The sequence below is a fragment of the Aricia agestis genome, chromosome 9, assembly GCF_905147365.1.
Source record: "Aricia agestis chromosome 9, ilAriAges1.1, whole genome shotgun sequence".
NCBI lineage: Eukaryota > Metazoa > Arthropoda > Insecta > Lepidoptera > Lycaenidae > Aricia > Aricia agestis.
The window spans coordinates 15,515,942-15,588,030 of NC_056414.1; the positions used below are offsets into that span (position 1 = coordinate 15,515,942).

Below are 72,089 nucleotides of genomic sequence, written 5' to 3' on the forward strand. Positions count from 1 at the left end.
CGGAAAACCATGTCCATAGCCAAGTCATTTGCGCAGGAGATATTATAGTGCACGATACAATAAAAATGTCAGTGTTCGCGCTACCACAGGTGCACTCTTGCCCCTGCCACTCTGAGTCCAATGGAACGGGGAACCGCTACAATTGGAGAGAAGTAGGGACGTGAACGTTAGCGAGACCCCTAACGTTAATATAAGCTGCTACATTAGCAGATCTTGTGACTGGCCAGGATCGCCAGTCGGTGTTGGTGGGGGGCTTCCACCTTATTGGGTAGTTGGGAGGTGAATGGGGCATAGGATACTACTGTCACAGGAGAAGGGTCATGACAGCAGTAGCTAGAGCAGTTCGGGGTCGCATACCCGTAGTGACTCCTACAGTACCGGACAGATGGCTGAAGGAAGCACCCTCTGAACTAACGTGAGGAACGACACCATCGCGAGAGATCTGCGCGTGGAGAGCGTTGAGGCGTTCGTAGCGCAACTCTCCAAGAGTCTTTTCGCGCGAGCGGACGCCTCGCGCCTACCTGAGTTGGCCAACCTGGCGCCGAGGCATGCACGGCCGCCGGAAAGCCACCGACTCCCCCGAGACGCCGTCCCAGAGGACACCGCGGAACATCCGCCCCCCAATCACTGAAGAGGAGGAGATTGCGCCGCGGCACTTAGCCGCGGCGCCCACTATCACCATGGGATTGTCTCCCCCCTCCTATCCCTGCGCCGGCAATTTACATGCCGGCGTATATTTTTCTTTTCCGCCTGGGGCCTGACGGACGCGGCAGCCCTATTGTCGTAACCGTCGACCCCACGGCGTAACTTCCCCCCGTCCGCTAAAAAAAAAAAAGGCCGGGTTCGACATCTCCCTTCCTAGCCACTTCCCCCCGTCCGCCAATAATAAAAAAGGCCGGGGATGGAAGTACTCCCCCTTATTTATTTCCCAGGTCGCTTTGGTCCGCAGGCGTGGTAGTAGTGGTGTGTGCGGGAGTGGACCCATACACGTTCCCTTGGTCCCGGCCGGAGCCCGCACGCACCACCTGGTTAACCTGCTGCGTCTGATGATAGATTGTGGCCTGGTCAGGCGTGTAATCGGTCTTTTCCTGGTTTTCCCCGCGTTCTGTCGCGGGGGTTTTCCCTTAAAATGGTATTTACAAAATGGTATTTTCCAATGCAGAGGGGTATAGCCCCTGGACATGGTTTCCCACCCGGGGCCCCTTCGCGGGCCCTGGCGTGTGGGTAGTTGCGAGTGAGGGTAGTGGGGGTAGTGGGGATAGTAGCGGGGCTCGATAGTGTATAAAAGGCGGTGTTTTGGCCGGTGGCGGCACTTAACGGACGTTGTTCGTAGAGTCCACATCCTGAGGATGCTCCGGTGTTGGGGCGAAACGCGCGTCGAGGTTTTCAACCTGCATGGTGGTGAGGGGCCTTGCACGGATTTGCCAACATTATTGCTTGTGTGGTGGTGGTGTTTGCAAGTTCTTGCATGCGAGTGTACGCATAGGCAGTGTGGGAGGAGGGAGGTGCTGTACGCATGCCTATGCGTACACTCACTAATTTACTTAAAGGTGGAAGTTGTTTTCGCGGAATATTGCTAAAAATAATAACAAACTAAATTTAAACTATGGATTTCCGCAAAGTAACGCCTGATTCCATTAACTATTTAAAATCATAATGTCAATGTTTTATCTGAACTAAAAATCATTTTCTTAAAGCTAGGTACTTATAAGCGAGATGTAATCGTAACCGTTGCATACACTGTGACAAAAAAAAATACGTAGGTACCTGAATAAAAATTGACCAAAATAATGTTCATGTACAGTAGAACTCCAATTATCCGAATTAATGGGGACCGGGGCCCATTCGGATAATCAAATATTCGGATAATCGGATTTTTAAAAAAAAATTGCCATTGGAGAGAATAAAAGCTACGTTTTGATATTGCACTATTTTTTTATTGAATTAAATGAAAGAAACATGAAATTTTCACATTAAATAAAATGTACTTATGTAGAAGTTTAGAAATAAAAATCATTGTTTTTTAAACATCTCTGTTAATGTAAGCTGTTTTGCGGTCTTCAACCGAATTCGGGCAGCCAGGTCACGCATTCGCTTGACGGCGAGCAGTTGCAAGTGGTCACACTCGGGCTGACGCGTGATTCGGATAATCGGCGATCCGGATAGTCGGAGTTCGGATAATTGGAGTTCTACTGTACCTAAGTTAACCAGTGATAGGCAAGTCCGGGCGCCGGACTAGCCAGGGGCCGGATTAGCGAGGGTCTACTGTATTGGATTATTTGAGCATGTTCAATGGCCATAGCGTCATTGGAACTTTATAATACGTAATACCAGGTATTAGTTACTACTCGAGTTCTACTATTTTAATGTTTAATCTAGCCTGTTTCTTATATAACAGTATTCTCATTATATAAAAAACCAGTGATTCTGTAGTTTGTCGAATTAATGTACTAGAAAACTGAGTAAAAAACCCTAAATGTTAAGAGAGATATTTGCATTTGAATCAGAAGTATTACAGAATTATTGTGATAGTTTAAAATAGAGTTTTCAATTGACTAGCTCGCCGACGTCGGTGTATTTTCTTTCAATTGGCTCTAGATTGATATCAACGTAATTTGTAGCGAGCGACTCGCTCTTGATACACTCTGTAAGGTATCTACTATCTAGTCTAAATCGAAGTTCAATAGTTAATTTTAAAAGCGACTCCGATAGAATATACTTTGAAAATTAATAATAGTTCTCTGAAACATAGCTATACAGGGTGTAACAAAAATAAGTGATAATACTTTAGGGTGTGTACGTGTTCCTTATAGAGAGTTCACTGTGAAAGTAGCAGCGCTGAAAGACCAAACTTTTTTTTCACTTTTGTATGGGAAAACTCGTGACGCTCGGGCCCTTGCCCATACAAAAGTGAAAAAATTTTTTCGTCTTTCAGCGCTGCTACTTTTACAGTGAACTCTCTACAAGGAACACGTACACACCCTAAAGTATTATCACTTATTTTTGTTACACACTGTATATAAATGCTAAACATTTCATCATTTTTGATTAAAATGATATTGTTTTATTTTAAGTGATTGTAAAGATACTAAAAAGCTTATATTATAATTCAAGATCCACAGAAAGCGGTAAATCAATTACAAAAGTTCATAATATTAAATGTTAATGTAAATATAAATTGAATATTGTAAATAGGCTTGTTTGGACCATAGAAGTAGTACTAGTTTTTCAAGATAATCTATGAAATATAGAATACTATGCGTCGTAGTTTGTAGCATCGTTGCGTCGTAAAATGCAGCACGACGCGTCGTAGCTCTGGCGTAGAATACTGCGCGTCGTAGCAATTACGTAGAATGCTACGCGTCGTAGCTCTGGCGTAGAATACTGCGCGACGTAGCAATTACGTAGAATGCTACGCGTCGTAGCACTTACGTAGAATACTACGCGTCGTAGCACTTACGTAGAATACTACGCGTCGTAGCACTTACGTAGAATACTACGCGTCGTAGCACTTACGTAGAATACTACGCGTCGTAGCACTTACGTAGAATGCTACGCGTCGTAGCTCTCACGTAGAATGCTACGCATCGTAGCTCTGGCGTAATAAAGTTACAAACTTGTAGTATTGCAACATGTATACCAAGCAATAGTTTCTCCGTCATGGCAATAAATGTGCCACAGTAATTAACAGCTGATGTATACTGTACAGCGTTATTGTGCTGTGGAATTTGCTAACATTCTCTGGCAGAGTCTATTCATATTAAGACGGCAGGGAGTCGCGTTTAGATATGCTTAATGACTTATGATATTATGATCATAGCTTCAGTTTAATTTGTTTTTATTTAATAGTAAATCATCAGTGTTAATTATTAATTTAAAATTTTTCAACTTGAAATACACATTAAGGGTCAGTTCATATTATCGAAACTAGACGAACGGTACAAAAAAAGTATTTTAAAATTCCCGTTGCTTTTGTGCATCGTTGTGTCCTACCGTTTCGTCTAGTTTCGGTGTGACCGAGCCCTAAGTGGCGCACTATATTTAAGGCGACGCATGGAACAGTATTTCGAATTTCCTCGGCAGTTAATATTATTCAAACTTCGAATTCTCACAGAACTCGCAGCACTAATAGTGCGGTAGTAAAACGGACATTAAGCGAACACCGTAAATATTTCACAATATTAAGTTTACAATTCCCCGGGGTCCGGAGGAGCGCAATCACCTTACGTAATAAAAGTGGGAAGTTTTTTACGATTCCAGTATCGGCTGGCAGAGCGCCAGTGCGACGCGATTTAGGACTATAACAGAATCGATATTAGCCTTTCCAAATTCAAATTCCTTTAATAAAAACATCTAGATCTAACGTCGAATGGAATGGCTTATAAATTTGCGATCTTCGCGCGCACGACTGCATTCGCAGTCGGAATGTATTCGATTCGAATACTGCTAGTATTATGCAACCGCAATCCTTAGTCATTTTGTTAATATGTACCTCTGCTACACCTCAAACCAAATTTATGACCGCACTTAACGATTGATTATTTAACTTCATACATTTTTATCAAACTCCTCATTAGGTCGCAGGTAAGTTATCACAAAATATATCATTTTCTTAATTCAATTCTATACTCTGTGTGCGGCCATACGTACTCTAGTTTGGGTTGAAGTGAACAGAACACGTGAGTGGCTACCGAAAGGATATAAGATAATTTTGGCCGAAAATCCGTCCGTGGGTTAATGCATTAAGCAGGCATTAAAAATAGTATTAATTTTCCACATGGAATATGCTAAAACTACATTTTTACATAATATAACATATTTTATAAAACATAAAATATATTATTGGCTGCTTAAATCATTCAAAATACAATCTAAAATATAATCACAATAGTCATTTTCATCGGAACACATAGTATTTGGGTCACTATAACAACCCCCTCATCTGTGTTACGGGCGCTGAAGCGAATAGATGAAAGGGTGACCAAACCTGCCCTTTATATCCGTACTAATAAAATGTGAAGGTTTGAATATGTGTGTATTCACGCCAAAATATTGCTTGGCTTAGATAAAATTCGGTAAAAACATAATGTAGACCTAGAAAGGAAAGAAATAGTTTTGACAGAATAAAGCTAAGCTTTTTGTGTGATATAGATACTAGACGAAGCCCGCAACTCCGCAACAACGCAGAAACCGTACATTTTTCCACTCTATACCACATTTAAGAAAAATCGGTTGAGCGATTTGGTCGTGAAGAGGTAACAAACAGATAGACAGACAAACAGACATACAATTTCAAATTTATAATATTAGTATAGAGGTATGGATTGTATTGCCTGTGATGGAGTTGCATGTTGATCATTAGCTTTGTCCACACTGTGCCTTTTTCTGTTCGTCAAGGGCATGCGTCAAAGCGCAGTCAACATCGCACTCAAGGCATGCCCGCGACGCTATGATACTTTTCTTTCCAACGCGAGTGGATTATGACGCATTCAATTATTGAATATGCCAAACGAAAGTTGAATAAAAAGATGATGACGAAAATTGAAGATGAAATTGCATAGTGTGGACATAGCTAGAACATTAAATTATTTTGGTAATTTAATTTTAATATTCTATTAAAACTAAACTCATGGCCACCGTTAACAAAATCGGGAATTCACATTACAGGTGTCAAGCTTTTCGTGTCTATGTGAGACCCTCGCAAATCCTCCGAAACAGTACTCCTATCAAGTAGCGCGAAATTTGGAGGCACGTGCATTCTAAAAACGCCCTTATTATTATAATAATATCGTATAGTTTGGGAGGAACGGATAGTTTATTATCTTTTGGGAATTTTGCCTTTGTAAAACAGATGGTGGGGTGTATACTGTATAGTATTATTATTAAAACGTGTAATGGGTGTTATTCGAGTAGAAGCGATGAGTGAAACGTGAGAAATTTTCACGAGACTTAGGCTGGTATAAATAGTCAGTACTTAAGATGCGACCCAGTCTCAAGACGCGGTTCGGCTCTGTGATTGGTCCAAATTTTGACAGCCATCCAATGTCCAAAACCATCGAACCGTGTCTTGAGACCGAGATGCATATTGAGTACTGACTATTTATACCAGCCTAAGTCCTAACCACTACTTTCGCTCTTTCAAATAATTGAAGGCGTAAGTGAATGAAGCGGGAAATTAACAATTTGATAATTTCCGTTTCTTTGCACAAATGGCGGCTTTAAATGGGAAAGTGATTTGAAATCAAAAAAATCGGCCAAGTGCGAGTCGGACTCGCGCACGAAGGGCTCCGTATCGTTATAGAGCGAAAGTTGGGAAAAATATATATTTTTTGGTAAGTATGGGATTATTTAACTATTTATTTTATTTTTATTTTGTAATATAATATTAAAGTACGTATAAAATTGAGGTGTTTGTGAAAATTTCAAGTGTGTACATGTTGCCATTATGGATTACGATCCAAAAAGGCCAAAAAAATTACGTTTGTTGTATGGGAGCCCCCCTTAAATATTAATTTTTATTTTGTTTTCAGTATTAGTTACTATAGCGGCACCAGAAATACATAATCTGTAAAAATTTCAGAAGGATAGCTTTAGCGGTTCTTAAGATACAGCCTGGACACAGACAGACAGACGAACAGACATCGAAGGCTCAGAGTAATAGGGTCCCGTTTTTACCTTTTGGGTACGAAACCTTAAAAATGCGGTTTTTATGCACAGTCGTCTGACGATGAAGTAGGTAAGTTCTTGTAACTTTGTTCAAATAATAAGGGAAAAATGAGTTAAGTAGCCCTTATGTTTTAAAATGTTAGTGATCCACTTCATCTCCTTACGTTTTCAATTTACACTAGAGATCGCCCAATGGTCGAAATTCGACCTTACATGCAACGACATTAGGACTACTGTCTATATTTTGTAAAAAATATTGACTTTATCATATTTTTTTCAATTCTTGTCTCTGGGACTCAGCTGATCTCAGACAGGCCGTTTAAGCAATGTCTAATAGTTAAAATTAAATTAAAAAAACAATAATCCATTTTCAATTTGTCAACTTGTTATCAACAGACTTCAACCATAAATAAAAGAGTATAATTCGTATGTATAGGCTTGTCACTCAAAAATCAGTCATTTTTCCTAGTAGTAGTATCGTAGTGTGTGTAACGTTTTATTTGTTAAAAATATATATGATAAAAGCATCATTTTAAAATAATATTGGCTCGATGCACTCCTTCTCCATATAAACTATAACTGTGCGAAATTTCATGCACCTACGTTTCCCCATTTTTCGTCAAAAGGGTTATAAAGTTTTTCTCTCACGTATAAATATATAGATTATATTACAATACACAATAGTACAGTTTACAATGTACTATCAGAGAAGTTGATTCCTATGCAAATCGGGGACCTAAGTAGTTTGGTCGCGTTACGTCAAACCCAGCTGACGGATCACAATTAACATTGAATTGACATATTCGACCAAATAACGTTGGTCTGTCAATTGCATAGGAATCAACTTCCTCGATGATACAATAGATTTACCATAAGTATAAGAAATGTGCTAAAAGCAAAGCTATTTTATTTCAATATTTTGAACAACGCATATAACTCGAGCAACCTTCTTTGCTTCCTTACGTTTATTTACATCATTAACAACATAATATTATAATGTTTGATCAAATCATCGGTGAGCGTATTTAATGTAATGTTTGATGAAATCATCGATAAACGTAGTATTTCGTAGGTACCAGGCAAGCAGCGACAGTGTTGACACAGCAACTGGGGCGGAACGGGACGCTGGCAAATTGAAAGGAAACACTACGCGCTTGTAATAGCATTAATGTTCTATTACGTTATGTTTGCCTGGTATGCAAGACTTTAACCAGCACTAAGGAAAAATAAAAGTAATTAATTACGTGGCTGTACATCGTGTGAATAAAGTTAAAAAAATGGTTAATTTAAAAATTTGTCTCACGACATCTACGCGTCACGTTGCAGTGGGAAGTGACCCGAGCTATACTCATAAAGTTTCCTTTTGAATCGCTGGATCTGCTATCTCTTTAAAAATACAATAGCATATTATACTGACAGACAGCAAGAAATTACTTTTTTAAACTTTTTAGTGACGACTTAAAAAACGACCTTAATTAACTATTCTTGAAAGCGCCTTTGGTATCACAACAACAAATCGTGTTACGATTAAAGCAAATATTATGATACCTTCACACTATACATATTGTTTAAGGTTATGGCGCGAAGACACACAGAACTGAACTCAACAGTGGAGCGCGGGAAATGAGAAAAGTTGGAAACAAGGTGCGCAATTATTTATTGCATGACCTTTGACGCTATTTAGATTTAACCCTGCTTAGACGTAGAGCAGACACTTCAGTAAGACTATGTACAGTAAATAGGCCAATTTGTTGTCTAGTCCGAATAAGGTAATAGACATAAAATGTGCATATGTACCTATTTTATATGTAACCTTTTTCAGTTTTTTTATAAAATATATCTATCACTAAATCCCGCACCTTTTGATAGCGTTTTACAAATTATAGGTACATAGCAATATTGTTTTATTATTATGTGGAAAAAATAAAAATATAACAATTGAATTAAAGTGCGAATTCTGCGAAATGGTGTTTTCGTAAGCCCTAGTTTTTCGTCGAAACTATTACTTTTTCGAATCAGTAACAACATTGTTCAAATAATATTTAAGCGTATATATTTTTTTTTTGTATTTCAACCAAATAATGTTATAAACTTTGAAACATGTACTAATTGTGTACTCAGGAGAACTGTAACTATAGGTACAACATATTAAATAATAATAATCTTTTATTGACTACTTGGAAAGCGATATTCAAGATACAATTAGTATCAATGTTCCTGGGGTTTCATCAAATTCAAAAAAGTCCGAATTTCGCCCCTAGTAGAAAAAAACTTGAGAGATGGCAAGGGACACCCGAATGGAACGAAGTTGTTTCTTATATTCAAAAAACCTGTGTACATAATATTATATACTCAAAAATATTTAAAAAACGCTATCTATTGACGCCCAGGAATTTTAACAACGCGTCGCTGTTTATTAAAAAAACGCCATTTAGTTATCGCACATGAATACTTCCTAACAATGTCCTCTGCCCCTAACATGCAGGTACTAATAAAAAAGTGTCGTTGTCAAATCAAGGTCAAATAATATCGTTCAGTCTTTAGATTTACGCCGAACGCGCGATATGGAACTTCGTTCCAATAACAATTTTGTGAAGCAAAAGCCTAAAGTAATAAATTAATAAGGCTGTAAATTGTAATATTATACTAAGCTGGTAAAGAAACTTATATATTAAATAGTAATGCAAAATTGTAAGAATAACATAAATTATTTAGGCTGCTCATACTGACTCGTCTCTTCTACGCCCTCGGCCCGCGCCCTGAGGATGCGCCGCAAACTTTTTCAATATTCGTATACACAGGCGGAATTGCTTGTTTCCACTAGTTTTGTGTCGAATTTACTGAACTTGTATTGAAAAATATGAACGAGCCGGCCCCGGGGGAAAGTTTTAGTTTACATTTGTTTGTGTGGTTCGTTTGACTTGAGAACACTTTTACCTTTTATGACAGCGACTGTTGGATATTTTGACAGTATAAGTAGATGTATTTTTATAGGCGTAGTTTACTTGCATATGTGTGAGTGACGCTCTAGTTACAGGCGATGAATAAGCATCTTACCTGCAATTGACACTTTTACTTTTTATTACAGTGACTGTTGGATATTTCGTAAATGACAGGAAATGTATTTATTTTCAGAAATCATTTTGAAAGCGTAGTTTACTTTTATGTGTGCGCAATGTGACTGACTAAGCATCGCCTGTAAATTGTAAACACGGTGTGATTTCACCACTTTACAGTCGATGCTTAGTCAGATCGACCGTTTTGTGATTCGTAAATGTCTTCTTCTTAATTTTGTAAAGGCGGATAATATTTATGGTCTGAAATCTAAAGAATAGATATAGCTACATCTAAACCTTTAAGTACTTTGTTACAAGTTATTTCTCATTCACCGTTTACTTGTTGGCATAATAATTTATGTGTACTCGTGATTGACCTTTACGATCTTTGTAGCACAAAATACATAGTATACATTATTTATATTTCAACCCTTTTAAGCCGCTCGTAAGCGATTGTTCCAGAACAAGATGGCGGGATTACCGTGTTCCATTACACGCGTAATTGCTGATCCTAAAAGCCGAAATACAATTTATTATTTCATGTCGCTGCTATTTTTTGCGGCTCAATTCATTTCGATGATTCAGTACGCTCGCTGATTTAATTAAATGTGATACGAATTTAAAGCTCTGGTGTCTTTAATGAGATTTGAACACGTTTGAAGCATCCATACTAATATTATACATACGAAGGTATGTCTGTCTGTCCGTCTGTAACCTCTTCACCCAAACCGGTGAACCGATTTTGCTGAAATTTGGTATGGAGATACCATGAATCCCGGGAAAGAATTTAGGATACTTTTTGTTCCGGAAAAATGTACGGTTCTCACATCATAAATGAATTTTGTCGCAAAGGAGCTGCGGGCGATACTCGGTCAGTTATAAATAAAACACTTATCAGCCAAGTGGGAGTCGCAGGTTCACTTGAATGTTCAAGTGATAATAAAGGAAGCAGAACATAGTCACAATAGACATAGTGAGACACGATTTAAAGTACTTTGAATTATGGTGGTGTGTATTGTTTCATTTAATTTTAACATTTCGGCTACACTTCAGCAGCAACTTAACAAAAATATTAACACATCAAATAAATGTATAATCAAAGAAAATCGATACGTAGCTAGATGGCGGATCAACGTCATTTAGCCCTCTCCACACTATGCACTTTCATCTTCAATTTTCGTCATCTTCTTTCATTCAACTTTAATTTTGGTGCATTCAATAATTGAATGCGTCAACGACCGCAACGCCAACATTGTCATTTTTGTTAATGTTCAGTAATTGTAATGTCGGTAAGATTATTGTAACATGTGCGACGAGAACATTTAACTGGTATGAAATATGTGCGGCTTATTTGGTCATAAGAAATTCCAAAAAAAAGAACCAAGCGAAAGTTTTGGATACGGTTAGAGCGTATGCGTCACTGACATGCTTCACATCCGCTGTTGACTGCGCTATAACGCATGCCCTTGATGAATAAAAAAGGCACAGTGTGGACATAGCTATTAGGTCGGATCACAGCGCGACCAAATTACTTAGTTATGCCATAATTATGCCTATGATCGAAACGAAAGTTAAATGAAAGAAGATGATGAAAATTGAAGAAGAAAACGCATAGTGTGGACATAGCTAATGCTCTCTCTCTGTCATGCGGCTTTCTCAATTTGTCAGATAAAGTCAGCAGATATTTGGTTTGTGTTAAATGTTATTATGAAAAGTCGTCCGTTTAGCATCGTCAGTCGTCACAATAATATAAAGTCTAGAACATTAATCCTCATAAACTCCGGCTGTAGGAACAAAAGTTGAAAAGGCACTCAGTCCGCTCACAGCATAATCCATTTACGCATCTATTTCTGTACTATTTTGTTGAGCCTAATGAATAGAATCATCCATTATATTTTTTAACGAAAAGGTTTTTAATTTTTCATAAAATTCGTACATAAGGCTGTTAAAATAAGAAGGTAATGAGAATTTTAATCACGGTATAAACATTTATTAGTTCTGGCTTCAGTACTAATAACTATTTTGTCATAAAGGTCATACGTGAGAAATTGAGAATACTCCGCTACAAATGAAAAAAAAACTCAAATATAAGAGGGTAAGGCTTCTTACAGACAAACGGCGGTGTCGGCGACACGTGTCGGCGGCAGTCGACAGCACGTGTCAGCGGCAGTCGACGGCAGCCGACGGCAGCCATTGACAGTTTATGATGCTTGCAGGGGGCCTACCACGACCTTTCATAAAACTATAATTTTTCCCGAACACTTTGTTGTAAGATTACAATATTTCGGTTGTAGACTCTTACCTTTACGCAGTTCGTCACAACTAATAAACTGTGATAAACTGATAAACTGTCGACGGCTGCCGTCGACTGCCGCTGCCGCTTTTGTACAACACAGATACATGTCTACAGAAAATCTTATTATCAATAGTAATTAATCACAACATTATATTATACAATTATTACTTTTACTTTTCAACACCCACTTGCTACTAGACAGTTTTATTCCCGATTTATTTAACCCAGAATTGTAGTCCTTAGTACTGTTTTCTATTACAATTGTATTCATAATCATAGATATAAATTATATAATCTAAACGGTCGCTTATTTATGTGTCCGCGGTATAATTGGGGTCCTGGTGATCTGTAACACAGGCTACTGCCTAATTCAGACACCAGCTCCTCACTTTCTAATGTAATGCAGCATAATTTGTTAATTAGCCGTTAAATTAGATTGTTGAGAGAAAATAAAGATTTATTATTATATATGCAAATTTTTTTAAAATATCTTAGGTCACACTCTTGTGTAAACACCTGATTTGAATCGTCTTTAATTATGAAAGTAGTTTCATTCAACATATTATATAAGTATAAAATCATAGTTCTCCCTCCATTAAAATCATAGTGTCACACATTCACATCACTATATCAAAATAAACAATAAAACTATAGAGTTAGACCATAGTACTATTCAAATTTTGGGGTAGATCTATTAGGAAGCAATGCACATTTCCACTTTCCGTGATTGTATCATAAATAAATCAGAATATTTCTAGGAATACATCATAAATGTGTAATATCATACTGCACGGGGCCGGAAGGCCGCCTCTTCACAATTTCCGGTTCCGCGAGTGCCTCTTGGCCTCCTTACACGATACGACATTAGCAGCGAAATGCGCTAGTTTTATACACCAGATATGATTTATTTGTTGTTGCAATTGTTTTAAGATGTCTTGTTTCTAGTAACTTACATGAAGAATTTATACGTGGGTGAGCCATGCTTCGGCACGAATGGGCCGGCTCGACCGGAGAAATACCACGTTCTCGCAGAAAACCCGCGTGAAACAGCGCTTGCGCTGTGTTTCGCCGAGTGAGTGAGTTTACCGGAGGCCCAATTCCCTTCCCTACCCTCCGCTATTTCCTTCCCTTCCCTACCCTCCCCTATTACCCTATTCCCTCTTAAAAGGCCGGCAACGCACCTGCAGCTCTTTTGATGCTGCGTGTGTCCATGGGCGACGGAAGTTGCTTTCCATCACGTGACCCGTTTGCACGTTTGCCCCCTTATTTCATAAAAAAAAGAACAAATAATTTATGGCCAGTTTCTGAAAAAGGTTTTTGTGATGGAAGTTTTTTTTCCACAGTTTGTAGATAACTATTCTAAAAGAGTCTAGCGCTAGTCAGTAGCTCATAAACTGGACTTTAATATCAGAACTCTAGTCTTATCTATGTAAATAGCAATAAACTTTTTACGAGATCAGAGAACTCAGAGCTACCACACAATATTCGTGCTAAAATATACCACAGTGAATTACTACAAAGTTGCACTTACTAAAATACTCCCTAATTTTTTACTACAAAATTGCACTTACTAAAATACTCCTTACCATAAAATACAGTGAAGTAACTCGCGCAACAAGTATAGCTCTTACCTTACTGTCACAAAGGAAGCCATCTTGAAGCAGCCTGTAAAAGGCGGCGCGGAGAAAGGCATAATGTGATTACACAAAGCGATCGGCGACACTATGGCACTTCATACAGGTCAAGAACCCCGCCCCTTGAGTCGCTGACTATAGATACTGCAGACACGTCCACATACCTATGAGTACTTTAGAATTTTTTGATGTGAAAACTTTTTAGTGGCGTTGTATGCTTTTCCTGGAATGGGCAAATGTTAATATTTAGTTAAGACACGTGACAAGATGGAGGGAGAGTAAATCGCCGGCGCAGCGTAGGAGAGGACGTAATGTCGTTTTCTACCGCAAGGCGAAAATGTGTGTGTATATTCGCTTTAGAATTTGACTGTACAAAAGTATATTCAAGGCCGTGAGTTGTTACGCTAAACTTTGAACATTTAATTCTGGTCGCGCTAAATCTATACCGATATTAATGATGCGAAAGTTTGTCTGTGTTTAACATCCTCACTTCTAAACCACTGAAATATTTTTTATGAAATTTAGTATAAAAGTGGTTAAAGACCAAAATATTGAGTGAATTTCTGTTGGCTACTAACTATTAATAATAACTCCCACACCGGTTTCGGTGGCGGTGCCCAGTTTCATTGAAACCAGGCCAATTACGCAGGAGTAATTTTATAGTGCCCAAGTGTGTGCGCAGTACACAAGAGCATTCTCTATTCCTTTTTCTCTCATAACCCAGTGGATTGGAAGACCGATACGACTGGCGAGAGATCAGGCGCAGGACCGACTTTTTTATATGCCCATCCGACGTATGGATCATCTTACTTGTCAGATAATCAAGTGATCAGCCTGCATTGTCACCTGACAATGCAGGCAATTTTATTTCCAAGTTTGGTTACCTAACCAAACTTGGAAATAAAATGTTTCCAACACGGGAATCGAATCGACCTCTGAGTCAAGAGCCACGCTCTTGACTCAGAGGTCGATTCTCACCAATCGAAGGAAGCCATTTTAACATTTGCAATGATGGCTGACTGACTTGAATATAGATTATTTAGCTCTATATTGCTCAGACCAGTGCTAATAAAAATTACAGTCTTGGGGACGCTGGGATCCATTTGAGCTAAGTGCTTTGTCACTTAACTGTACCTCGAGGGAGTACTGTCAGGATCATTAAGTAATTATGTCGTTTATTCCACTAGAGGACTGTCGGTTGTTCCTTATTCCAAAAGTTAAATGTTAGTTGGTTGTGAAATATTATTATGAGCTAATACCCTATTGGGAAGAAATGTGGGCGTAAAGGGCCATACACGGTAAGATTTACGTGTACGATCCGTCGCATCAAACCGATCGAAACGACGAATCTATGGTGTATGTCAAGATCGTTGACGATTTACTTATGGCGGTTCCCAATATTTGATCTATCTCTGGTTTGGCCCAACTAGAGATAGGAATAGCTCACATTAGACATTAGAGACATATATTTTATGTCAATTGTGAGCTATTACTATCTCTAGTAGGGCAAAACCAGAGATAGATCATATATTGGGAACGGCCGTTAATCAAATTGGAGCGACATTTTTGATGCGGTCAATCGTCAAGATCGATCGTATAGACGAATCGTACCATGAGGCACTTGAAACGCTGTACAGAAAGGATATTCGTTAAATAATACCCCATTTTAAAATACGTGTGGCACTCGGAGACCGCCGCGGTAAAGCTATTGCATGCATTTTTATCAACTTATGCATATAAGTTGATTATATTATATAATTCGCATACGTCTAGTCACACGCACACAATTATCGGCGCGGCAACGTCGCACCATCGGAGTGGGGGTGTTAAGTTTATTTTCGTCACGGAATGTCTGGATTCGGTCGCCTCAAAGCCTGCGATAGCTATACAAGAGCGTAAAAAAGATGGGAGTACGATACCCGATACAGTATTTATATAAATATTTTAGTACATTCAGTTTGTAGTAGTTAAGTAGCTCTAACATAATATTTATGTCACCATTGTTGTAAATACTGAATAAATATATTATTATTATTATTCAGAAAGCGTTTACTCGCGAGTTGTGTGAATTTCCATACGTATAAGAATAACAATATTGCGTTCGGGAATTTAAAGTAGACTGTCACATTGTGAATACCTTGAACTTCATTTTTTACGCTACAAATATTAATCTGCAATAAAAATTTTGTTCAATGTCTAGCTTATTTTGTTTCGAAAATAATTAATTACAATAAAGTTTGCGTAACAGAAACGATTGAGCAAAATACTAATGAATTAGTAGAAGAGTAAAAATGCCGGCAAAGCACCTGCAGCTCTTCAAATGTTGCGATGGTCCATGGGCGACGGTAGTTGCTTTCCATCAGGTGACCCGTTTGCTCGTTTGGTCAAGGTCAAGGTCAAGGTCGAAAAGTGTCAAGGGACACCCGAATGGAACGAAGTTATTTCTTATGTTCAAAAAACTTATGTATACATAATATACATTCAAAAATTTATTATAAAAAAACGCCAACGCCAAAAGAATACTAGCAACTCGTCGCTGTTTATTAAAAAAAAAAAAACTCGTTTCAAAAACGCCATCTAGTTGACGCACAGGAATACTTACTATCATCGCCCTCTGCCCCTAACATGCTAGTGCTAACTAACTAATAAAAAGTGTCGAGGTCAAGTTGAGTTGACCTCGACACTTTTTATTAGTAGTATTAGTAGCTAGACAGAACGATGTTTGACCTTGAGGTCAAACATCGTTCTGTCTAGCCTTCAGATTTACGCCGAACGCTTGATAAGGGACTTCGTTCCAACTGTCAGAAATCAATAATGCATTACTGTTTCCACAAAAAAAAACTGTCGGAACCGTGGTCTTAACTAGTCTTAGAGCTGTACATTTTCCGAGTAATTTCACACATAAACTGAAAGCGTCTAGGGAGATGGAACCACGGTCAAAGGCCCCAGACGAACACAAAGACCGGCTTAGCGAATTACGTAATGGGGAAAATAGATTTGTACGGTTCATACGTGTTATAATCTCGTAAAACATTTCTAGCCGACGGCAAATTGAATAGGAGTCATCATTTGCCAGCCAGACTTTGTGAGAGGTATTTCATCTATATCTATATTTAATATTATAAAGCTGAAGAGTTTGTTTGCTTCAACGGAACTACTGATCCAATTTGAAAAATTCTTTCAGTGTTAGATAGCTCATTTATCGAGGAAGGCTATAGGCTATATGTTATTAAGCTACGATCAATTAGAGCGAAGAAACAGAGGAAAATGTGGAAAAACGGGGAAAATTATATGGAACTAGATGTCCCGCGCGGCTTCGCCCTCGTAAATTAGGAATTTAACAGAAACCGTACATTTTCCCATAAAAAATAGCTTATGTCCCTACTTCCTTCACTTGGTCAACTCTACATCTGTGCTTAATATTGCCATAAAAATTGCTACAGTAGTTCGTAATTTCTAATATTCCCACTGTTTTTCCCACATTTTCCAGCGTTTCATCGGTCGTATTAGTCTTAGCGTGATAATATATAGCCTAGAGTCTTACTCGATAAATGAGCTATCTAACACTGAAATAAGTTTTTAAATCGGACCTGTAGTTCCTGAGATTAACGCATTCAAGCAAACATACTCTTCAAGTTTATAATATTAGGTAGGTAATTTTTTTTTTAATTATCGCCTGACAAACTCGAGTCTCGATCTAAAAGACTATGAAAAGTACCAATAACAGGGTCATTATAGGCTCATAAGTCATAACCATGGGACATCTAGTTAGGATTATAAATGCGAAAGTGTCTATGACTCTCTGTTACCTCTTCAGGACTAGGACGCTGCACACCTTTTTTAATTTTCGTATAGAGATAATTTGTGTTCCAGTAAAGGATATATTATTATATGATACTTTTGTCCCGAAAAAATGATAGACTAACCAATATTTTTTGGCAAAACATATTATTTCTCTTTCATTTTGTTGGGTTGCACAAGATGTAACAATATGTCATTTTTTTATCCACAACTCACATACACCAACATCTTTAAAGAGGCGGTTATATTATCTGCAAATATTTTCTATTTACAAAACACTTTTAAGCAGTCTAAACTTTTCCGCTACAAATGGCTAGAAATTTCTAAAATTGCGTATTAACTCTTACGTATCTTGATACATTGTACAAAAACCTATCTCCTCGACTTCATTCTGAAACGTTCTTTATCATCATGGAAATAAAGGTTATAATCCTTTGGTCCTTGGGACTATTTCACGAGCGAGTGACGCGTCCAGTGTGCGGCCAAGCGTGAAAGCGGATAGAGCCGGGGCGTGCAATACCACGAATGTGCTTTAGCTGGTGGTTTAGTTCTAAGTGTCTATAAAAATACCCTCACAAATTTTGCCAGCGAATTTCTCGGACATGATCATCATGGTTACAGGAACCGACTTTAAAGTGAAATTATGATCTTATGTTAATTTATTATGCTAGGTGAGAAATGTTACTCACCACCCCAGGTAACATGAATTCTGTACAATATGACCATGACATAGCTACAACCCATTTTCCGTACAACCGTGGCAGTACTATCTTGGGTAACATAATATTATTTTATTATGATTATTCTAATTATATTTTAAGATAGACCACGATCGAGTTCAAGATGGCTGGCTGAGATGCTGATGTTGGTGATGATGATATGAAGATGTGGACGGCAATAAGATGATAATGATTTTACACTTAACCCTTTAAAACGTAGCGCACTAAGCGCTACGCAAAATTGACTAATACAATGGTATCAGAAATCTGATGTTGAATCTTAAATAGTTGTTTTCTGAATAACATGCAGGTTTTTTTCAACATTCGAAAACAGGTGTATTCTGAATTTTCTGAAAATGTTTTAATTACTACTTTATTGTCAATTGGCATTTAAGAGTCTTTCAAGAGTTAAGAGTTCTTTTAATTAGTGGGTTTCAATCAGCGGAAGCTATTAAAGGCGATGGAGTGTAATTCTCATACCCCGAATCACGTTTCAGTTCTCACGTGATTGATATTATGCGCTGCAAGCAAAACAGTTCGAAGATCGAACTTCTCATGCCTCGAATGTTTATCCGATCGATGTGATGTCGATCGATATTCGACGCTTGAGAATCGGGCCTCAGGGCAGTAAAAAGACCATTACCACGAAGTCGCAGTGTTTGATGACGACATAAAACCGGAATAGCCAGTGTTATTCCTAAACTGCAGTAGCTAAGCAAAACAAATTAAAACTTATAGTCCTGCACTGAGCTAGATGATAATAAATAATTTCTTAAGGCCGCTATATACGTGGAGGCAGACCTGATGATCAAAATATCATTTTGACAGCTATAATGCCTTACACAAACAGACATGTCAATCTTATAAGGTAAACGTAACAGAACGTAGGACAGAATTGAACTTATATTAAGTTTTATCAAGGGTTGGTTTTGTTTTGCTTCGTTGGGCAATATGCTTTTTACAGCTCAAATAAACTGAAGTTGTTTTTTCACTAGTTTTTAGAGCGTCACCTCCATAAAAACAGTAAATGTGTAACAAATTGCCAATCTAAAATTACCAAGACCTTACAGCATTGTCCATAATCGATATGAAATGCGTTCTACAGAGTTTTACAATTATGGTGCCAATCATCATTGCCAACATGGAGAGAGCAACGGCGCTCAGATATTACTCGATATAGAACTGGCCTTTGTCCTTTGATGATATCGCTAAGCCTCTTAATTAGAACTCATGGTACGAGGGTTTCATGAAATCCAAGATTATTCGCCTGAGCGAGCGCCGGCCGCTCCGGGAACGATCGATTTGACTTCTGATGGCGGTAATTAACATTCTGAATATAAACGACATGTTAATTTTTATCTTGTCCGACTAATGAAAATCTACATCATCTTAAAATCAACCCTCTGATAGATCTTAAGTTCGATCTTGAGATGTGGATTCAAGATTAATCTTGTGAAGATTAATCTTGAGTCTTAAAAAAAGTTTTTATAAAACTTTAAAAATAAAGAAGAGAATATAAGTAAGTTAAATTAATAAAGCAATAATTTAAAGTAATGAAAAGAGCGATATACCATACCTGATACCATAATATCACTGATGCCATGCCATACTCTGTTTTTATTGTACATGGCTATTGGCTATAGTTTAATATTGTTTGTCAAGAGAGATCTATTTAATTTACTTACAATTTTATCCGCATCATAGGCGTCAACGTTAATAAATATTTTATTGGGATTTATTATGTACATCTGTATATTTATTTAATTATTACTTTCCTAATAAAGCTTTACTTTGATACAATTATAGTATTTGGAAGTAATTTATTGTAGGCTTTCAATGTCAACCTAATAAAACTGATTCTTGACTCCCGCGCTATTAACTTTTATAGACATTTCAAACAGCCGTGAAGAAATCGATTTTATTAGTTTGTTAACGGCATTTTGTCGTAAATTAAGGAGCAACAGAAAATACATTTTAATTTTGCTTAAAATACAGAAATACAAAAGCTTTATATTACTATTTATTCAAAGGATAGATGACTGTTATATCATATTTTCTCAAAATTAGATTACTATCCGACTCTATCTAACTTCGGAGTTTATGGCGAATAAGACATACATACATATCAGAGGCATCGAATTTATTATAGCACCACTCCACTCGTTTACCTTTTAACTCGTGTAAAAGAGAGGTGGTATAGTTTTAATATGCCTGTCTATCTGTCCCTTTTGGATGCACCGATAAAATTAAAGCTGCTTGACTATTAAAACTACACGACTATTAAATACTCTAGGCCCTGGGATACAATCACAGCTAAAACAACGTATCATTTTGGGTGTTTTTACTTTGGGTTACTTATTTGTCTGTGTGTCTTTTTAGCTTCGCCGATTAAGTAGAGGACGTGTCTATGAAAAGTACACAACTATTTAATATTTCAGACCCTAGGCTATATTGTATAATCATAGAGAAACAATGAGTTTAATAATAATTCTACATCGAACAAAGTGTGATTTGTCATGTGTACCAAGGGAGCAGGAGTGGTGCAGTAATAAGTAGGGAAACAAATCAACGGCCGAGAGCGCCCAACAATGTACTCGTGCTATTAGATCCGTAAGCAATATCTATTGTCTAGTATACGGAGTTTCCTCTATAGTCTATACAAGCTGTAGACTAAGCAAGGGAGAAATAAACCGTGATTCTAATCATTGTGTTCTGCGCTCCTGGTATAGGGATAACGATTGTATAATATTGATTATTGAGTACGGCTAAATTACTACTGTTTTTATGTTTTGACGGTATAAAGCGTCCAATTAAATAATAATTAATAATCCTTCGATCGGGGATTCTTGGAAATGTCGCGGTCACCGGTGTCCTTATGGGGATTGAAGGAGTAATATGAGGTGAATACCTATAGCGTGGTCGTTCTATTCCAACCAAAATTCCAACAAATTAACCATACGTCAACGCAGTGACAACGAATAAAAAAAATATAATCCCATGTTCACCACTTTTGTGAAAATGGGACCAAATTGGAGTGAAAACTACAACAAAATAAAAATTTCAAAAATCGGTTCACAAACGGCGGAGTAATCGTAGAACATATACAAATAAAATAAAATAAAATATCCACAGCCGAACATATAACCTCCTCCTTTTTGGAAGTCGGTTAAAAATCATGTTCATTCAGAAATATTATCGCACCAATGACTGGGTTTCATCAAATTACCTTCCCTTCCGCTTTCCGTTCCGTTGAAACATCGCAATAGACGATCAGGATAAAATATATGACAACGATGCAGCGTTTACGCAACGTAACCATAAAACTATAAACACACAGCCCTAAAAGTTGAACGGACGACAACAATAGAACTCGGATCCGCTTAGAACAGTAATTAATACCTGGATATTGATCTAGGTTACCCAAGTACTCGTCCCACGGGCACGCTATTTGCAGAGACAGACAATCTCCGCATGATGGAGTATCGACAGGCGATTTACCGTGAAGACGGGAGCGACTCCAAATATTTACTCCCATTGGCCATTGTTTTGAATAACGTCAAGTAGTGCGACGACATGGTATTGATACTTGAAATGTAAAAGTTGTATAATTGATATTTGAATTGATATTTGACTTGTGGATGTGGTTGTGAGTCAGTCAGATTTTCTTACGCGTTGTATTTTAGTATGACTTTAATGGTTTCGGTTTTTAACGTAAAACATTAATGTTTTACGAGCTTGGTATTTAGCTTACACCACGTTATTTATAAATATTGTAATAAAAGTTCAAAGATAACAACTTCCTTTGATCTTTTGTTTAAAAGTTGTGCAACTAATACAGCATATTAAAATCTGAATTAGAGAATTGTAAATCCTTAAAAAACGCCAGTAAAATTATGACTGTAGCGCAATAAAACCAATAATTGTTAAAAAAAAAAACTGTATATTGAGATAATGTACACTTTAATCCATATCTTGGGTGGTAGTTCATTGCAGATAGAGTTATCCTAGTGAAGTCTGGCGCGCACGATAAGTAATTTTGCAAGTTGTGTAGTTAATCACGGGCTGCAGCGCGCCCGCACGCCTTGATACTCGCATCTAAATTGGATCATTATTAGTTTCAATTTTAGAAACATGTAGCTCGTGTCAGCTTTATGAAACGCATTTTGAAGCTTGGTTTACGGAGTATTTTGTTAAAAATATATTGAATATATGAAATTATAGTGCATTATTTATTTTATTATTGCAATAAAACGTTTGAAATATTGAATAGTGTTGGCTATTTTCAAAAGGTATAATATTATTTAATAGTTTATGGGCGTAGCATTTTGGAGCTGCACATTTTGTTCGTCGCACCTAGCATTACGTAACATTTTGTAGAATAACGTAGCACCACGTAGCACAACGTAGCACCTAGTAGCAGCTCGTAGCAGCTTGTAGCACAACGTAGCACCTAGTAGCAGCTCGTAGCAGCTTGTAGCACAACGTAGCGCCTCGTAGCACAACGTCGTACATCGTAGCAGCTCGTAGCATAACATAGCGCAACGTAGCACAACGTAGCACCTCGTAGCAGCTCGTAGCACCTCGTAGCACAACGTAACACCTCGTAGCACAACATAGTACATCGTAGCATATCCTAGCACTACGGCCTAGGTAGCAACTCGTTACACATTGCAGCATCTCGTAGACCATCGTAGCATCTTGTAGCACTTCGCAGTGTGCTGTGAAAGAATAATTGTGCAATTTGCACTCAACTATTCAAAAATAAGGAGGAAAAAATGCCTAGTATACGTCATGTCCAAAATAAGTTTAATTTAAACTTTAAACTCCATAAAAATATAAGGCGACCATAAACAAACTCGTGAGTTCTATTGGAATACTTCTAAAACTTTCTCCAGTACGGGGAACATAAGTCTATTAACACACATTTCCGCTCACATATTAAGCGCAAGCAGAAGTACTTCAATAAGCCCGTACACATGTGTACTCAGCTCAAACACGACCCTTGCATTCTAAACAACTACATTCTCCAAGCTCTTTCAGCAGATAAAAGTTAAACGAAACTCAACCATGTTACAGCGAAATAAGGTGCAGCTTCTGTTAGGGACCATTTCCAGCTGGTCTGTTTAATATAACTTCTATTCCATTGTAATAAGAGCGCCGGATGAGTTGTAATCCAGTGTATCGAATAGATACGAGTGTTGAAATGGGATTGGGTATTACTTTGTTACTTTGAAAAGTTATAGTGCGAGTTTGTTTCACCGGGACTGGTTTATTAGGTTACGAAAATATATTACCAGCACCTCCAAGACGCCGTATATCAAAAGATTTATAGAAAAACTTAGGAGACAAGATAGTATTATGGTCATGTTGAGAGAAAAATTAACTTTCGCGAATAGCCGAAAATATATTATAAAAGTTAAGTTGTTTAGAGAACAATAAGTGTTGAATTAGGGAAAGCCAAGAAAATTCGAGAATTTTAATCAAACGATATATTTTTAGTTACTTTTAGTTACATCACTGTTCAAATTAATAAAAACTTTGCAAAATACGATAATTTTTTTATATTGGCTTATTATGAGGCTTCCTGTGTCACCTTTTCTAATACATACTGGAATCAAAGTTAAATTCCAAATACAAAATCTCAAAAAGAGAACATGTCTTTCAAAAGACGTAAAACAATTTACTAGGAGCACAGGACGCGCGTGTCGGGGCATGTGTATTACTTGGCTCATGCAAATGTTGCAGATAGCGCAATTGGCCTGCACTAACTGTCGTGACCCCCTAAATGTTCCCCTTGGCGTTTGGACCCCCGGGATCAAAACTGGATGTACGCTCAAGATCTTGATTACCCCTTGACCTGTAGACCCCTGGGATCAAAACTGGACGTACGCTCAAGATCTTATGGTTCAATTAACTCCTTTTCTGGAGCCTAAGAATACCCCCCGTCTGATGACTCCGTGGCCTGAAGGGAAATATCTTCTTAGACCCCCTTCAGATGAACCACCTCAGGACCCCCAGGCTTTAAGACTGGACACACAAAAAATCCGTCTCATTGACTGTCTGCTTCAAGACCCCTCTTGATCACAGCACGTAGACCCCCTAGAGACCCCTTATCCCCCAGAGACCCCACGCCTCCGGGAATATCCTGGCGCAGCGCCAGGGACCGAGGTGAGCAGAATGAGGTAATTCATTAAATGCAATGGAACTGATATTTTATATTTGTTGCTGTTTGGTGTACCGCCACTTAATATTTTGTCTTGTTTTTGCTGTGTGTAAAGTTTTGGGTTCCGGTATTTTCTACGTCGGCTTAGCTTTAAAACTTTCTGAATTCAGTTATTAAGTTGGCGTTGAGCTCTTTAGTATGATAGCGTTCCTGTATTGTGCAGCGGTTATCTACAGGGTGTAACAAAAATAAGTGATAATACTTTAGGGTGTGTACGTGTTCCTTGTAGAGAGTTCACTGTGAAAGTAGCAGCGCTTAAAGATCAAAATTTTTTTTCAGTTTTGTATGGGGAAACTCGTGACGCTCGGGCCCTTGCTCATACAAAAGTGAAAAAAAATTTCGTCTTTTAGCGCTGCTACTTTCACAGTGAACTCTCTACAAGGAACACGTATACACCCTAAAGTATTATCACTTATTTTTGTTACACACTGTATATTCTGTACTAATCGTGATATTGTAAAGAGGAAATTTTTGTGAGCTTATGGCGTGGTAGGGATAATCTTTGAATGTATAGAACCCATTTAGAAACTCAGTCACCAAAAGCCAAGTTATCTGTGTGTGTTATGTGACACACACATAACTTAAAAAATGATTTCAAAATGGTGGCCTATGGGATAGATACGATTTTTATAACAGTATTTTTCAAAATTCACAAGATCGATAGGGGATCAAAGTTTGTATGCTTGCCATACAAACTTGCTACTTAATGCTACTTAAAAACTAGTAATAAATAACATTATCTTCAGTTCTTAAGCAGTGAATATTTTCTGGGTTTCAAGGTGACCGTTCCAGACAAACATTGACACTTTTACAATATTATTTCACCGTAAATATGTTCTGGCGTCAAGACGTCATATCATATTGTAACCTCAAGCATGAAACATGTAAATAATTTATATTTTTCTCCCCGACGCTCCGACATCCATACTAATGATTATTGTATTGGTATACCAAATTATTGAAAACCTGCCATCTGAAGCATATTGTGTTGTCAGACAGGTAGAACTAAAGCATTGAATAGGGTAAAATTAAACAGAGTAAGATGATATTTCCCTCTCTTTTCTCCGTAGTTTGGGTTTCAGTAACAGAACATGTCTTTCTTTCTTGGACAGTACTTTCAATGTGTGAGTGCCACAAAATGAGTTGATACTGATACACTGCAGTGAATAGAACATAACTATTAACTATGTAATTGAGAAATACAACTTACAAGACACCATAGTTTTAGTAGAGTTTAAATTTTTATGATCGAGTAGGCATATGCACTGACTATAGTTATTTTCTCAAACACCATTTAACCCAATTCAATATGTAGTTTCGTACACAGCATAAATTGGATAACTAAAATTTTAAGCAAATTTTATAGACTTGGAAAGCGTCCAGTAGTTGTAACCTAATCATTTAGTAAGGAATCCTCGTACCAATAAAATTCCTTAATTACAATTCGAGCACAAATGGCCTTATTTATGTCTGAGAGTAAATAACTCTAGAATTAATTAATTAATAGCAATTTAATAATATTAAATGATTTTACTGTTACATAATTAGATTTAATTAAATTATTTGAGAGTGATGTAGTTTTGTTTTCAGGCTGGTTTTCAAGATGGAAAAGATCATGCCTAAAAAGCTGCAACTGAGCTAAAAAGGCACGTATATTACAAGGCAGCAACGACAAGCAGCACATCTTTTGTTGTTTCCTAAGCATAATAAATGCGGAAGCATGTTGCAACTAATTCAATACTTATGTTTCAAACTTTTTATTATTTTACATTACGTACAAAACGCTGTTATATTTTATAATCATGCATTTATGACTTTTGTGTTTCTTGAATTTTAGCCTGCCATCTTTTCAGTACGATAACGGCATCTGCCTTCTTTTTCCCCGACCGGATGTATTGTATTACTAGAATCACTCTCCCGGAAATCAAAACATTTACCACTACATTTTCCATTTTGTAGTCATGAAATATTTAAATATTTATTGATACCGAGATAATAATATACTATAAATAAATTTTAACGTAAATTTTTATATAAACATAACATAAAGCTTACACATGTGACTATTCAACCAATAAGACCGATAACAATATTAAATGTGCTATTATATTCTTGATAGTATAAACCATTTTCTAAAGGCATCAGCTACGTGATTTGACCAGTCAGCTGAATATAATATTAGGCCTCAATTTGTGTAACGTAAACAATTTCACCAAAAGCATAACCAACAAAATAAACTTATGGAAATCATAACCAAATATAACGACATCTCTAAGCTAATAAGGCTCTCTGTCAACATATCGCCCACAAAGATGGAATGTAGTTCGCGATAGTACCGGGGAGTACACGTGAGCATTTTTCCAAGCAATTAGCTAAAAGCTACAGCGCGTGGTCCCACTGCGGGCGGAGATGACTGGGCGATTATAATTATTGGGTAGATACGATACCAATATTTGGCAGATGAATATTTATCACACTGGCGATTAGCGAGCGATTTGCGACTGCGCAGCGCACACTAGGGTGGAGCGAAAAATTTTTTTTCACTAAGTGGTGATGTAACAGTCAAAATTTGGTGCCTTTTAGGCTTAAATTAACTGATGCAAAATATCATTTAATTAGGATTAGAGTAACTGCCTCCGCAACGTCATTGAATTTATGAAACTAATAGATTTTAGAATCAACTTGGACGCTATTTCAATGTACGATATTTTATTAAACAGGCCAATTATTTATCACGAAACGTTTACTAGTATGTTATACTTTCGACAGAGAATAATAAAAGATGCATGTTCTTGTGTTTATAACTTAAAAAGGGGCACCCTCCCTGGGTCATTTCGCTACAACTTGTCGCGTCGTCACTCGTCAGTGATATTGTATTATCTGTGCTTGTGGCAGATATGGTGTGTCAGATAGAGCAGCAGCAGCAAAAACGTCATCTGTTTTGTTTGACATTGGGTCTGATATGCTGTTGAAGTCATTGATTCACATGAATGAACTGCCTTTGAGACACTTGTTTCTTGACCTCGACGGGTGTACTTCAGGACCTAAATCCTACGTTGGTAGACTTGGAAAAGCTCTAGAAACCTGTGAAAATCTGACTGTTAAAAAATTCCAACACATTGATGGACAGATGGTTCCAGAAATGGCCAAAGATTTGAGTACAAATCAACTCTACCTGCACAAAATTGTCTCGGTGGTAATATCAGGTGAATTTCCAGAAGATCTAGAAAATAAATCCCCAGGCAAACTATCACATGCTCGTTGGGTCACACGTGCCAACCGGATACAATGTTTGAATGTAGGAACTGAAGGACCATCGGAAAATTTGAATACTTTAGCTATTTTCATAGTAAAAGTTTACGCATCTTCTTGGTTCTTAATGAAAAATAAACCAACAGGTAAAGATGGCATGGGACATTTGTTTAATATTATCATGGCCTCCAGGTACCTGCCAGTAAGTCTAAAAATAGCTATTGATCCTGTTATCCAAAGAAACAGCTATTTTGCGCATTCCGAGAACATTCTTCTTCCTATGATAACAGATGATAGGAGCTGGCAGTGCGCCGTATACTAAAGGCACGCAGTAATACACAAACTTCAACACCTAGACTGTTTTAAGTTCACCATCAATAAATTTTGACGCTTCTTCTTATATATTGATTTAATAAATTAGCAGAAAATCTTAACCGAGCCACCAATTTTGAAAAACTTATCTGATCAAGAAATTAAGCACATCGTCGAATCTGGTGGTGAGGAAGAACTATTATGTCTAAGGCTTCCCAGCCACAGTCTAGCTGAAAGAGCTGTAAAGGTTGCGACAAAAGCTTTCATCTCTCAGTGCACTAAAAAATCTTTATTAGGTGCAATAAAAGCCAAGTTGGAATCGCGGAACGTAATGCCTAAATTTGAGACAAAAAAGGATTTCAGAGCTTAATAATAATTATGTTTAATATTTCAAAATATTCTTAAAATTCCTATGTTTTTTACAGTAGTGACTTAATAAATGTCTCAATTATATTATATTCTCCATAATTTAATATCTATTTACTTACTACTAAATTAAGCACAATGTGTCGCCTTATGAATACTATATTTTTATATAATTATAAAACTTTGAGGTCACTGCGGAGGCTGAAGATATTCATGAAATTGGATGAAAAATTACATTTATTTTTATTTTAATATAAGGCACCATTTCCGCACTATTAGAACACTGAATCTTGAAAATGAAAATTTTTTTCCATACATCCGTGCTCCACCCTAGCGCACACGCCGCGACAGCGTAGCGTGCACGTCGCGACAGCGTAGCGTGCACGTCGCGACAGCGCAGCGTCGTCGCGGCGTGGCGTGGACGCCATTTTGTACACTCGTCTACACAGATTATTATTATATATAGTAGACTCGTCTAGGGTGTGACGTCAGAATCCATTTTGCTGCTGGGTGTCCAAAACGCTGAAGGCAAGCTGCGTGCACGCCGTGCAATCGCGGCGTCATCGCGGCGTGTGCGCTGCGCAGTCGCGTCGCTTTCAAATCGCTCATTAATCGCCAGTGTGATAAGGCCCTTAGTATGGGAGTCTCTTGAATATTAATTCGTCAAGCCGTGGGGCTTGATGAATTAATATTCACCGGTCACCGGAGACCGAGACACAATAAAAATTCTATTGTGTCTCGTTTTTCCACGATCGTCGGGTTAAGTTTTGTATATAATAAACATTTTAGTTATATTCATAACATAATAATTTGGATGGAATAACGATATAAATTTTTGACAAAAAATTCTAACAGTACCTACGCAAAGATAACCCGCAAAAATATAAATAAAACCACAAAACAATACAAATATTATGGAAAACCTTTTAGAATTAATACATTAGCTGACCCGGTAAACGTTATTTAGCCATATAAATTATTTCTAGTGTCAATATAAAAAGTAGATAAAAACCTATTCTCAGGATTAAAAAAATATGTATAACTAGAGATCACCCAATGGTCGAAATTCGACCTTAGTTTCAACGACATTATGACTACTACCTATATTTTGTAAAAAAAATATTGACTTTGCCATATTTTTTTCAACTCTTGTCTTTGGGACTCAGCGGATCTCAGACTGGCCGTGTAAGCATTGTCTTATAGAATCTAAGATTCAATAAAAAAAAAACTATAATCCATTTTCAATAGATTTTCAATTTGTCACCTTGTTGTCAACAGACTTCAACCATAAATAAAAGAGTATAATTCGTATGTATAGGCTTGTCACTCAAAAATCTTTCATTATTCCTAGTGTGTGTGTTGTAGTGTGAGTAATGTTTTATTTGTTAAAAAAATGTATGATATAAAAGCATAATTTCAAAATAATAGTAGCTCGATGCACTCCTTCACCATATAAACTATAACTGTGCAAAATTTCATTCGCCTACGTTTCCCCAATTTTCGTCAAAAGGGATACAAAGTTGGCTCACGTATTAATATAATATAGATATACAAAATTTCTTAAAAATTGGCCGAGCCGTTTGGAGGAGTTCACGCACAAACAAGGTGATACGAGATTTTAATATATTAAATTACAAGGCGGTCCCAGCTCATTCACCTATATTATTAGTTTATTGAAGTGACTAAATAAGTATGTTACCATGACAACGTCCATCGCTATCCCGTCCCACAAACAATGGTCGTCGTCAGTCTCAAATTGTAATAATTTACTATTATTTATTCAACAAATGCACTTATCAATATAAAAAGTACTCAGTAGCCGATTCTCAGACCCACTGAATATGCATATAAAATTTGGTTAAAATCAGTAAAGCCGTTTCAAAGGAGTACGCTATCTAACATTGTAGATAAATAATACACCCATTCTTGGCAGAATAAGAAAGGCGACCATTAATTGTTTTTGAAACTACCTTGCACATAGTGTGATACGAACAGGCGCGGTCGCAGCCTGGAATTTTGGGGGGGGTCGCACACTAATCTATTATATATTTTTTTATCCGCGCCCTCGGACGGTTCTGGGTTGACAGCAGTCTAAGGTGGTTAGGGGATAGCTAGAAATTTCCTTTTATTATTTGGTAAGATTTTGAGATTTTTCAATTTGACCTTAGATTTGGGGGGGGGGGTCATGTGTGACCCCCCCCTTCGGACCGCGCCTGGATACGAAACGTGTGATAGATAATATTACCTACAGATTTTTATTTAAAAAAATACTTCTTTCAATCCCATAGGGTTCTAGGATCGATTTCCTTTCATCCTAACGATGTCACGGAAAATATCAAGTTACTATAATGTCACAATGTTATCCATACATCACATTATTCAAAAGTTCCTACTCACTTTTGTTTAAGACGTTCCAGTGAATATTTTGTGAAAGTTCAAAAGCTTTCCGAGTTACACATTAACTTCCGACCAACTTGCTCGGAAACTTTCATAAACGTGTCTAGAAAAGTAAAGCGCGATATTATCATTAAAACAAGGAATGCCAGAACAATAAGAATATGGTGTGGTAGATTTGTAGCGAGAAAAAAAAGAAAGGTTGTGCGGGCTGTCATGCTAATTGCTAGGTCAGCTCGCTGTACCTAGTCATTGTTGTGTATTGTTTTGCGACAACTTCAGAAACTTCAGTAGCGCGATTCAGAAATTCTTTGAAATCCCTTGAAATGGCTTTTTATGCATCATTGGTCAATTTTGACATCTGCACTCATGCAGTTCTCAAACGATCACGTCAAATAAATGTCGAGGTGTGGCCATACCAACAGCATTCTTGCTATGATAGCTAGTCGACTCGATTGTCCATATGTGCGTCACTGCTGTGCCATATCTAACGGTATGGAGCAGAGGTGATGCACAATGTACTCAAAATAGGTATTATTATTTATTTAAACTTATAAAGATAATTTTACTAACATAATTTATAAGCCTTTACTAACAAATGAGTCTATGTAACTTGATTTAATAAACTATTTCATTTCATTTCATTTCATATTATTAGATCTCCATCCACAGTTTGATATTTGCACTCAAGCAGTCCTCAAAGAATTTAACGGTCACGTCAAATGAATGTCAAGGTGTGCCCATTTTAGATCTCCAATCTCCATCCACAGAATCAAAAAGAAATCGCCCGCCGCGAGTCGCACCACACCCAACGGCGGGTTGCATAGGCGCTTTTCTGCATAATTGAGAGTACACCGTGCAGCAGGATCGCGGCGCGTCAAGCGCTTCTTTAATCTTAATAATGCAAGCGCTCTCGCTACATTCGCGCACAAAACACCCCGTTTTAATACCGCCCGTATCTTTGTTATTTATTGCGCGAATAAAAATTGCTTTACGCCTTATTGTTTATCTCTATTTATTTTACTGCTGGGCTTAGTATTAGTGGGCTTCGTTCTAGTGAAGTTCTTTACAAAGGTCGTTGGCACTTCAAAGTCTACAAATATAAGAGATCACAGTTTTTGTTTAAAGCAGTATCAGCAAAATTAAACAAAAAGTTAACTTCACAAACTATTAAAATATTTACATAAGAAAATTGCAATGATGTTGAGCAGCATGAGCTCTAAACCACATGCCGCAGCATCTGCGTCTCGGCATGTCATCACATTCTCGCATCTTGTTTTTGTTAACACACTTTCTGTTGAGCGTTCTACTAATAAAATATGCAAAGGAGTGCAAGTACATAATATGGTCGCTGTTAAGCATTAATTGTGTCCTAAGTCCTAACCTATTTTTTTTTATTTGAATGCAGTCTTACGTTCATTCATAACTCAGTACGTATTTTTGTGGGGTAGTTACACGAGTGCTTAGGCGGTTCGGTTGGCTGTCAAAATTTGGACCAATTACAGAGCCGAACCGCGTCTTGAGACCGGGTTGCATCTTAAGTACTGACTATTTATACCGGCATTAATGTCAGTGTCCATATTATATTCTTGAGCGAAAGACAGTAATTATTCAATGCCCGAATTCCTTTACTCCAACCGGACTTTAACTCAATTCGATTTGTTAGCTATCTCGAGCTATTTCGTCACTACAATCGATTGCCAACGGAACTCCACCTAGATGCGCTCGTATATTTTATAGTGAAGTTGGCTGACCCGACTAAAGGCTTCATAATGATTCGATTTATCTTGCTCAGGCTAGTCAGGTTATATTAAACGCTGCGGCAAAAATGTCGGAGCCTACATTATTTGGAATTAAGAACGGAAAGCGGTCAATTTAATAGTGTTTAAAGTTTCACACTATAATGTAAAGATGATAAAGATAATATTACCTAATCCCCACACGATAGCTAAAAGTTTTTACGAAATGTATTTAACATTGATAAGTGATACCTTATCAGTTATACTATTTGTATAAAATATGTTCATTACATTCAATGAAAGAGTATACTTGATCCAAAAGGACGTAACACACGGCAGTGTGTGTTCCTTATGGAGTCTAACACAGGTTCATTAGCACCTCCATCGTGGGTATCGCAGACACAATAGATTTTGAATTGTGCGGCAGCCAGCTGCCGCTTGGGAATTGATGGGTTAATTGGAGTATATTTTTGTGTGATAGCGAAAAATTACAGAAACTATGATTTTAAATCGAAAAACTATTGCCAATACGCTTCTAGTATGTTCATGGGTTGCGAAAATTTGATTCTACAAAACCTTTTAGTTTATTAAAGGAAAATATTAGAGAAAAGGTAACTATTGTTTTGTACATACCCTTTTAACCGATTTGATTACCTAAATGCAGTATCGTCGTTCTATTTGGACGTTAGTACATTTTGCCGATGAAATGTAAACATTTTGCAGTCAGCAAAATTTTATGGCATGTCAAATATTGCTAGCTTTTCGGTAAAATTGATGATATTGACCAAACATTGGCACGAATAGGACCTTGGCATAGAAAACTGGCAATTAATAGCGATTGTACTATCAGATAAGTTGATTCCTAGGCAGATGGGGGACCTACGTAGTTTAGTCGCGTTACGTCAAACCCACCCAATAGATCACAATTAACATTGAGTTGTCATAATCCGACCAAATGAAGTTGGTCTGTCAACTGCCTAGGAATCAATTTCCTCGATGGTACGTAAGGCTTGATTCATAATATTATGCGTTCGAACCTTATTTCCCTGTTCTGAGGTTCGAACGAACGAGTGGTTTGGTCGCGACACTTCTAAATCATAAGCAATTATTGTATACTCTGACACTATACTGACACTTATACGTGGGGGAGCCATGCTTCAGCACGAATGGGCCGGCTCGACCGGATAAATACCACGTTCTCAGAGAAAACCGGCGTGAAACAGCGCTTGCGCTGTGTTTCGCCGAGTGAGTGAGTTTACCGGAGGCCCAATCCCCTAACCCCTACCCTATTCCCTTCCCTACCCTCAACTATTCCCTTCCCTTCCCTTCCCTACCCTCCCCTATTACCCTATTCCCTCTTAAAAGGCCGGCAACGCACTTGCAGCTCTTCTGATGCTGCCAGTGTCCATGGGCGACGGAAGTTGCTTTCCATCAGGTGACCCGTTTGCTCGTTTGCCCCCTTATTTCATAAAAAAAAAAATGTATATGTAACGATTTATTTAATATAAATCCGGAGTGTAATTAATTTTAATGAAAATAAAATAATTAAAAGAATTTTAATTGAAAAAGTTATACACTTGTGACTGTGTAGTCTGTACTATGTGGTGTAAATGTATTGTTACGGTACATGGTATACGGACACGTGGTGCGCAAGTACATACTCGAACCTTCTAAAAAGGTCCAATGTTTGTTTACGTGTTTACCCTTTATTTGTTAGCGTGTTTGAATTTAGACCTTATGACTGAGTCCATAAGGTCTAAATTAAATTCAACTTACTGCACTTATCGCAAGGACGGCAGTTTTTATTGTGGTACATGCCCGAGCTTCCTAGAAATTTCCCACGGTTGTTTACTTGTTTACGATAGATACCGGAAGCGAGAACCCAATTCGTCAATGAGCAAGACATGGATACCCATTGCAAAGGAAAAAGAAGTTGAAGGCCTTTTGGAGGACATGAGAAGGAATAAGATAATTGAACCGTCTGCAAGTCCGTGGTGCTCACCGGTTGTATTAGTGAAGAAGAAAGATGGCAGCGCAAGATTTTGTGTGGACTACAGACGTCTCAATGATGTCACTAAGAAGGACAGCTATCCATTACCTCGAATCGACGACACTCTGGATACCTTGAGTGGCATGAAATGGTTCTCGACCCTGGACCTGAAATCTGGATACTGGCAAGTGGAAATTCATCCAAAAGACAAGGAGAAGACAGCGTTCTCCACCGGTAAAGGTCTATGGCAGTTTAACGTCATGCCCTTTGGATTGTGCAACGCACCTGCCACATTTGAGCGACTCATGGAGTGTGTACTGGCAGGCTTAGTTGGAGAGGCTTGCTTAGTCTATTTGGACGACGTCATCATTGTTGGCCGCGACTTCGAGGACCATTTGCGAAACTTAGAACGAGTTTTCGCCAAAATAGAGGGGGCCAAGTTAAAGTTGAATCCGAAAAAGTGTCGTTTATTCAGGAGTAAGGTGAACTATCTCGGCCATGTTATCTCCAGTGATGGAATTCAGACGGACCCAGAGAAACTAGAAGCAGTCCAAAATTGGCCAACCCCTAAGAACAAAACCGAAGTGCGGGCATTTCTCGGCCTATGCTCCTACTACAGGCGTTTTGTTAAGGGATTCTCAGAGATAGCCAAGCCATTACATCGGCTGACAGAAGATAAACGACAGTTTATTTGGGACGAGACTTCCGAAGATTCTTTTCAGAAACTAAAGAAACATCTGTGTGAAACACCAATCCTGGGGTATCCACAACCTGAAGGTCAGTTTATAGTCGACACAGACGCAAGCAACACGGCCATTGGAGGGGTGTTATCTCAAAAACAGGGTGAAAGAGAAGTTGTAATTGCATATTTCAGCAAATCTTTATCTAAGCCAGAGAGAAACTACTGTGTGACAAGAAGAGAACTCTTGGCTGTCGTAAAGACGCTACAACATTTCAGCAAGTATCTCATCGGCAGACAGTTTCTACTGCGAACTGATCACGCAGCCTTGAACTGGCTACTACAATTCAAAAACCCAGAAGGCCAAGTAGCTCGATGGATAGAACAACTCCAGGAGTATGACTTCAAGACGGAACACCGCAGCGGAAAGTCGCATGGGAATGCCAACGCACTCTCACGAAGGCCGTGTTCAGAAGACTGCAGACATTGTGTTAAGCAGGAATCTAATGAAGTAACATTAAAGTTAACGAAAACAAGTCCTTTGGGTCCATGGGAGAATGACGGTATGAGAGAGGCTCAAGAAAGAGATGACGACCTTCGACACATCATCACATGGAAGAAACGGGATGACGTAAAGCCAATCTGGAGTGAGGTTGCACCCACTGGCGCTGTCACTAAGGCGTACTGGGCGCAATGGGACAGTCTGATTCTTCAAAACGGAATACTTTACCGGAAATGGGAGAAGACCAACGGTAGAGAGTTCCATCTTCAGATAGTGGTCCCAAGAACGAGAGTACCGGATGTTCTCCGTGAAATGCATGATGGCGTATCAGGAGGTCATCTTGGAGTAAAGAGGACGTTAACAAAAGTGCGAGAACGATTCTACTGATTGCATTGTCGAGACGATGTACAGGATTGGTGCCGCAAATGCACTACTTGCGCTGCAGTGAAGGGACCACAGACAAGGAGCCGTGGAAGCCTGCGCTTGTATAACGTTGGCGCACCGTGGGAACGAATCGCAGTTGACGTAGCTGGGCCATTTCCTGTAACGGAATCAGGAAACAAGTATTTTATGGTTGTCATGGATTACTTCACCAAATGGCCAGAAGTGTTCGCCATACCAAACCAGGAAGCTACAACAGTTGCTTCTAAGCTAGTCGAAGAAGTAATATCTCGCTTTGGTGTGCCTCTAGAAATCCATTCCGATCAGGGCAGGAATTTCGAATCGCAGGTCTTCCAGGAAGTGTGCAGAATGTTGGGAATGCATAAAACGAGGACCACCGCGTACCATCCACAGTCTGATGGAATGGTTGAGAGATTTAACCAGACCCTTGAGAGGCATTTGGCGAAATTGGTAGATGACAAACAAAAGGACTGGGACAAGTATATACCACTCTTCCTTCTGTCGTACCGTACCGCCGAGCATGAGAGCATAAAAGCTACCCCGGCGTATGTCAATTACGGTAGAGAACTACGAGTACCAGTAGACCTTTTGACAGGAGGATCACCGGAAGAACCAAAGACCGTACCAGATTATGTCTGCGATTTAAGGGAAAAGATGCGTTATATACACGCCATGGTTCGGGAAAATGGGTTACAGTCAAGTGAGAACATGAAGACCAGATACGACCGGAAATCGAATACAAGCGGCTTCGAAGAAGGGTCACTGGTGTGGCTGCATAACCCAACTCGCCGAAAAGGCAAATCTCCAAAGTTGCAGACCAAGTGGGACGGCCCATACAAAGTGGTTACCCGATTGAATGACGTGACTTACAGGATTCAAAAGCAACCAAGAGGGACATTCAAAGTGGTACACATAGACCGTCTGGCGCGTTACCATGGCAGTAACAATGATGCTCGGGACGAGCATCTCTAAGAGGGGAGTAGTGTTACGGTACATGGTATACGGACACGTGGTGCGCAAGTACATACTCGAACCTTCTAAAAAGGTCCAATGTTTGTTTACGTGTTTACCCTTTATTTGTTAGCGTGTTTGAATTTAGACCTTATGACTGAGTCCATAAGGTCTAAATTAAATTCAACTTACTGCACTTATCGCAAGGACGGCAGTTTTTATTGTGGTACATGCCCGAGCTTCCTAGAAATTTCCCACGGTTGTTTACTTGTTTACGTGAATCGGGAAATTTCTGGAATTCGTCTCGCCATATAAAAAGAGCCGCAGGCAGGTCCGGCAAGTCAGTTTAATCTAAGCGATCTTCGAGGCGACATCAAGTGATCAATAGTGAGTGAACCAGTGAAACCTGCGACTTGGCTACGACCTAGGACAGTGATAGTGCTTAGTGATTGGACCTAGTGATTTGTGTTTGGACTTAGTGCTAAGTGTTGTGACCTAGTGTTTAGTGCAGTGTTAATAAAGTCTTCAAGAGAGTCACCAGGTCTTTCTCTCCAAATCTTCGAACCCTAGCACGTAACAGTATCATAAAGTTAATTGTGAAAGTAGCAGCACTGAAATTATACACCCTAAAGTTTTATTACACCAATAATAAATTTAGATAGATTTGATCTCGGTAAAATGTACGATTTCCGCACGATATTCGAATTCCAGCGTCAACTTATTCTAGTAATTGGAACGGAGTTCCTTATCGCGCGTTGCGAAAGGGGGCTAAACTGAAAAAGTTGTAATGACACTTTTTTATAAGTACCTGCATGGTAGGGGCAGAGGGCGTTGATAGTATTCCTGTGCGTCAATAGATGGCGTTTTTTTAAATATTTTTTGAGTGTATATGTAATATGTATACAGGGTTTTTGAACATCCATACTAATATTATAAATGCGAAAGTGTGTCTGTCTGTCCGTCTGTCCGTCTGTCTGTCTGTCTTTCTGTCTGTCTGTTACCTCTCACGCTCAAACCGTTGAACCGATTTTGCTGAAATTTGGCATGGACATACTTTGAGTCCCAAGAAAGGACATAGGATACTTTATATCCCGGAAAAATGTGCGGTTCCCAGCGCGAAATTTTTGCGCAACAGGGTTGCGGGCATCATCTAGTAAGAAATAACTTCGTTCCTTTCGGGTGTCCCTTGACACCTTTCAAGTTTTTTTTTTACACTATGTAAGGTTAGTGTAAGTACACTCACTTTAATTATTCCCCATTTTTAGCCGCGATCATTGTGGGGAGCACTCAGCTAAATTATCGCTCCTTTATCCTCCCGCTAAACTTGTGTTATGTCGTGAATATTTTACATTACACTTTAACACCTGTGGAGCAATATTCAGAGTGCATGAATTAACTGCTGTTTTAAAAACTATGTTGAAATAATATAATACTCTATCTATTTGACCGAGCTTTGCTCGGTATTCGATAAAAATGACATTTTCTAAAAATGATTCATAGCTACATCGATTTATCGCCCCCGAAACCCCTATAAACTAAATTTTTGTTTAAAGATATAATATCTCGGAGGTTTTACGGCATTTTATTGATGTGATAAGTGTGTTAGTGGAAAGAAAGGTTCGCACACATTGTGACGCGTACACTGTACAGGGCGGGCCGCATTTTTCATTTATTTTTTATGCACCGTGCACAGTCATGGTCACAAACACACAATATGATAAATGCGGCTCGCTCTGCTTCGTCACAATTTTTTTTTCTTCCACTTTCGACACAGTGTGTTAATTGTGTTTATGGATTTTGTATACTATACACAGTAAAACGTGTAATCAACATGTAATTAGCAAAAAAAAAAACAAACACAATTTTTTTTTAATGAAATAAGGGGGCAAACGAGGAAACGGGTCACATGATGGAAAGCAACTTCCGTCGCCCATGGACACTCACAGCATCAGAAGAGCTGCTGCGTGCGTTGCCGGTCTTTTAAGAGGAAATAGGGTAATAGTGGAGGGTAGGGATGGGAAGGGAAGGGAATAGGGGAGGGTAGGAAAGGGAATAGGGTAGGGGATTGGGCTTCAGGTAAACTCACTCACTCAGCAGTGCAAGCGCTGTTTCACGCCGGTTTTCTGTGAGAACCGACCCATTCGTGCCGAAGCATGGCTCTCCCACGTCTAAAGATTATTAGTTATTTGGAGAAGTTAGAGCGTGTGAGGCCGGCATTACAGCATATTAACCTAAGTGGTTTTCTGTGTATTGAATCTTTATCACGCGCCCTCGGATTCATCAGCCACTGGACCGAGTAAATACGTTACGCCTCATTAATTTACTAAAATTAGGACCATCCATATATCTAACTATACCATATTACAGTATAACATTATCCTGGATAGAGGGGACGTGATCAACATAGTGCTGCGAACTAGCGTCGCCAATACGAAAATTGTACTTGGTTTTTAAAAAACCCGTTCCCTTTTACCCACAACTGCAAACGTATAAGTAATATTCCAGGAAATCATCTTTTGCTGCAATAATATTATGGTGAGAAATGTTTTTCTTTGGGCTGAATTTGTCACAGGGCGTATTTTGTGTTGTCCGCTGTATTAGAATTAGCTCACATGTAAAACGATAGGTAGTTGAATAACATTGACAGAATATTAGGGGAAGTGGGTCTATATAAGATGGCAGGATTAGTTTTTATTTAAAAACATTTTTGTAGGATTGGAGCTGTCACACGTCTCACACGGCTAAAGGGGACTAAAACCGCACAATTTTGGCCGTACCGCAAAAAAAATGCAATGTTTGACATTTAAACGGTCAATTTACGCCGTGCAACCAAAGCACTGACCTCCATTATACAAGTACGCTGGACTTACGACACCCTTTGAAATGACTGCTGGTTTTTGTGCCTATTTGAAGCGGAATCAGCGCCCCCAATGCGGGGGAAGAGAACTAAATTTGACGTAAAAATGACGTTTGAAAGTCGCTATATTGGCGCTGATAGCAGTAGTGGGAGTACTTGGAACTAATAGATCGCTACAACCAATAGCGACTAAGCGGCCATTTGCAAGTTACGTCAGATTTAGTTCTCTTCCCCCGCATTGGGGGCGCTGATTCCGCTTCAAATAGGCGCAAAAAGCAGGTGGGTATCATAATTCATAAAAAAAAATCAAAAATCAAAATCAAAATCAAAAATTGTTTTATTTCTGAATAAATTTAAAATAAATGTTTTCAGAAAGTCCTACATGATGCCTACCACCGGTTCGGGAACTAACCCGGCGAGAAGAACCGGCGTAAGAAACTCGCACGGGGCCCACTTTTTTACCAAAAAAAGTGAGAAAAAAATTAATCTTTTAAAATAAAGTTTACAATTTTGTAACTAAATATTATATACAATATCCACATACATAATTGTAAGTCCTATAATAATGAAGAAGTAGCCTTGCAAGAAGCCATCCTACTCCCAAGGTGTGCCATCGTTTATGAAATCATTGACCTTATAATAGGCTTTGGCACACAAACGTTCTTTAACTACTTTTTTAAATTTATTAATGGAAAGATTTTGAACGTTTTCTGGGATTTTGTTGTAAAGGCGTATACATTGACCTTTAAAAGATTTACTGACTTTACTAAGTCTGATCACCGGCATATCTAGCTTGTGCTTATTTCTAGTATTCCTAGAGTGAATGTCACTTTTAACTTTAAATTTACTTATATTTTTTCTAACATATATTACATTATCCAAAATGTATTGAGAAGCAACAGTTAGAATACCAATTTCTTTAAATTTATCTCTCAGAGATTCTAAAGCAGACATTTTATAAATAGAACGTATGGCTCGCTTCTGCAGCACAAATATTGTATTAATGTCGGCAGCGTTTCCCCATAAAAGGATTCCATATGACATCCTACTATGAAAATAACTAAAATATACTAATCGTGCCGTATCTTCGTCAGAAATTTCCCTAATTTTTCTGACTGCATATGCTGCAGAACTGAGCCTACCTGCAAGATTAACAATGTGAGGACCCCACTGTAATTTACTATCAAGTGTAATACCTAAGAATACAGTGTTGTCTACCAAATTCATCTTCTCATCATTTAATACTACATTGGTTTGGACTTGCCTAACATTGGGCAAAGTAAACTTTATACATTTTGTTTTACTAGAATTTAAAAGTAAGTTATTAACATTAAACCAATGTACTATTTTTGAGAGAGCACTGTTTACCTCGTCGTAGTTCGACTGTTGTCGCTTCACTTTAAAAATAAGTGAAGTGTCATCAGCAAAAAGCACTATCTCATTATTATTATCCTTAACTAGATAAGGTAAGTCATTTATATAGATGAGAAAAAGAAATGGGCCTAATATAGATCCCTGTGGGACACCTAATTCTAATTTGGTTCCTTTGGACCTTTTACTATTAACCTCAACCCTTTGAGTCCTATTTTTAAGGTAAGAAGTCAAAAGGCTGAGAGCAGAGTCTTTAATTCCGTAGTGGCGCAATTTCCTGATCAATGTAGCATGCTCAACACAATCGAAGGCTTTGGAGAGATCGCAAAAAACACCTAAGGCATCCTGCGACTCCTCCCAAGCCTCAAAAATACTGCAAAGGAGTCCTATACCAGCATCCGTTGTGGATCGACCCTTAGTAAATCCGTATTGATTATCATGTAATAAATTATTAGAATTAAAATGTACTAGTAATTGTTTTAAAATAATTTTTTCAAATATTTTACTAAAGGTCGGTAGAATTGATATAGGCCTGAAATTCGTGGGATCCGATTTAGTTCCGGCTTTGAATAAAGGAACAATCTTGCTATGCTTCATTAAGTCAGGAAAAAACACCATTTTTATACAGTCATTGAAAATCATTGCTAAATGAGGAGCTACGATGTCAATTATTGATTTAATAATTTTTGTGGACATGCCCCAGAGATCAGCAGTATTTTTGATACTCAACAATTTAAAGGTATCAATAATATCTCTGGGGTTAATTTCTCTAAACTTAAAATTGACATCACATTCCTTTACATTGTCTCTGAGTAGCTTTTCGGCAGCTTCAGACGAAGAATTTAAATTTTTTGTCGTTGAGACCGGAATGTCAGCAAAAAACTTTTCAAAGACCGTCGCAACTTCTTGATCATTAGTAATCTTTTTATTTTCAAAGTATAGTTCAAAATCAGAGCTACGACAGGTGACATTTCCAGTCTCACCCGCTATTACCTGCCATGTTGTTTTGATTTTATTTTTAGAGTTTTTAATTTTATTTTTTATAAATAGGGCTTTAGCAGCTTTACAAACTTTTCTGAAGGTTTTTGAGTAGTTTTTAACATATGCTTTAAATACTTCACTATTGTTAATACACCTTTCATCATATAAGTCATATAATCTTTTCCTACTTATTTTTATTCCTTTTGTTGCCCAATTAATAAATTTAGTTTTTTTATTACTGTTTCTAACCGTTCTAGAAGTAAATATTGAATTAAATTGAGTTCTTATCACCTTAAATAATTTATTAAAAGCTTCATCAGAGCTATGTGAGCTGTCCAATAAATGGATATTTGAATTTAATTTACTTCTAAATTGCTCAATACGTTTTGTGGTCACAGGAATAAACACAAGATTTTTCTTCGCATCACTGTCACATTTGATATTAAAAGAGGCTATTTGTCCACAGTGATCAGAACTTAGCTTATTAATTATTTCTTTTTTTTCTGGAATAAGATTAGTAAATATATTGTCAATACAAGTGGCTGTAGTCTCACAGACCCTTGTTGGTTCCTGAAACAAACTGTAAAGGTTATACGATTGAAATAAAGATGTGAATCTAACAGTAGTTGAGGTTAAATCTAATAAATTAATGTTAAAATCGCCACATATAATAACCTTTTTGTTAGATGCACATATTTTTGACAAAATTTGTTCCATAGTTACTTCAAAAGATTCGTATAACCCTGATGGAGGCCTGTATACGCTTACAATTATTAGATGGTTCAGCTCTATGCAGGCCACTTCTATTATTCGTTCAGTAGAGAGACTCACAATATCCTTACGTTCCTTAAATTTAAAATTGTTTCTGATTAATATTAAAGAGCCGCCTCTAATGGCATTTTCTCTACTGAACGAACTTGCTATCTGGTGATCATTGAAGTTGAAAATGAGTTCATGTGATCTAAACCAATGTTCAGATATACAAATAATATCAATGTTAAATTCCTTCAAAAATAACTCAATTTCAAGTTCTTTACCTACCATACCTTGTAAATTCTGATGCACCAGATTAATTAAATTACAATTATTTTCACTTACTATATTTGAATCTATTAAATTGGTAGGATTTTGACTATTTAAAGGTAATTTATTTCTGCAAGAGATTTCCTCCATTGTCTTATTATCTAATTTAAAGAAATATTTGGAACATATTCCAATTCGTTCAAAATATGACTAATATTCTGCTCAATAAAAGCAGTAGTCGAGGAAGCCAAATACTTGGCTGATTTTATAAACAAAAAGTTAAATAGCAACTTGGCTATACGTCTTTTATAAAAATGAGATAAGAAGTACTTATCTCTTTTCATAGTAGATAATTTCAAATCTAAATTATTAATATCTACAACCTGACATTGTGTATGCGAGTCATTTAAAATAATACAATTATTATTTACAGCTGTATACATTAGGCTATTCAGCTGATACCTGGAAATGTTTTCTTTATTATATCTCTTTGGCAACATTTGAATGTAGGGAAAAGTAAACAATATGACTTTTGTAACATTTTTTATATTAAATAATTTGTCCAAATATTCAGTCATCTGTTTTTTGTTTAATTTTCCTCTCCTCCCAACTAAAAGTATTAATGTAGTATTCGGACAATATGTCATAGTTAAAGCCCTTTTTAAAATTTCAGTGTAAGAAGCTCCGGGCATACAAAAATTTGAAAAAGATTGTCCGATACACAGATAAGTCCAGCGTACTAGTATAATGGAGGTCAGTGTGCCAAAGTAATGCTTTAGTCACCCGTGTTAACCTCCCTTTAGTACCCTTGAGTTTATTGGGCGCAGCGAATCCTACATACTCGTATCCGCGATGGAAGTCCTCTGCCTCACGAGGGATGCGGAAAGACATATCCCGGCGTGAAAAAGGACTATTCTTAGAAGCTACGATGATGATGATACAATCGAAACATCGAGAATTGATGAACAAAATATCATTATACATTACCGCTGCAAGCTGCGTGTTGAATTAATTATCAGAAATTAAGCGGCTTACAGCAGCAATGTATGCATCAGTTAACCCCGCTCGTGTTGGCCGAATGAAATTATATTTGAACAATACACTCCGCATCTTTTGTGTCGAAGCGTTCAATGGAATATGCTTTTGCGTAAATCACGTCTATACTGGGTCATTGTTGAATTGATGCTTAAAAGCCTTTAAAAGCATTGGACGAAGCTGAAACTGCAGGTTATGGGCAAAGTGGTTTAAAAAAACTACATCTAAGGTACGTGATCTGCTGAATTATATACCAGGGGTCACCAAATGGCAGACCGCGGTCCGCATCCGAACCGCCGACCTATTGTGTGCGGACCAAGCATTTTCAAAGATTATAACTTCGTTTAAAATAAATTTCGGTCTCAATGTACATCTCCAGGATTAAATTCCAATAGCTTACAATTTACACCAATTTCACTCCTAAGATCAGAGAGATAATTAAATACAAAAATTGACACTTTTTGCATTGATTTGTATACTTTGCATAATATTTTTTTTAATGTGTGGGCCGCGAAGGTCATTTTATTTCTTAAAATGGACCCCGAGCCAAACTAATTGGTGACCCCTGGCCTATACTATCCCACTGCTGGGCAAAGGCCTCCCCCAAGGTCTTCCATCTGCTCTGCATGCATCTGCCACCGCAGGCCAGCCTGGTTTGTAGGCGTCCAGTCCAGGCAGTGAGATAGTATATGCTCTTAAAAAAAGAATTTGAACTTCACTGTGCCTACCTTTTATGAGTCTGAGAATCAGTCAACATAATTTACAGGCGTTGGCGGACTCTCAGATCATTCATTCTCGAAATAGCCTTGTATCAAACAAACGGCGTACAGTGGGGCTAAAATGGTCACTTTGGAGAATCATATTATGAATCATAATATGATTCATTTCTTTAAAATCGCAAAATGCAAGTCTGCTTGTACTAATTTAACATTTTGTCAGTTTGACAGTTTTGACAATTCATTTGGTGAAATGATTGAGAGGAATTGCTAAATGTGACCTTTTTAGCCCCGCAGTTCTAATTGCACTATCGAAAAGTTATTTAAAAAAGTTATTGAAATCGGCATGACATAAGCGAACATCATCTCCATGACAACATCTGAAACAATTATAGTGGGCTCATGCATTTTGCAAGTTCACTGTATAGCAAAACAACGTTTACCGGGCCATCAAATTTTTATTACGGACTTTAATCCGCTAACCAAAACCTTTAGCGTAGACTATTAAAATTCTAACTAATATTGTCTGGGGGTATTAAATGCGGTGCGGAATACTAAGTGGCGCGTGCCGGTACCAGAGCCGCAGACGAGCCGAGGAGGTTACACGTGACTTACTTACTAGTGCCGTACTGTACAGCTATTTTATAATTACTTCAGCGCTATAAGTACCATCAGAGATACTGCTTTGTAAGGAGATGGTGAAGCTGCGTAATTTGGTAGGCTGATTACGGCAATATCAGTCGCTTGACATAACCCGAACAAATAATATAGGTCTGCCAAATAACTTTTAATCAATTTCCCTGGTAGTACCTTATGCATCTTCTTCACGTTAGACTTGGTGCACCAATTTTAGGGACCTATCACACAGAAAGCGGTCGGGCGGTCAAGCATTTTGCGTTCTCATTCTGCATTCTAGCGGTCAGTCACACAGGGGGAATTCTGACGCGGTCCGTACGCCCCCCGTGTGAGTATAATATCTATGTAACGTAATACAACACAAAGAACGCAAAATTGAACGCTTGACCGCGTGACCGCTCTCTGTCTGATAGGTCCCTAAGGGATTTTTTTTTATGAAATAAGGAGGCAAACGAGCGAACGGGTCACCTGATGGAAAGCAACTTCCGTCGCCCATGGACACTCGCAGCATCAGAAGAGCTGCAGGTGCGTTGCCGGCCTTTTAAGAGGGAATAGGGTAATAGGGGAGGGTAGGGATGGGAAGGGAAGGGAAGGGAATAGGGGAGTGTAGGGAAGGGAATAGGGTAGGGGATTGGGCCTCCGGTAAACTCTTTCACTCGGCGAAACACAGCGCAGGCGCTGTTTCACGCCGGTTTTCTGTGAGTGGTATTTGTCCGGTCGAGCCGGCCCATTCGTGCCGAAGCATGGCTCTCCCACGTATGGGATTACTAATTATATAAAAGTGCATGTTCGTATATGATCGACGTTGATTAAGCTTACTATAAACAGCATCGCAATTATGGTAACTTTTACAATTATCCATCATGGTCAACGTTTAGAGGGGCCTTCTCTCTCTTATTTTGACTCTATTATTTCAATTGAAATCTCTTATACTCTACTTTGTTGACAAAACTACTTGCTTATCAAGAAATACAATGTATATACCTGTATCTATGTGAAAGTTTTTCTCAAGTTTTTGTATGTCATTTATCTTATCTCTAGCTAGGAATCATTTTCAGAAAATGTCTTTTTATTCGTGTTTTATCGATAATCGATAAACTGAAAAATATGACTCTTCCTGACATCTATTGGCGAATAATAATACTATTTTGTTAGCAACTAATTGTTTTAACGACCAGCAGATGGCGTTATTAAGTAATACGAAGTCAATAAGTGTTTGCTATACCGAGCAAAGCTCGGTCATCCAGGTACTATATAATATTCATTTCATTATGTAAGTTTGATATATTTCGTCGCATATGTTTTAGTAACAATATTATTATGGAATAGCAATACATAATGTAGGTTAAATTGTAGGAAATCTCAATAACTTGGCTACGTGAGTCCCTTACTGATATTATTACGGAACCAAGCATACGTCTTATCACCCATGGGACCCTAGTACAAAATGTTTTATTCACTGGTTGCTTGTTCGAGCGTTATCAGGATAAACTTGCAAAGAGTTATTTAGATCAAATTATTATGCTTCATATCACAAATTTTCACACCAGAAAACTTTTATTATTTATATTTTTGTTGATCTGCATACTTTATATTTATCCCACTGCTTCATAAAAGAGGTTAAGGTCCTGTTTCACCACTTCCTGATAAAGTGCTGGATAGGCTATCCACCCATTAACTTGACAGATCAAGTATGGAGAATCTGTCAAAAAAAGTTCTTAATAGCCTATTCGGCACTTTATCAAAAAGTGGTCAAACAGGTCTATATCTGTCAAGTTAAGTGGTAGATAGCCTATCCGGCTATCAGGAAGTGGTAAAACAGGCCCTTTGAGTTAGTACAAGATATTTATATAGAGCAATATTTTTAACATTTATGTTTGTAACGTTTGGTACATTTTCAGAGAGTAGACATCAGTAGAATGAGTTGATTTTTAATTTAATAAAAATGGTTTCCATGGTATACAATGGTTTAATGCGGGTGGAGTCGTTTTAGTACTTTATATATTTTTGTGAAAAGCAAAGCTCTGTTTGGTACGTGCACTTCCTCCGAGATCTCGTTGAAAATGACCCATCTGTATTCCGTAAAGTTAACCAGGTTAACGTTTTGACGCTTTACTTAAGGTTTAGGAGTAAATCCGTAAGCCTGACTGTTCCAGAAGTACAGAAGACTTCTAGAAGTGCTATTTTTACATCTTATTTCTAGCTTATTGGTTGCTCTGATGGTTCAAATTGAAACTAAGAAAACACACAAAAGAGGTTTATTTCGCGGAGTTTCGTTATAAACAATAACATACTAGATTTTAAATTAATTCAAAGGCAAAACACACTTTTTTAGGGACCGTCAAAAATATCACTATTCACTTCTTAAAATGGTTCCATCACCGATAAAGTTGGAGAACTGCTGGTCTAGATTAAGACTTATAGAGTGCGTATTTACTCTAGGCATGATTTTATGCTCTAATACATTATAGTAGAGGAGGGGAGGGTGCTATTTGTGTAGTCACTCGAGTGTGATGGAGACTTAGTAGGTTTTGTACATTAGGTAAAGCTGATAAAAAAATAATAAGAGCGTTTTTTTTATTTTAGCGATGGGTTCAGAAATTGCAGCCATTTTAAAGTTTTGAAAAAGAAAATATATTCAGAAAATAGCTTAATTGGGTAAATTATAAATATATTTTAGACAACAAAGACTAAATCATTAAGTTTAGTGCAAAATAAAATATCTGCGAAGCTTTGTTAGGAAAATATGAAGCTTTATTTTTTTATATTTTAAAATGTCCCTACAGGCTTACTAACCTTTGAATCGTCAGTACTTTATATGGAAACTTCTTTGGGGTATACTAAACATCCCTTATCTTAATTTGATAGATCCGATGACATTTCAATATTCAAAAAGATTTTTTTTTAACCCACCACGTGAAAAATCTGATTTCTATACCATAATAACTAAATAAATTGTAGTTAAATGAATTGTAAAGGTGATAATATAAATAAAATAAATTAATTAAAAAAAAAAAAAAAAAAAAAACTAGACATGTCGGAAGCCTATACAAGCTTAATCTGACACGCTCGCATTGGTACCGAAATTCCCTCTTACCCTCCCTAACTATTAGACGTTTTATGAGAATGTCGTTTTGTATTTTACAGAAAACTTACGAGATCGAATAAACAATAAAGTACTTAACATAACAATGCATTAAAATTAAAGAACCGGCGTGGTCTTCGTTAGATAATCATATAAACTTCTTATTAATGGCTTAAACTATTTTCAACCACGGTTAGGTCTTCCTATGAAAACACATTCATAACTCATTATGAGAAGCACTCTATCTAGACTGCACTCCATTTAAATTACTTGCAGTGGATGAGCTTCGGTGTCAGATGACTTCTAAGGCTAAAAACACATTACTGGTTTCGATAAAATGAACGCTGTTCAGCATTCGTGTACTAACCCACAAAAAATTACGTATTGAGTTATGAATGCAGCTGTTTAATGTTCTTTAGATGATTTAGAACAAAACTGCGTTCAAAATCGAACAACAAAAAAATTGTGGGTTAGGACACTAAAGCTTAACAGCGACTAAATGTCAATTTCATCATTCTATTTATAAGTTGAATTTAAATAGCTCTCTACTATTTAAATTCAACACCACAAATTTTTTGAAGTTTGAATTCCAGCAAACAACGAAAGTTCTATTCTCGTGCACGTCAAAAAACAGATTTTCGTTTTTAGTACGTATTTGACATTGGTTATAAAAACATTTTGTAGTTTTTACCACGGTCTACACAAAGTACAAAAAGTACCAATACGTTGTGTAGACCTACGGTCTACACAAAGTATTGGTATTTTACCTATTCTACTAGCCAGAAGGTGTCTCGAGAACTGAAGATGCTCTTTCTTTTTAGAACTTGCGAAAAGGATTGAAAACATAAGTACTCCATTTGGAACTCGGATAAGATTTAGCTCCACAGCACCTCAAGGCAAAACAGCTTCCAGTAGATAAGGTGCTGAACTGAGTCCCAGAGGATCGATTCCGAGTGTATAGTTTAATTAGACGACGGCGGGCACCGACGCACTGACCCGGAAATGATACAGCTCGCTCCGGATATTAATTCCCCGCCCGGGTACCCCAGACGGGTCACGTGACCTGAGTACAACCGGCGCGGCGGGTCATGTGACTCATTACAGCATCTTTGATTGCAAGAAGATTTGATGAGACAAATCATGTAGGCGATGAATTGATTTTTGATGGTGAAGGATTACACTGCTATTCTATAATATAAAAATGAGTCGCTGAATGTGTTGCTAAGCGCAAAACTCGAGAACGGTTGGACCGATTTCGCTAATTCTTTTTTTAAATATTCCTTGAAGTACGAGGATGGTTCTTACGGAGAGAAAAATTCTAAAAAAAAAAATTAAAATTTCCTGAAAAAGTCTAAAAACAACACTTTTCTATACTCCCATACAAAAGTTAAAGAATAGACTGTTAGGAGATACGAAGTTCGCCGCGTCAGCTAGTTTTTTATAAAATAAGTGGGCAAACGAGCAAACGGGTCGATGATGGAAAGCAACTATCGTCGCCCATGGACACTCACATTAGGAGAGCTGCAGGTGGGTTGCCGGCCTTAAACCTTAAAAGGCTGCGTTTCCACTGAAGCGGAGCGGAACTTAGCGGTGCCGAATTGACCAATCACCGTGCTCGAAATCTTCGCTGTCGTTCCGCTTTAATAGCACGATTGGTCAATTTGGGCACCGCTAGGCTCCGCTCCGCTCCGCTTCAGTGGAGACGCAGCCTAAGAGTGTTACGCTCTCTTCTTGAAGATTTGCAGGTCTAATTGGTCCGGAAATACTGCTGGTGACAGTTCGTTTCAGAGTTATACAGTGTGTTCAAATAAACAATTTTTTTAATTTGAAAAAAAACTTGAGAGGTGTCAAGGGACACCCGAATGGAACGAAGTTATTTCTTATGTTCAAAAAACCTGTATACATATACACTAAAAAAATATTTAAAAAAACGCCATCTTCTGACGCCCAAAAATACTAACAGCGCATCGCTGTTTATTAAAAAAACGCCATCTAGTTGACGCACAGGAATACTTACTATCAACGCCCTCTGCCCCTTATATGTATGCACTTATAAAAAAGTGTCGAGGTCCAATCAAGGTCAAATATCGTTCTGTCTAGCCTTCAGATTTACACCGAACGCGCGATAAGGAACTTCGTTCCAATAGCTGCAAAGAAGTAAGCTATAGTTGAATTTTAGGAATAGAGAACAATAAAAACGTTGACCTTGTATTTCTCGATAAATTAATATTAGGTCGATTTGAAAATTGTTCGATGTGAAATCTGAGCTGGCGATCGCAGCCAATATCCGGGATAACCGGGCGGATATTAACAGCCGGTGTTCCCCGGATGCGCCATGGAACCGCCACTTTTGTTCCGGACTCCCGGCACCCCATTGTCCCCAAAATGTCACTTCACCGTTTCATTTTAATAACGCTTTATTAAATACTTCGGTGTTCTGCATTTTTTGGTGTTATCGACTATTCCGTCAAATGAATTTTTTGAATGGTAAAATGTTCTGAACGAACTTATTAGAGTGGTAGGAGATTTTCTCGTTATTAAGTTGTCTTCACTTTTATAGAACACTATTATACTAAAACCTAGCTGAAACTGCAAAAATCGGCCAAGTGCGAGGCGGACTCGCGCACGAAGTTATTGAGCGGAAGTTGGCAAAAACTTGTGTTTTTTTGTATGGCTCCCTTCCTCTTAAATATTTATTTTATTTTAATTTTATTATAAATTATTAAAGTGCAAATATAATTACGAATATTGTGAGTATTTCAAGTGCCTACCTGCTACCATTATAGATTACGAGCAAAAAGGCCAAAAAAATCACGTTTGTTGTATGGGAGGTCCCCTTAAATATTTATTTTATTTTGTTTTTAGTATTTGTTGTTATAGCGGCAACAGAAATACACAATCTGTGAAAATTTACAGCTTGAAGACACACAGACAGATGGATAGACATCAAAGTCTAAGTAATAGGGTCCCGTTTTTACCCTTTGGGTACGGAACCCTAAAAATGAAGTTACATTGCTCTGCTGCCTGCGATAAGTCGTGCTGTGGTAAGTAATAATTATTGTTATCGAATTGTGTCATTTCTTTTCACGCAGCGACAACTTTCGGGCTTAAATAATATTATGTCGCTGCCGATATACCGGTATGCCTTTCAGGGCCCGTAGGCATAGGAGTCAAATAGCGATTGAGTTCTCCCTCAACCCGTTGCAATATTGCAGCCGAGGTCGCTACGCATCGATGATAAAATTAATTAAATATAAAATACTAGCTGTTGCCCGCGACTTCATCCGCGTCTACACATAATAACATTGACTTTCGTATTTTTTTTGCATAAAAAGTATCTTAATATGTTGCTTCTGTTAACTCCTTACTCCAGGCTGCAAGAGCAGTGTACACAATTTCATGATGATCGGTTGAGTAGATTTTGTTTGAAAAGTTTAGAAACAAACGGACTTTCCGTTTATAATATTAGTACTTAGGATCTAACGCCTCCGTGGTCTAGTGGTTAGAGCGTCGCTCTCGACTCCGGAGGTCGTGGGTTTGAATCCCGCGTTGGAAACATGTTATTTCCAAGTTTGGTTAGGACAATGCAGGCTGATCACCTGATTGTCTGACAACTAAGATGATCCATGCGTCGGATGGGCATGTAAAAAGTCGGTCCTGCGCCTGATCTCTCGCCAGTCGTGTCGGTCTTCCGTCCTACTGGGTTATGAGAGTAAAGGAATAGAGAGTGCTCTTGTGTACTGCGCACACACTTGGGCACTATAAAAGTACTCCTGCGTACCTGGTCTGGTTTCAATGAAACCGGCCACCGTCACCGAAACCGGTGTGGGGAGTATTATTACTTAGGATCTAATGTAAAATGATGCAGTAACACAAAACTAAGATACGTATTTATCGGTGTTCAAGGAAAAATACCTATATTTTCAGTAATATTAAGGTAACATTCAACAGAAAGTAAGGGCTACTTCGCATGGTCATCACGTTACCGGGTATAATAATGGCATTAAAGTTTCTGGAGCCGCTCCAGTTCTCACAACAACGTAACTAAATTGCGAGCCGCGATAACGGGACTTTCATAATGTTACTGGATTTCGGAATTAAACTGTTATCGTACTTTTATTGTGGTCAGTATTTTTTGGTAATTGTGTAACAAAAAAAATACGTGAGACACTCGGGGACTGCGGCGATAAAACTATTGCATAGTTTTTTATCAACGTGTAATAATGTGCATACGTCTAGTCGCACGCACACAAACACCGTGCCGAACCACTGTGCCGGTCGTTGCCAGAATTCGGCCTTCGCCGAATGCCACACGTATTTTTTTTGTTATTTTTGTCCGAAGGCTAGTCTATGGAGTCTGATAATGAGACTGCGACCCAAATGGGTCTATTGTGACTCCTTGAGTACCATCTCCAATCCAATACTGCTGAATTGAACGATGTGTTTTGGGATTGGTGCTATGAATGAAAAACAGACAGCTCCACGTTATGGTTGGCCATAGTTATCATATTTAGGGTTTTAGAGGTCTATTGAAATCTCAAAGCGCTGAAAATAGAAGTCTTTCGTAACATAATAGGGACGAAAATGTGAAAGAGGGTAAAAGTTCTTTGACAACTCTCCTATTTGACGAACATTGGACAAAATACTCTTCAGATCTTTACAACGTTTTATAATTATTTAAGAAGGCTACTGCTTTGTATTTATAGACACATACATTTGATTAGTCCATATTAATATTATAAATGCAAAAGTGTGTATGTCTGTTACCTCTTCACGCCCTGACCGCTAAACCGATTTTGCAGGGTATAATAGCTCCCACACCAGTTTCGGTGACGGTGACCGGTTCCATTGAAACCAGGCCAGCTACGCAGGAGTAACTTTATAGTGCCCAAGTGTGTGCGCAGTACGCAAGAGCACTCTCTATTCCTTTACTCTCATAACCCAGTGGGACGGAAGACCGACACGACCGGCGAGAGATCAGGACTGACTTTTTACATGCCCATCCGACGCATGGATCATCTTACTTATCAGACAATCATGTCATCAACCTGCATTGTCCTAACCAAACTTGGAAATAACATGTTTCCAACGCGGGAATCGAACCCACGACCTCAGAGTCAAGAGCCGCGCTCTATACCACTAGACCACTGAGGCGCTGAGGTATGAAGATATTTTGAGTCCCGGGAAAGGACATAGAATACTTTTCATCCCAGAAAAATGTACAGTTTCCGAGCGATAAACGAGTTTTGGTGCAACGGAGTTACGGGCGTCATCTAGTCGTCTTTAACCATAAAGATTAATGCCATTATAATTAAGAATTTATATTGGTGGCGTAATTCCTCAAGGATTGTAAATATAGAGGGCACTCCTGGCGAGACTCCAAGTCTCGTCTTATTAATCCCTCCTCCAGGGAGGGAGGGGTGACGGCGTGAGTAATGGCTTATTAGCTGGCAACATTTTGTAAATTGTGTGCCGTCAGTGTGTCACTTGTTTACTTCACTTTAAAATTATAATAAAGCAAATGTTAGTCAGATAATATTCTAATATTATGAATGTGAAAGAGAGTCTGCCTGTTTGTATGTATTTTTGTCAATATACAGATCATAAAGTTAATATACCTCTAGGAATATTAACTTTATGAGACAGATCTACGAATAATAAAAACTAAGGAAAAGTAACTCCGTCAAAAAACATGCTCCACAATACTTGTCAAAAAAGTGTACCTACACAGATAAAAAGGATTTCTCGAATCAAGAAAAATAGTTTTCTTGACATATTAAGTTATTTTAAGGAAAATTGTGTTAATACAAGTAATGTTTATTCATCTTTAAATAATGGCAGTCTCGAAATGAAAAAAATATTTTCTTGTTGCAATTTTACAATCAAGGAAAAAAAAATTAATTGAAGAATAAGTAAAATTAACCTAAGAAGTTCAAATTTTATTGCTCTAATACAATGAAATACTTATTTCAAACTGTAAGTTTATTTAACACAATGAAACATTTCATCCAATGAAGAAATTATTACCTTGAATCATATCTAGAGCAATTTAAAAAAAATATATCTTAAACTAATGACATAAAATCTTGTTTTTAGTAAAATCCTGTTTTGCCTTAAAATTTTATTATTACCTTGTTTCAAATACATATAGTTTAAGAAAAAGTTAAAAATATTTTAATTTAATGACAAGTTACTTCTAGTCTACCTATTTTTTTTTGGTATGAGTTATGACTTATGACTATTGACTACCGAGTCTACCGACGCGACGACGCCACGATAGTGCGCGCGCGCCATGCTACTCGTAAAGCAAGCTAAACAAGTTTAAACCTGTTTGTGCAGTTTGAAACTAAACGTGTTAATTTGAGGTGAATATATACGCAATATCTCTTGTGGTGCGGGTTAAGTGGTATTTTGTAAAACAAAATGAACGAAAATAACAACGTAGTTACTCTCCTCGAGGCAAATAATATTTCTCCAGAAGTAATAGAAATTTTTGTGTGTAAGTATGCATTGATTTTACTGGCCAGCCTTTGATTATAGTATTGTTGAAGTGCCACCCACCCATGCAAAAATTCATCAAAAATCATAGGTATCCATGTTGAGTACGTTAAGCTAAGTCATAGATTACTTAAATGTATCATTTCGGTTCTACATTGCAGCAAATGGCATAACAACAGAGTTATTCTACAAACTCATTCCAGAGCACCTCAAGGAACTCTGCCCTCATCTTGGGACCCGGATAAAGCTAGCTGAAATTATCACAGCTCATGTAAGTGAAATCCATTGGCATTTGCAATGTGCTGTGCACTTCTGCATCTGCAACTGGGCAGCGTTTATTCTTTTTTGTATGCAGCAGGATGTATAATGAATATTAAAGCTCTTTAGTCACACTATGTTTAAAAATACATTCATAATTTGTTTAATAACTTTGCAAATGAAGACAATCTATAGGTACTAGTTATTTAGGGTAAACTTATGTAAGTACATGATTTAGCCACTGTGCATTACACACATATTTTATGTTTTCAGGCACCTACAGAGTCATTTAATGAGTGTTCAGAGTCATTGAGTGAAACAGACTTTACAAAACCTACGTCCTCTAGCTGTTCTGAATCTCAGGAAGTTACCACAACAAATGTACTGATTACAAGATATTTTCCAGACTTTGACTTACATACCTTATTACAAACAACAGTTGGAGGAAACAGTATTTTGAAATTTTATGAAACTCACAAACAATTTTTTTGTCAAAATTTTTGTCTTTTATGTAAGTAAATAAATTTTTATACGATTAACATCTCTTCATTTTGTTTTAGAAACCACTATTTGATATGCTTTTCTGTTGTTCCTTGTATGTTGTCTTTTATTTACCTTTCAGGAAACGCCTCCAGCTTCCATTGGACTATTGGGAGTTCCTGAGCCGTATTAAGGCCTATTCAAACCGGAGCGGTATCCGCTACCGCCGTGGGTAGCGGTATCCCGATGGGTACGTGATTATCGCCTTAATCGCGTTTATTATTAGCGCGTTAATCGCGTACCCATCGGGATACCGCTACCCACGGCGGTAGCGGATACCGCTCCGGTTTAAATAGGCCTTTATTAATAGTACCTTTAAGACATTAAAACCACTTAACACAAGCATTTAAAACTTTTATTGAAAGAAAGTAATAATATTAGACCAAGAAATATTTTTCCCGAAACAAGGAAGGTTATTCTTTATCGTAGGTTGCATAAATTAAAATTTAAAATATTAGTTATTGGTCTAAGGATATAATTTTCTAATATTAAAATAAACACTACTTTAAATAAGTAAAGTTAGTGTTCAAGCTAGATTTATTATTGTTGACAGAAAAAAATATGTATTTAAATTAAGCATATATTATTTCTTATAAAGTGATTTCTTATTTGATTGAAATCAATATTTTCTTAAAATGAAAATACATCCTAAGCTTGCATCAAGAGAATTATCAACTTACATTAAGAATTCTAATAATTCTTGGTAGAAAACGTATTATATTAAATCAATCGGAAATTGTCTTAATTCAAGATTACTTCAAATATCAGTTTAAGATTATTATTTTTTTAGCGTAAGAAAATATTAGTTTCACTATATATGAGGCAACCATAATCTTGACTTAATGCAAATTGCTTTCATGCAAGATTATTTTTCTTATTCGGAGAATACTGTTTTTTCTGTGTACTCGTAAAAGGGCCCATTCACGGCAGGACTGCACGGCAATCCTGCCGTGAATGGGCCTCACTGATTGGTTCACACTCGGTGTTATCATATGTAAAATTATTTTATTTTGTATTTTTTGGTGTGCAATAAAATGGTATTGTATTGTAAGAATAACCCCTTTATGTTACTACCGCGTTAGAGGCTAGAGCCAGGCCACAACACTGCGTTGCGGCGTCGTATCGCAAAAACAACGTCGCACAGAAATGCGATGCGATGTCGCAACCCAAAAAATTCATTTAGTATAGCACTCTTTACTCTGCGACGTCGTCGCAGCACGCATCGTGGAAATTCGCGATGCGTCAGCGACATTTCCGAAGAAATTTTTGCGTTGTCACATCGCACCGCATTTCTGTGCGATTTTGTTTTTGCGATGCGGCGCCGCAACACAGTGTTGTGGCTTGGCCCTTAGTAGGTAGATAATCCATCCAAAATCTGACATCTCGGATGTCATTATATGCGAATATTGACAGAAACGTTGTCAAACGTCGAACAAAACTTTCTGCTTATTGTCTGTGTTGATGCTGCATTCAGCGTGAAAACATTGCATTCATTAATTATTATACTACAAGACGACGCTCAAAAGTTCGTTTATCACGCGCGAACCGTACATTTTTCCGGAATAAAAACTATCTTATGTCCTTTCCTTGGTATTAAGACCCGGGATAGGGCATAAAATAGTATCTGCATATCAAATTTCATCAAAATCGGTCGAGCGGTTTGTTGAAGACAGACAGACAGACAGACACACTTTCAGATTTCTCTCTCACACACACACACACACACACACACACACACACACACACACACACACACACACACACACACACACACACACACACACACACACACACACACACACACACACACACACACACACACACACACACACACACACACACACACACACACACACATACACACATCTCACTTTTAAGTTAGTAATTGTTAGTACGAGGGCTGCCTTTTAAGTTTTGTCGTTTGGAATAAATACAGGCAATCTAATATATTATTACCATTTATTGTTTTTTTAAGAATTCTTCGCGATATCTAAAATGCTTTTTCGTGCGTTCAAACCAGTTTTTAAAACATTTATTTCAGTCCGAAGTTGGGTAGTCAAAATGGCCGATTTTTACGCGTAAACAGCTTCTTCAGGTGAGCTTAAACGTTGACCACAAAGACTTTGTTTAATTTTGTGGAACTTATTAAAATCCTTAGGGCTCAAGCCAGGGCTGTAAGGCGGATGATCTAAAATTTCAACTTTTTGGGTTCACAAATACATCTTTGTTTGACCGCCGATGTGCGAACATGCGTTCTCATGGCCAGGAACATACGACGTCTTGAATAGTTTTTTTCGGAATTCGGTGATGACTTGTGCCAAACAAGCTGTGGTATACTAGTCAGCGGTAACCGTTTTGCAATCTTCGGGTATAATTATAGTGGCGATGTGACCACCCTTTGTCACAATGGGGGCGAACTTTTTTTTTAAGTGCTCTGTGAGTCCATGACTTTGGTCGATTTTGGCTCATTCTAATTATAAACGTGCTTTGACTCTCCTTGGTTGAATCGCTGCAAAGTTTTGCGACAAAAACTAACACGGGCTGTTTTTTGTCGTCGCTAATCAAACAAGGTATCTAATGAGAAATCACCATTTTTACTCCAAGTTTTTCGTGCAAGATTTTTTGGACAGTGGTCCCTGAAATGCCCATAGATGCCTCTATTTTGCGATATATCACATGACGGTCTTCGAGGATTAGCTGCTGCTCGGCTTCAATATTCTCTTGCGTTACGACGGTTTTTGGACGACCATCACGTGGCTGGTCACTGAGGCTAGGGTGTCCACTTTAAACTTCTAAATACCGGCGTTCTATAATCCTAAGACATGGTCCTGCATCACTAAGTACAGAAGTGATCTCCTCAAAACGCCGAAGTCGCGATAATCAACTTCGTTAGTTGTAAAAAATTATCGCACAGAAATTTCCCTTTAACATTTCCATTTTTACAACCGACTTGTCACCTTTGAATAGACGATACATACAGACTATTCTACCAATCTGAATAATTTCTTTTGTTTTTGAAATCCAAATACAAGGAGATTAAAATCCCATATGGTTTTTTTTTCAATGATCGCGGGAAGTTTACAAACGACAGAACTTAAAAGGCAGCCCTCGTATTATAATATTTTGTGTACTTACTTAATTATCATTGTACCTAAGTATAGCAATTATTGCATGTAATTTTTGTGTTTGAGCGGAACGCCTACAAACTGCTAATTCAGTTTGGTGTATACTGTGAAACATGTACTGTAATAAAGTGAATAAAGTATTTGAAAAAAATATATAATATTAAGTATGTATTAGCAAATGCTGTAAGTAGATCATCTTCATTATTCCACTTACAATTTAATCAAAGCTTCGAATTAACATCCCAGTATAAAAGGTAATTCTAGGCTAGTGATGAGATATTTTAATCATCAGTAGCCGTAATTCGTCCGGTCGAAACTCGTCAAAGATCCGACCGCAACACGGGCATTAGGGTGAAATTGTGTAAAGCCGCGTGCACGGTGGACATATTAATTCCGAGTTAATTCGATTATTGAGAATCAGGGATAATTTATTAATTAGTTTTTAGCAAAAATGTCGTGTTAGTTTTCAGCGTTAATGACGACATGGCTTACGTCAATTTAGTATTTTGCGAATGAGAACAATGCGGGCTTTTTTTGGCTCTTTTAAAACAATGATAGACTAAGCAGGCCCCTAGAAGAGCAATTTTATTGCTTAATATCACTTATTGCGTAACTTTGTTATTTGACCGTTCAGGGTTGATATTGAACATCGCGCGCCTTCAATCTACTTTTAATTGTCAAATAAACCTTTCAATAAAGTTGAAGCGCGATATTGCACAATACAATTATTAATATTGATCGTCTAGGGGCCGGCAAAAAAAGTACGATTATCTAAAATTGGCATTGATTGTACAAAGTCTTTGCAAAAATCATGGTTAACCATAATGCCCTAACGTGGAAAGGGGACAAAATGTCTCATTCATTTACTTTGACATTAATTGTGCTGATGAATACTTGATATTGAACTTAACGTAAATAATTTTAATAATTAATTGATAAATATTTGTGGTAATCAGTAGCACCACAGCGGCGTGTGCAAAATTTATAAAGGTAGTCGTGCATTTGTTCACATTTAACACAATTATTCACATGACATTCAAATACAAGCTTTATTGAGGTTGAGGGATTCGATGTTTAGTTGGACTGTGGGCGTCATGTGGCATGACTTGAAAAATCCAGTCTTTGGACAGACTTCACACAAAAAAAGCTTACTGCTGCTGCTACTTACTTAAAACCAAACGGAATGTTGATTGTCGAATCATCTGAAAACGAAATAAAGTCAGTTTTATCTATACTTATAAAATTACATGTCCTGACTGACTGACTGACTGACTGGTTCATCATCGCTGAGCAAAAACTGTAAAAGTTACAGCCACGAAATTTGGTGAGTAGGGTTGTTTTATTAAGTAGATACCCACTAAGGAAAGAATTTTGAAAATTTTACCCCGAAGGAGGTGAAATAAGGGTTGAAAGTTTTAATGAAAGTCCGTCATTTCTTGAGTTAGAACTTGGGTTCGACTCGAACTCGACTTTATTTTTGGGTTACTGATTAAAAATTATTGGATACGTGTTTAAGCGTTTCTGAAAATTCTACCCCCAAGGGGGTGAAATAGGAGTTGAAAGTTTAAATGAAAGTCCGTCATTTCTTGAGTTAGAAACATGAAAGTTTATTTTTGGACTGCTGATTAAAAATGAATGGACAGGTATTTAAGCGTTTTTAGAAATTCTACCCCCAAGGGGGTGAAATTGGAGTTGAAAGTTTGAATGAAAGTCCGTCATTTCTTGAGTTAGAAACATGAAACTTTATTTTTGTGCTACTGATTAAAAATGAATGAATACGTATTTAAGTGTTTCTGGTAATTCTACCCCCAAGGGGGTGAAATTGGGGTAGAAAGTTTCAATGAAAGTCCGTCATTTCTTGAGTTAGAAACATGAAAGTTTATTGACGTTTGCGTTTGACGTTTGCTTAAATAGCCGTTTTTACCCTTTGTGTATTTGGAATCACAAAAACAAAAAGGAGAAAACTATCCATCTTTGTTATTATACTATATTAACGCGGATGAAGTCGCGGGCAACAGCTAGTTAACAAATAAAAAAAAAACACAAAGAACTTTTGGAACTGTCCAACGCAATGCCTGCAAGTTTGGAAACATTGCCCTAAAGACAAAAACATGGCCGCGCAATTCTGAAATAAAATTTAGACATATATTTAATGCGCATACCTAATAATATGTAGGGTGAACATGACTAGTGATTGGACAGTACTAGTCATTGGACAGAGCACAAAAATACTATATTTATTAAGGTTGCTTTAAAAACTACCTGTTTTTCTTAAAAATAAGGCAGTTTTTAAAGCAACCTTAATAAATATTGTGTTTTTATGCTCTGTCCAATGACTAATACTGTCCATTGTACTAGTCATTTACCTCATGTACAATGTGCGAACCATGTGTACGCGGGCTAAGGGCGTGCACACACGGAGCTCATTTGGCCTGGGCGCGGTTGCGGTGGACGCAATCAGCACATCACACACCAAATAAACTGGACAACATCTGGGTCCGTCTCGTTACCGCTTAATGTATATTGCGTTGAACAAACGGCTCGCTGGCTACCGGAAATGATGGGTTCCGGAAAAATGTTGCACTCCGGAAGTGGCTAGAAGAGACAATTATTATTAATTATTTATTGTTGTGCCAAAGTATTGGTTTTGTTTATAATGATATAATGTTCGAAGTTTTTACTCTATTATAGTTCTTGCAATCTATGAGTGCGCGGCGCCCTTAGTTGTGTTGGTGACTATATCTATATGTCGCAGCCGACTGGCTTAAATAGCCGTTCAATCAAACAGCTAGCCCTTTGACTGAACAACGCCATTCAATCACACGTCTAGCTTTTATATTGAATATTTTAGTCGCTCAAAACGTTCAACACTACAGCTGATTCAAAAGCCGCCGTCTAATTGAAGTAGTTCAGCGCGCACCGCTGCGGCGCTAGGTGCGTTTTATTTACAATTTGGCGTCAACTAGCAGGTGTTTGTTGGAGTTTGTGGTTGTTTTTCGGAAATAAAGTAGTTAATAAAAGTTACAAGTGTTATTAAAGAGACAAAAATTGTGGAGGCACATACGAGTGAATCAAAATTTCAACAAATATTCGAGGAAAAATTACGGGATTATGAAATGGATGGACGCAGCCCCCCCGAAAGGGAGGTTCGGGGGGCACAGCCCCCCGTCAAAACAAAAACAATCACAATCCAGAAAGTCCAAAAGTTGGTTAGGTTAGGTTAGAACTTAGACCACAACACAGAGGGAGCCGAGCGAGCGCAGCGAGCGTGCTGCGGCAGCAGCCGGCGACCGTCGCCAAATTAAAGGGGAGCTCGGGGGGCGCAGCCAAAACAAAAACAAACAATCCAGAAAGTCCAAAAGTAGGTTAGGTTAGAACTGTGACTGTGCTGCGGCAGCAGCCGGCGACCGTCACAAAACACGCCTCAGAATTTTTTATTTTTACTTATTGCATTAAACTTAATCCGAGAATAATCTTTCAATAAAATACAAAAAGATTTCCTATTCTCCTAAATTACATATTAAGCTAATGGTCGCCCTAGTTTATATGCCATTAAACCAGTTGGCTAAGCGTCGTCTAGCTGTAGTGTTGAACGTTGTAGTCAACAAGTCGACTAAACGACGTATAGCCGTGTGATTGAATGGCGTTGTTCAGTCAAATAGCTAGCTGTTTGATTGAACGGCTATTTAAACCAGTCGGCTGCGACATATACACGCGTACATGGCTCGCTCGCTACTGACTGCTCCGTTAGGTACGCACACTAACGAAAATGTCTATTCGTATTTCCAACTACAAATAAAGGCTACGCGCGCTCGTAGATTGCAAGAACTATACAATCATTTTCTTTAGAAATGAATAACTTTTTAGTTTTTGTCTAATGTGTCAATAGATATTGCGTTTCGACGATAATAAAGTAAACTATTACCTACTAGACTAACTTTAGTCTTGATAACTTTATCAATGGATCAACAGATCAGAGGATGGAAAATCGGCACGACTGGCGAGAGATAAGGTGCAGGGCCGACTTTTTACATGCTCCGACACATGGATCATCTTACTTGTAAGACAATCAGGTGATCAGCAGTCAAAAACCATGTTCTGACTACTGAACCACGGTAGCGTTGCTGTAATTTTATGATGATTATTAGTCAATCAGTCAGGCAACATGTCGACCGACTTGTTTACCAAGTAAAGCTATAAAATACGCTGAAAACTTCGAACGTAATATTTTGCAACGCCATAACTCTCACACTTTCAACAGTAATTAATATCGTAACGGGAATTAATTATTCGGATTGGAATAACGAAGTGCCAACAAACGCTTGACTTTTAGTTAACGCGGAGTAAGATTGTCGCACACCACAAGCGACGATATTTGGTGAAAACTTATTACGAATTTTAGTAACTCAATGTGAGCAATTTTATAACACTGGAGACATATTGATTACAGCGTATCTCAATTCCTGACCGGCCATGGAAATTTTAAAGCCAAACTTTACGGATTTAAATTGGTTGCATAACCTATGTGCGAGTGCTCGACCGATCACCGAAGGCAGTGTGGTCTTTGGCAAGAGGAACGAATTACTACAATGCTGAACAACCTATATTGTAAATCTGGAGTCGCTTACTACACTGATCTCGTGGACAGCGCTAGGAACTTCCGTGCCTTCAAGCGTTTTTGTCACAATTATTATTGGCGACAGTCAAACACAATAATATAATAATAATAATATATCTATAGACGCTTCACACCACGTCAGTCTGGCCCCGTGGTAAGTACCTGAAGGACTTGTGTTACGGGTACCAGACAACGGAAATATATTTAATACTTTTATACTATACATACATTTAAGATTTTTATTATATGATACACATATTTATAATACACATCCATGACCCAGGAACTTCGAAAACTTTTTGTTCCGTCGGCGGGATTCGAACCCGCGACCCCCGGCTTGAGCTACCAACGCGCTCACCACTGAGCCACAGAGGTCGTCAAACTCCAATATTAACTTAGCTTCAGCTTAGAAGTCACAATTATTATTAGCCTTATTTCCGTGGTGCTCCCCCTTAAGTTCTCTGACTTTCGGTCATTGCAACTTTGTGCTGTCTCCCGCTTTGTATGGGGAGGGAAATTGTTTTCGTGGTTGGATATCGCTGTTGATCCTGGCAACACAGGAGTTACAGTGGTGGGAATGTGTAGTGGGCCAAAGCCCGTTTAAAAAAAACACTTTTATGAGCGTTACATGTATGATCCATTTTCCTTAATTCAAGAATTTAAAAAACTCTGTCGATTTTTATTTATTATCTAGCTGTTATATACATAGACGTAAAGTTGCCATATTATTCTTTTAAATATATCTAACAGATGACCTGTTTTTATTTGAAAGAATTACAGCGACCGCATAATATACTTTACATGAAGTATAGCTTCACATTAGCATCGCTGTAAGTGTACAGACGGCCCGTGCGTGAGGTATTTGCAGGCGCAAACGAATCAATTGCAGCTCCCAAAGGAACGTGGGTAGTATCGAAATTGTATACTTGGTGTGAATTCAATGATGTGCCCGCATGGTACAAGTTACAACACGAAATTTACACGCGTTTTTTGCACACATTTGCACTTAGACCAGTATAAATAGTCAGTACTTAAGATGCGACCCGGTCTCAAGACGCGATTCGGCTCTATGATAGGTTCAAATTTTGACAGCCAACCAATCACAGAGCCTGAACCGTGTCTTGAGACCGAGATGCATCTTGAGTACTGACTATTTATACCGGCCTTAGGTGTGCGGAGATTTAGCGTTCGGGATCGTAGTACCACAATAATAATGTTTTAATAAGTGTTATTGACACTAATATTATCTGTTATCTCTTCGAGCCCAAACCGCTGAACCGATTTTGCTGTGGCATGGAGATGAATCATTTAAGGATACTTTTTTATTATTTTACCTGGAAAAATGTACGGTAACCGTACGATAAACAAATTTATACGCAACGGAGTTTTGGGTTCATCTAGTAACATCATAATTCATAATCAAATATTATCACCACAAAACATGAGCATTATACGCTTGGAATAATCCGGTAATATAACTTCTATTTTATTCGCATGGGCGGATAAATTGGCTATATCTATCCTCGGAATACTATCGGAAATTTTAAATAGGTCAAGCGAATGTAGTTCTTTGTGACTAGCTTCCCCTTAGATAACCTTACTCTTTGATGTTAGAGTACCTACGACTTGAACTTTCTTTAAATAAGAACAGTATCAAATCACATCACAATAATTCACATCATATCACATCAAATTCACCAACATCACAATTATTATTCACATCATACCAATAAATAATAATATAATATACAGTATTAAGACAGTTCTCAAAAGTTACTGAGAGTATATAAGTAACTTTTTCTTGGATAATAGTCGTTGTTATTTGACACACACAAAATTGTTTGTTAAGAGCCAGTCCACACGGTGCGTTACGTCAGCGTTGCGTCGACGCAGCGCTGCCGTTTGACGCATAGCCGGTGTTGACTCTAGGAGCTAGTCCACACGGTACGGGCGCTGCGTCATCGTAGCGCGTTGCGTCATCGTAGCGTAATGGTCAATTCAGACCGCAACGCGACGCGTAGATGCATTACTAAAATATGGATTTGACAGATTCGCGAGTTGTCTCACGCAATTGAAATCCGTCAAATCCATACAAATTTATGCCGCGCCGCGCCTCGCCTCGTCTCATCGCGTTGCGGTCTGAATTGACCCTTAAAGTCAACACCCCCCCCCCCCCCCCCCCCCCGCTTCGTCTCGGGGGCTGCTGTCCGTCATGCAGCGCGCCGTGGCTATTTGTATATAAAACAACGCAACAGCAGCGCTGCGTCGGCGTAACGCTGACGCAACGCGACGTGTGGACTAGCTCCTAGAGTCAATACTTTTACACATGAAAAGAAGAATGATTATGAAAAAAGTATACTTTATAATATTATTAAGAGGCCTTAATATAATATCCAGATGGAACCTAAAAATATATTATCTAGATTCTAGATTCTATCATTTTTATTTTGGTCCATAATTATGGTGTTTTTAACAAACGCTAGGCGTTTGGAGTCATAACAATACCAAGTTTGCTACAGAGCCTAATCCAATTAAGAGAACTCCATTTTAATACTTTTGTAGGGAAAAATATTCCGTTACCAAAGCCTTTCCTTTGTGTCCTCAGGATTTTATACCTCTGGTGTTAACCGACTTTGCAGAAAGTTTATTTGGTTGTTTTTTAGTTCGTAGATATTGCTCAAATACGTTTTGACTTCATAATTGACTTTTCATCACACACACACACACACAGTTTGAAAATTACAAATACTAGCTATTTGACCGAGCTTTGCTCGGTATTCGATAAAAGACGGGTAAAATGACATTTTCTAAAAATGATTCCTAGCTAGATCGATTTATCTCCCCCGAAACCCCCTATATACTAAATTTCATGAAAATCGTTGGAGCCGATTCCAAGATTCCAATTATATATATATATATATATATATATATATATATATATATATATATATATATATATATATATATATATATATATATATAAGAATTGCTCGTTTAAAGATATAAGATTTCTAGTAGATACGAGTGACACCAGTCAGGCTGGTTTCACTGATGTATTTTAATAGTTTTATAGCAACTAGCAGGATATAAGAGCATTCAATCAGTTCGTGAGGTAGAATGGGACACACTGTCGCACAAAGATAGGCAGGGAGATTACCGTAACATCTTTTTCATCCGGAATTAAAACGCTTTTGTGTGGTTTTAAACTTGCGGGGCTAAAATGGTCGCTTTGAAGAATCATGATATGAATCATAATAATATTATGATTAATTTTTCTAAAATCGCAAAATGCAACTCTGCTTGCTTTTCATTTCTGTATTTTTGTACTGATTTGACATTTGTCAGTTTGACAGTTTTGACAATTCATTTGTTAAATTGATTGAGAGGAATTTAAATTTAGTTTGTTATTATTTTTAGCAATATTCCGCTAAAACAACTTCCACCTTTAAGTAAATGAGTGAGTGTACGCATAGGCATGCGTACAGCACCTCCCTCCTCCCACACTGCCTATGCGTACACTCGCATGCAAGAACTTGCGAACACCACCACCACACTAGCAATAATGTTGGCAAATCCGTGCAAGGCCCCTCACCACCATGCAGGTTGAAAACCTCGACGCGCGTTTCGCCCCAACACCGGAGCCTCCTCAGGGTGTGGACTCTACGAACAACGTCCGTTAAGATGGTCACATTTAGAGGAATTGCTAAATGTGACCATTTTAGCCCCGCTAGAGTGCAGGTACTACGTTATATTAAATTTTTGAGTTTGAGTTTTGAGTTTAAAAACCAGTACCTATACAACCACAACCAGTTTACAATCCCCATTAGACTAGACTCGAATTTGGCAACGTACTGCGTTGTTATTGGTCAACACTAGACGCGGCGAGCGTTGATTGGCTGTTCTAAAGTTGTCGAATCTAAGTCAAATTTTATTTATTTAGAAGGCTTTCTACTAGCTTCTACTACTCGCTATCGCCTATGACTTGTTCCGCTGGAGATTCGCAATCAAGCAAGTAATTAGCGAGGGCGGACGTGAGTGGAATGTACTCATTGTTGTACACAGTACAGCTCACGGCTTCCATCAGCTGAACATCAACTTTTATGAGATACTGACGGCTAATACGCTCCATGTAGAACTAGCCGTCGGCTAATCGCTATGTTACAATCGGAAAGTTACTTATAGTCAAACATGTAATGTCTGCGATACATAGAATATTAAAATATAATGGAATTTCAAACAAAATCTAATATATAAAATTCTCGTGTCACAAACAATGTGCGCGAACTCTTCCAAAACGGCTCAACCGATTTTAATTTCTTTAGACCTGAGAATTGGTTTTTATCTACTTTTTATATTGACGCTAGAAATAATATATATGGAAAAACAACATTTGCCGGTTCAGCTAGTACGTTCTATTAATAGTCCCTGATACCCGTAATTTTACTAAGGAATTAATAAGCTTTTCATTATACCAAAATGTTTAAAAAGGTAAGTTGTGTAAGTTAATCGTAACCAAAAGCGACTTCAATATTAAAATTGCGACAGTCCACACATTGATGGTTGGGTTATATCAAATCAATATGAGTCAGGATCTGTCGATTGGGCTTGATATATACGACATAATTCTACAGCTGCCTATAAAATAATATCTTTGTACAAATCAGGTGACTTTTATACCAATCTGCTATTTTGCAGGTTTCAATTCGCTCGTGGCTCGGACACAAAAATTCGGAGAATCCTATTACCGAAACGGATTCAGTAGTTGCGTTTTTCGTGTATTGGTCGGCTTTGTGTCGTAATGAACGCCGAATACGCGCTCAATACAGCTCGTTACGTCATACCTCGGCCTCGGGTTCGCCAAATACTTCTATTTGCTTCGGTTAATTACAAAATATAGATTTTGATGTGGTTTTGGTCAAAACGTGGATCGACATACCGTCTGAACTCTTGATGAATGTAATCTCGATTAATCTTGAATTTAAAGTTATTTTTCTTAACCGGTTTTCTGTGAGAACGTGGTATTACTCGGGTCGAGCCGGCCCATTCGTGCCGAAGCATGGCTCTCCCACGTATAAATTATAACAATCGTTCCATAATTCGATCTAGAGTCAACATCAAAAGGAACCGTTTCTTTGTCTAGAAACCCTCAAGACAATTTCTCATCAGGCAATTTAGCGGTAAAATTAAAAAATAACAGAATTTCATGGATCTAGTTAATTTTTATTTTGCTTTGCGAAAGAGCTTTGAAGGTATAATGGCTTTGAAGAGAAAGTTTAGTGTCCCGACGTAGAATTCATAATTTGATGTTGATAGACTTGTAATGGCGGAAAGCAAAATTTAAGTGCTTCATCAGAAACGTGCTGGCTTGACTACTTAACTAGAGAAATAACACGGCTTCTCAGAAATCTGATGTGAAATAGCGTTACATGTAAAGGAGCCCAAAGGATTCAAAATCATAATATTATACTTACAAACTCCTGCAAAACGGCTGGATCGATTCTGGTGAAATTAGGTGTGCTTACTGCTAATCTGAGAATCAGCCAACATCATTTCATACCAGAAATAACTAAAGCGGCATCGTTTGCCGTGTCAGCAAGTATTCTATAGAAAAAATACAAAATTCTATAATATTATGGGATATTAAAGACCAATCGTAGTGATGGTCGTGTGCTGTATAAAAATCTTATTTCGTTTCCTAGATGACCAAGTAGTGTGACCATACGAGTAATATTGGTATAATCGGATTATCCTATATAATATATTTAGAGCCCGTGTCATGCGTCGCGTTCTGACTAGGAACTGTCATGTCTTGTCGGTTTCCAGAAGGCTCAACTAATACGTTTTTTTTATCGCTTCTTTATAAAACCACCGATCAAAATGTATGGAGTTTACAAAAGTGTTCAATAATAATATAAAGTCGACATTCGACTCATGTCATGTCAATTCCATACATTTTGATGGGCTATTCTATAAAGAAGTGATAAAGAAACATTGGCTATAAGGGGCTCAGGAACTGGAGACGAGGCGATGCGATGAAAAATTGAATTTTATTTACAGTACAAGGAGATACATAATATTGATTTAACCGACTTGCAGCCCGCGGTGTTGGGCTACCTAATCCAATTTTTAATGGCTCATAAATGCACTCATCAACAGCTAGTAACATCGCAGCGACGTCATTGCATGACGTCGCTGAATGCACCTTCACAGAATGCACCTTTATGAACAAGTCCTGTAAATGTCCTGAATGTACCCAAAAGTACTAACATCATGGCCACCCCAGCTGGGCATCAAATCAGGATAGTTTCCGCTGGCTGGCCGTATCGGTTCACGGACGAGCGAGCACGCTATCGCCGGGAGTCGGGACCCATGATATATGTTACTCGGTAAAAACCATAGACATATATTCAAGGAGACCATAAATTGTATGAAAACGAGTGTCAAAATGCGACAATAGAATTTCTATAGCCGGTCTTGATCCTTTGTTATTTAAATCTAAGCAAACATAGATAGAGGCGTGAAGAGTAAATAATTCGTCTATGTATCATGAGACTAATTAATTTACAGGCAGATGGTGGACCGCCTTATTTTGTAGGGTTATTTCAAATCCATACTAGTCGTGATCTTAAACATGCTCTACACCTAACACCACCAAATAATATAGAGAATTATTTTCTCTGATATTACAGAAATAATGTTAAAAACATCGTGATAATGTTTTAAAAAACGGAAATATAATGTTCCAAATACCAGAATTAAATATGTTTCTTAAGGTTACCTTTGAAAAAACCAGCTATTGTACTATGTCAGAGGCTTCCTCAATACGACATCTATAGTGTAGATTCTAGGTATCCTAGTCTGTAAAGCCCATATGTATCCGTACTAGAAATCGGTCAGGCGATTCCATCGTTAGAGACATCCTGCATCAGAACATTAGAGATACCAAGTAGAAAATTGGAAACGTGCAACTCAGAGGATTAGTTTTGTTAGATATCTATGTAGTTTTGCTCTGTACTAATAAAATATTTACACAGCGGATACTTATGCAAGGTCTGCTAGTTTTTGTCTGATAAATTGAAAAAATCACATGACAGATACAGACGACGGACCTGGAAGTTTGAATATATTAGAGGAGATATTATGATTTATTAGTAATACCCTCTTACTAATTATAATTAACTCAGTGGAGAATGGACATTGTGCTATTTATACTTATTGTCTTTGTGTTACATGAAATCTACAACGTATCTAACAGACGTATATCTGCTATTCTTTGGTGAAAATATTTTTTTGGGATGCATACCAGCCAGGCTGGCCAACGGTGGCGCAGGAGCGAGAACAGTGGAAGATCCTGTGGGAGGCCTTTGCCCAGCACTGGGAAATTATAGGCTAATTAAAAAAATGGGAGGATACTGCGGCCGCCTCATGCTTGACTATGATACACCAATGTAAGCGATCACGAACACAGAGGGGTACAATCGTTTATGATTTCCCATGAGTGATGTCGATGTGGATGCTGTACACAGATTCGCAATCATGTGTCATGGTTATATTATATAAGATTTGGGTGTAAAAAATAACCCATCAATCCCCAAGCAGCTGCCGGCTGCCGTATAACAAATGAAAATCTATTGTGACTGCGATACCCACGATGGAGGTGCTAAACTAAATGTGCTAGCATACACTCACAAGCTAAGTATTTGAAGATTTTTCCTAAATCTTTTAAATGACATGGGATAAAATGGTATTTGTAAGATACCACAGAAGTATCCATATAATAACGACTATTAAACCGGTCGATTAATATAACGTCCGGTAATGTCGCTGGCGGCAGGTAATCCAGAGTTATGTGCAGTGGCTAAGCCGTGACAAGACTGCACCGAGTCTCATAAGCCAGCTAGCGACTATGATAAATTCTAATATTTTAGCTGGCAAGTAACTTGCTAAAATATCTTAGTGGTCATTTAGATATTACTATTATTATAGTAGTCCGTGGTCCAGTGGTTTAGATCGTTGCTTTTGACTCGGAGGTCGTGGGTTCGATTCCCACGTTGGAAACGTGTTATTTCCAAGTTTGGTTAGGACAATGCAGACTGATCACCTGATTGTCTGACAAGTAAGATGATCCATGCGTCGGATGGGCATGTAAAAAGTCGGTCCTGCGCCTGATCTCTCGCCGGTCGTGTCGGTCTTCCGTCCCATTGGGTTATGAGAGTAAAAGGAATAGAGAGTGCTCTTGTCCAGCCAGGCCCGGATCTACAGGGGGGCGAGAGGGTGCACTTGCCCCGGGCGGCAAAGATTGGGGGGCGGCCAGAAGCCACCTCCCAATCTTTTGCCGCTTTCTTCCCCGCCGCGTGCGCCACC

The 72,089-nt window shown here is 38.0% G+C and overlaps 1 long non-coding RNA gene across 1 annotated transcript; it reads right to left on the reverse strand.

Annotated features, from left to right (window-relative positions):
* Positions 1-14,195: 14,195 nt before the first annotated feature.
* On the reverse strand, positions 14,196-29,331 carry LOC121730742. The gene is made up of 3 exons (XR_006036145.1): positions 29,265-29,331; positions 18,895-18,903; positions 14,196-14,215 (listed from the first exon to the last, which is right to left on the reverse strand). It is a non-coding gene; the product is annotated as an uncharacterized LOC121730742 (long non-coding RNA).
* Between the last annotated feature and the right edge of the window lie 42,758 nt (positions 29,332-72,089).